Source organism: Tenrec ecaudatus, chromosome 13, assembly GCF_050624435.1.
Source record: "Tenrec ecaudatus isolate mTenEca1 chromosome 13, mTenEca1.hap1, whole genome shotgun sequence".
In the NCBI taxonomy this organism is placed as follows: Eukaryota; Metazoa; Chordata; class Mammalia; order Afrosoricida; family Tenrecidae; genus Tenrec; species Tenrec ecaudatus.
In genome coordinates, this window is record NC_134542.1 from 37,561,064 (window position 1) to 37,633,152 (window position 72,089).

Genomic DNA, 72,089 nt, shown 5'->3' on the forward strand with positions numbered 1-72,089 from the left:
TCACTGCCAAACCACAGAGAATCATGGTCCAGCCAAGTTGATATACAATCTTAGCGATCACACCAGGTCCACTCTCACCTCCCACCTCACCCTTTGCTACTGCAAACACTGCACAAAACAGACCGTAGAACTCTTCCTACTGTTATGAATGCAAAATGTCAGCTAATGAGGTAGTAAGTGAGGAGTAGGTGTAGTGTTATAAGTGGAAAGGCGGAACCGATTACAGGGATCTATACACAATCTCCTCCCTGGGGGATGTACAACAGGAAAGTGGATGAAGGAAGACGTCGGACAGTGAAGGATATTGCAAAATGATTTATAAATTATCAAGGGTTCATGAAGGAGGGGGAGCAGGGAGGGAGGGGATACAAATTAGGAGCTGATGCCAGGTACTTAAGTGGAGAGCAAATGTTTTGAGACTGATGCAACAAATGTTTAAATGAGCTTGACACATGGATGGATGTATGGATTGTGATAAGAGTTGTATGAGCCCCCAATAAAATGATTAAAAATTAAAAAAGAAAGACCAATGCTAATATCAATGAAGAGGAAAGTAGAGTTTTTTTCTCAGTGTGAAAGTGGGTTGTGGCATCTGCTTCCCCATGTTTTTCTTGTCATCCTTACTGCTGACTTCCTTGTTCACTTCCGTCAGGATGGTGAGAATGTCGTCACTGAAAAACAGCATAACATGGTGATGGAGTGGAAAACAAACAAAACAAAACACAATCCAGTGAACTGTTTGTTTCCTTATGACACGGATAGTCTGTCCCTCAAGACATCAAGCATTTGCAATAATAACTGGCTAACCTAAAACCAAGGCCTTTAGTGAGTGGAAATGGTTAGCCCTCCAGCTACTGTGCAAAAGCTGGCCATTCACAGTGACTCAGTGTTGCCCTGGAAGAAAGAAAATCCTGGTTCCCCGCTCTGCTGTCTAACATGTGGAGTTGCCATGGGTTGAATCAACAGCCATTGGTTTGTTGTTGGAAATTTCAGCCAACCCCAGCTTTCCAAATAAAGGCATAGTCTCAGAGCTTAGTAACTTATCTTTGACTTATTGTGGATTCCTACTCATTTTCAGAAACCTCCATGTCAGCATAAGACTTTGTTTCTCCACACACACCCCCACTTCTGTGTTATCTCACTTGCTCCATACACTATATCACTTAGCCCACAGCCCCCTGAGGGCCCCCCAACACTGTTTCATAAACCATTGCTTCGGGAAATTCATCTTTGATACAACTAAATTTGGTTTTGTTGGGTTTTGTGGACTTGATTCTAAGCTCCAGCAGTGATCCTATGTGAGAGAGCACACGTAGGGTTTCCTACGACATACCCTTTACTGGTAGAGATCACTGAGACTTTTCTCTCTTGAGGCTGGGCCAATGAAAATTGAAAGTCCCCTGCAACCAATCTTACCCATTTCTCAGCAGCCTATCAGCTTGGATGTTTGGAGCTTTTTACCCTTCCACTTACTGCAGCTAGCCCTCAGAATCTTACAGGATCCATCATCTCACAATAGGAAAACATCATCTAATCCAGTGGTTCTCAACCCATGGGTCGCGACCCCTTTTGGGGGGTGGAACGACCCTTTCACAGGGGTCGCCTGATTCATAACAGCAGCAACATGACAGTGATGAAGGAGCAGTGAAAATAATGTTATGGTTGGGGGGCCCCCACCACATGAGGAACTGTATGAAAGGGTCACGGCATTCGGAAGGTGGAGACCCGCTGCTCTAACCCCTTCTCCGCCATGGGATATTTTCCTTCTGCATGCGCTCAAAGCATAGTGTGATACAGGACTGGAAGGAATCCTGAAGAAGAGTCCTTGCTCTTCCGCTGTCAGGTGTGTGTGCACTTGGGCAATCCATGGCCTAGGAAACCATCATTTAGCTGAAAGAAGTATATCATGTAATGAACAAGGAAAGGCGATCAGCCCACATTTCACTTCAAGTAGTTCAAATCTGTGAAAAGATAAAGGCTTGCTACTCTGGTGATGAGCTTAGCTCCCCAGTGCACCAGTGTGGCTGGACTGGAATTTGGTTAGCTAGCATAAAACTGTTGACCAGGACAGGGGATGTTTACTCTTGGAACTGTGAGAACTTTCTTGGACTACTTCCAAAATCAGCTGGGTTTTCTCAGTCATGTTCTGCTTGGAAGGGCTGAGCTACATAGCTCTCTTTCCAGCCTCCAGAGCGGGGATACCCTGGTTGCCTTTGAGGGAAGAACAAGTCAAAGTTCGCGGTAAGTTTCTCAGTGTCTCCATCTACGAACTCAGATGTTAGCACTCGGCATACTTGCCATCTCTCTCGCTTTGCAACAGACCTGGGAAGCACATCCACATGACCCGTAGGTCAATATGGAGAGGTGACTGTAAGCAACCCCCCACATCACACCCCCACCCCAGCACTGCACATTGGTCTGATCTGTGAACCCTAAGCACAAAGCGCCTTCTGATGGGCTCTGGGTCTGGAGGTGTAGCAGGGGAGACCAGTGGGATGACCCTTGGGGACACTGAGCAAGCAGTTTACCGAGGACACCTTTCTCTCAGCTCCTTGCAAAGGGACTGGATATACCAGGTCCCATCCAAAGGACTTCGGTAGGAAACGTAGTTATTCACAGTGGCCATCCCCAGCAGAAAGTCGGCGTCATCTGGGATGTAGTGCTTCTGAGATGGGGGGACCGGTTCTAAAGCAGCTTCTTGCTGCTCTGAGTCAGTCTCAACAGCTACACCCTTTTGGCAGTTATCCCCCTGGCATGCCTGAATAAAAAAGATTTTGGGTTTGTCTTTAAGGGAAGGGCACTTCGAACCAGTAAAGTAAGAGGTGAGCTGCGAGATGGCGGCTTCTTGCCCATCAATGCCATAAATGACGCCCTTGTCTCCATGGGAGAGGATGCAGCAAATGAAGCAGTCCTTGTCACTGTGATCCATCTTGCGGTAGTATTCCAGAGTGTCACAGATCTCTTTCGCTGGGTGGTCTTGGAACTCTAGCACCTCAAAATGAAGGCCATGAAAGGTCTTCCTCAAAGCTTCTGAAACGCAAACAAAGAAAACTCATAGCACAGCACTTCCCAGACCCCAGGCCAGAGCTGGAGAACACTCCGAATGGGTCTAACACGGGTCAAGTGAGAATTTGAGCCAGAATTTGAAGAACCACTCCCAAACCAAACCTGACTCATAGGACAAAGTAGAACTGCCCCCAAGAGAGTCCCAAGGATGTCATGCTTCATGGAAACAGACTGCCATGCCTTTCCCGTGTGGAGCAACTGGTGGGATCAGTCAGCCTTCTGGTCAGCGGCTAATTGCTTTAACCACTGTGTTTATCAAGGCTCCTTTTAAAGAATACCATTAAAAAAATTAAGCCCACTGCCACAGAGTCGATTTGAACTCACATAAACCTCTTTGGGTTTCTGAGACTTAAAATCTTTACAGAAGCGGACAGCCTCATCTTTCCCTCTCAGAGCGACTGGTGGGTTGAAATTGCTGATCTTGTGACTAGAAGCCCAGGCTAGAATGCGCTACTCCACCAGTGCTCTTTCATCCTTGTAGCTGGTTTCCATAGCTATGAATATTTATTACCCTCAGTTGAGAACGTTCCCAAATCACGAGTCAAATAAGGAAAGATATGCTTGTAAATGATCATTTAGACTTACTAACAAACTAAGCAATAATTGCATTTCTTAATCAGAAAAAAAGTTAAAATTTTTAAAGTGGAGAAATTTATGCTCAAAACCAAAAAAAAAAGCACCCACTGTCATTGAGTCAATTCTGACCCATAAAAACCCAAATAGCTGACCTTGTGGTTAGCAGTCAAACACGTAACCCACTACACTGTCAGAGTTCCTTAATGATTGTACAGTAACTCTTATCTATGGCCCCCTTTTACGATAACAAAATTGGAACTGCTTGCTAGTCCATTGCTAATAAAGGTGAAGTGATACTTGATTGCCAAGTTCATGTAATTTGCACTGATCAAATATATCTGTGGGCCAAAGGGCACCATGTGAAGTATAACTTGGCCTAAGTTTTAGTTCAACACAAGTTACTTTAAATGAAGCCAGCAGGCACTTCCACTGTCTCAGGCTAACTAACATGAGTTAAAATATCCTTAGTTTTTATGAGTGAGCAGAGTGAAGAGCGGCATATGTTCTGTATCTCAAAAACTAGAGCTGATAGAGGAAAATTGGTCATGTTTTTTTTTGAAACAGCAGGTCAAATATACCCAGAAACAGGTCTAACAGTTGAAGCGCCAAAATATGTACTGGCCAGTGTAGCTTCTTCTGCAGTCAATCGCCCGATTTCTATACACACGTCTTCTATAAGTGGTCGTGATGCCACGGCAGTTTTTTTCCACCAGGTGCCTAAAGCATTTCACAGAAGCACAGCTGTGCCTAGTCGTCTGGTCTTTGGAATCTAACCAAGTCAGGAAGTGAAGAGTGGGTGGAGCTGAATTAATAACAAATCTTATTGCTGCTTTTAACTCTAAGCCTTTTAGTAAGATTGAATATTTTATACCTTGCTTTGGAAAAACAACACTTTAAAAGAATCAGCAAGTTAACAGAGCTAGGCTGCTCTTCATTTTCACAGGGAAATACAGTCACATCCTTTGTTTGTTAGCATCTGGCCTTGTTGATACAACTTCTGTTTCCTCCCGTTGGATAAAAACATGGGCCTAAGAAATAGTTTGCTTCTCTATTTTTGGTTATACTGTACCTGCATCGATGTGTGTTCCATTCCTATCTTTCATGTGGGCAAGTTTGGGCACCTCCTTTCGTGCTTTTTCAAAATTATAATTGTTAAAGATCAAACAGTATCCTCGAGGTTTGCTTTCCATTCGGTAAACGTTGTCTGATGTCTGGAAAATAAATCCCAACCAAGGAGTTGACGCTGTGGCTCGAACACTCGAGATTTCAACCAACAACCCCCAGGGGGATGTTAGGACGGTCTCCTCAACCAAACTGGCTTCCATTGCCCCAGACATCAAGCTAAAAGACAAGGCATTGCTTTTCCAATTCCTGCTAAGCACCCCTTATTCAGGCCGACCAGGATCTTGGAAAGATTAGGTAGGAAGCTTCCTACCTTCTTTATCTTTCAGCCATTCCAATCCCTTTGTCTTTTATTTTTAAATTAGATTTTAATTCATTGGAAACTGAAGAGACCACATTTTAAATATCAGAAAGCCACATTTAAAATTTGTCGTTTTATGATTTTTTTATTTCCCAAAGTTCATAATGAAATTCTGCCCCTTATTGATTTATCTGGTAGTGAAAAAGCTAATGAATGCAATAACAAGCATCTCCAAATCAAAGGGAAAGATTCATAGAAAGTGTACGAGTACCTGTAGCTCACTTTTCTGTCGACTTGAAGAGTTAGATATTGTCATATTTTTGAATAACTCCTCCCCTACAAGCAATCAAGAGATTCAACTAAAATGAGACACGGCAAAGAAACAACGTTGATAAAGACACACGGAGCACATACAACAATATCCCATCGCTAGCAAGTCACTTCCTACTCATGACAACTCCATAGGACAGAGCAGACCTGTTTCACTGGGTTTCCAAGACTTTACTATTTTTGTCTAACAGTTTATTGGCACTTCATCGACATATCATACCATCCAAATAGTTTAGCAACATCACAGAGAGTTGCAGGTCCGTCACCAACCACATTTTCAGAACATTTTCTTCTTCCTTGTACTCACCGCTAGTTCTATTAGTGTAATTATTTCTCTTAATTGTCGCAAAAACATACACACAAAACATTCTCCAATTCGACAACTTCTACACGGATAATTTAGTGCCACTGATTATACGCTTCGTGTTGTGCCACCATGATTGATCTCCTCTTCCAAAATATTCCACCACCGTTAACATAAACTCAATGCCCCCTAAGCAAAAACTCTTCCTCCTTCACCCATGATAATCATGGGTCAACTTTGGTTTCTTCATCTTAGTAGTTTTCTTGATAAAAAATTCACATATCATACCCTTCCATAGGTAAGTTGCCTTTAAAAAGAGTTGTATATACATCATCACACTCAGTTCTAGTGCTCCCCCACTCCTGCATTCATTGTTTGCTCCCCAATCCCCCTCAACCTTCCCAACCTCCCATGCCCGATAAACCACTGCATCATGTATTGTCTCTATGCATCCACTCCTGCTGTGCTTCATAAACTGGGAAGCCTAACAGAAACAATAAAAAACAAAAGCAAAATGAAACATAAAAAAGAAAAAAATAATATAAAGAGTAGGAAAGAAAAGACCACCAGCAATATTTGAAAAGCCAGAGAAGAAGACTCCTAGAGTGAATGCACGTTGAGTCAAGAGGGAAATGAACTGATCAGATATCATCTTATACCGTGGTTCGATCCACTATAATCAAGTTTAGTATCTGTCCGAAAGTAAATCTGTTTGAGTCCCTCCCTTGTGGCTAGAGGGGTTCTGCTAGTGGCTTCATCTGACTAGATACTCTCACTGTCCTCCAGAGTCTTCTATAAATTGGGAGTTCACAATTTAAGCTCTAATACTTCTCCCTTCGTCATATTTGGATTTTTGTTATCATGATCTTTGGATCACACAGGCTGGTGTGCTTCTTCTTTGTGGACTTAATCGACAGCTCCCTTGGAGGGCTGCTTGTTTGCAGACAAGGCTTTAAGACCCCTGCCACTAGCCCAGTTGATAGGCAGACACCATCTGCTTTCTTCACCACAGGCTGCTGTAGCCCCCTTCTCTTCAGTGATCTCTTCGTGAAGGCATTTATCAAGTAGGGCCATGTGATAAGAACTAGCTGCTCTTGGATTGGGGCTAGGGTTCATTGGGAGCCCAGAATCCAGCTGTTTGTTCGTGGGTTATGACTGACTCTGGTTTACTTTGATGGTCATGTTATGACAAAAACTAACAAAAATAATAAGAAGAAAAAATCAGTCATTCCCCTGGAGTACAAGGTGATTGCATTAATGCAGGGGTCCTCAAACTACGGCCCGCGGGCCACATGCGGCCCGCCGAGGACATTTATCCGGCCCGCCGGGTGTTTTTGCCTCATTTGTTTTTACTTCAAAATAAGATATGTGCAGTGTGCAGAGGAATTTGTTCATAGTTTTTAAAAAAACAAAAACAAACTATAGTCCAGCCCTCCAATGGGTCTCAGACAGTGAACTGGCCCCGTTTAGAAAGTTTGCGGACCCCTGCCTTAATGCATCATTAATTTAGCCAAGGGCATCGAATTTAAGATACTGTTGATATGAGGAGTTTATGCAAGTATAGTCCAACTGTGGGGTGCAATCCATGAGTTGTTGCTTTGTACAGATTGATTTCTTAATTGATTGAGCTCTATTTACATTGAGCATGGGGATTGGTAGTAGGGAAATTCTCCGGTAACATTTCTTATAAGGGCAGATTCTTGCCTATCAAGTAAATGCCCATCATATTAATACAAGGGGAGCATTGAAATACTAAATATATGGTGGTTCTGGGTCCCCTTTCATTGGATGCCCATGAAGCCGGGTCCCACCCAAGGTCATCCTTTGCTTCCTCTCCCATCACTCAGAGATGGGCTACCGAGAGTGGAGGTGGGGTCCAGTTCATTGCCTCAGGCATCCACATCCAGTCCTTCTGCTATGGCCCTTGTGTGCCCTGTAAAGCCAGCGTCTGGAGACATCGCAGTGCTTAACCCATGGTGTGATTCCGCAAAGGTTGGGGGAAAACAAAAGTTATTCAAAGTATCTCCCCAGAACATACAACTGGTTTTATTCTCCCTTTCTGTTCCCTTTCTTGTTTAGCATCTCTCCTGATGTAAGATTGCTCCTCCCCCTTTACCCACCATAGCCACCCACAGAACTATTAGTGCCTCCTCTGAAACGCTGAGGCTCCCCACCATTGGCCACCTTGATTTTCCAACAAGCTTCTCCGCGCATTCCTGTGGAGGGCCTGTTGATTTGTTGATGCTTGCCTCAATGTTGCATGGCCTCCAGTGGATGATCCTCTCCCTTTACCCAGTTCGTGAAGGAGTGACCCCAGCCATCGTGAGGTGGGGCAACTCTTTCTGGGTAGATTTTCTGATGTGCACTTAAGGCGAGGATTGATGTATGGTTCCTGGATTGTAGGCAGATGTTCTACCCTTTGTTGGGGAATTGCTCCCTAAGAGTTGTTTAATTGGTGTTTCTCCTTATAATAGTGGACTCATAAAATATTTGTCCTTTTGTGATTGGCTAACTCCAGTCAACATAATGGTTTCTGGGTCCTTCCATGCCATGCAGTGTTTCATGCTTTCATCACTGTTTGGGGGGATGCATAGCATTCCATTGTGTGTACAAACCACAGTTTCTTTATCCATTCTTCCACTCTTGGGCATTTGGGCTGCTTCCAGTTTCTTGCTATTGTGAACTCTGCTGCTATGAACATGGGAGAGCATATACCCACTCCTGCTGTATCTCAATACTTTGGGGGTACATGCCTATTTGGAATTGCTGGATCATATGGGACTTCAAGTCCCAATTGCTGGAAGTATCGCCATGCCATTTTCCATAATGGTTGTATATGTTTACAAGTTACCAACAGTGCATACAACTTTCATTCTCTCCACACCATTTCCAGACTTTCTTGTGTCTGTTTAGTTTTGTTTTTAATTGGGCTAGCATTGTGAGTGTAAGGTTGTGTTTTTAATTTGAATTTCACAAATGGGTAGTCATTGTTCATGTATTTTCATGTTTTTTTTTAGCCATTTGTACTTCATTTTTGGCCACTTCTTAATTGGGTCATTGGTTATTTTCTTATTGATCTGTTGTAGAGTTCTGTAGATTTTGGTAATTAGACCTTGTTTGATGTGTCATTGGTTAAAAAAAAAAAAGATTCCAACCCGTGGGTTCTCATTTTACTCTTTTGGTCCGGTCTTTTGATGTGCGTAAATGACGTGACTCAGCATGTCCCAGTCAGTTATTTGTCTTCTGCTGTGTGTGCTCCTTTTATGTCCTGCAATCGGGTCCTCGAGTTTGTCCCAGTTTTCTCATTGATGATCATGTTAGCTCTGGGGTTCATGCTAGGTTTTTAATCCATCTTGAGTTTGTATTTTGTGCATAGGGAGAGATATGGGTCCTGTTTTATTCTTCTGAATATGGAAATTCAGTTTGTCTGACACCATTTGTTGAAGAGACTGTCTTTATTTTATTGGATATTTCTAGGTCCTTTGTCGAAGACTAGTTGCACTAGGTGATGCACTTATGTCTGGGCTTCCTTTTCTGAGCCACTGGGCTATGCATCTCTTGTTTTACCGGTACCAGGTTGTTTTGACTACTGTGGCTATGTAATCTGATTTAGTCAACCCAGCAGGTCTATAAAAGACACCCCATACACACAAAGACATAAATAAACTGAAACTCAAAGGATAGGGGGAAAGACAAGGCTTTCCATTTCTGTAAAGAGTTTCAGAAACTCACTGCGGCAGTTCTACCCTGTCCTGGAGGGTCGCTGTGAGTGAGCATCGACTCGATGGCAGCGGGTAAACAAAGGATAGGATGTATATATGAAAAGATTCCAAAGAACAAGAATGGTAACATTACCTCTGAGAAAATAGCCTTGAAGGCAAAATCCACCATAAAAGATAAGAAAGGGCATTAACTATTAATGAAGGGCCAATCCACTAAGAGGGCATAATCATCACAATTATAAAGGTAAGTAAAAATGATTACTTCAAAATCATAGGATACTTTATTAAACAAAAAGGTCAAAATGTGAAACATTGTTTCTCAATATTTCCTCCATCTATGTCTGTGCACTTCTGAAGGGGCTAATTTATCCTCTAAGAAGTCTACACTGCTCAGTTGACACCATATCATAATGACAGGGAGCCTCTAAAGGGCTCCTTGAATCCAGCTACCCAGAATATTCAATGGGCAGAACATATGAGAGTAAAAACAAGTGAAAGAGAGAGAGGAGCAGGGCAAGGTAGGTGGAAAGAAGGCAGGCAGGCAGGAAGGAACCCCAAAATGTAGGAAGGCCAGCATGACTGACATGCTCTGCACCCTACTGCAAACTGGTCAGTCTGAGCCTATGGAGCCAGAGTCTTCAGATGACTCTTGACTCCATCAATGAGTCAAGCAGGTGACAATAAGCGGGCACTAGGTTTCGTCCTGATCTTAGGAGAGAAAGTCTACAGAAATGTAGACATGGAGAAAGCTTGGGGCGGCAATGCAAAAGGCTATCTGAGAGTAAATCAAGTAACGAAACAGTGAAAACTTAACTCCAAGAATTACCATTTGAACATCCATCCCGATTCCTCTCAGGGCACATTCTTCTCTCTGAATTAAAAAAGGAAACCCACCCCACCAGGTTCGATTAGAAGCAGTTGCAGCATAGAAAGATTTGTCATCTAAGAACACTTTTTGTTGTCAGGTCACCTCTACCTTCATTTAACTCTTCATAAGCCTTAATTTTCTTCAATAAACTTTGATTGACCAGACCAAAGATATTCTTCAGGAGGTCCAAATTTTCTTTTCCAAGCATGTCTCTCTTCTCCATCTCTACAAAAATATCGAGCAGGGTCTAAGAGGAGGAGAAACAAAGTGGGGAAAAGTGGATTGGGCGATGCTGGTTTTTAGATTAGATTATTTTACTTCCTCTTGCTCTGAACCAAAGGCTCTCTCTGGCTTCCCACATAGATCCTCCTGAGAGGGCCTGCTGGTCTTATAAAGCCAACGAGCACCCAGGGCTGGGGAGAGAGTGGGTCTGCGCTGGCTTGCCCAGAAGGACACGAGTGAGAGAAACCCATCTATCCTCACCCTGTCCCCAGGTCATGGGCTGAGTCAACAGCCTCTTGCTGCCTTTGTGTGACAACTGGGAAGCAGCTTGAGGTGCATGACTGACACACAGCAGCAGATCTCCAGGATGAGGGCGATGGGGACTGCTTCATATCTCAACTTTGTCTCTGGCAACCAAGCCCCTCCAGGCCTGAGTCACTCCCTATCCTCCCTGGCACTCCCTTAACTCCCCTGTCCATCTGCCACTTTTCTAAGTTTCAGGTTGTTTAGAAAAACCAACAATTCACATACACGGAATCTATTACAACCCAGTGACCCTCTAGGGTAGGATAGAACTGTCTCTATGGTTTTTGAACTGCTGACCCCGTGGTTAGCAGTCAAATGTATAACCCACTACACCAACAGAGCTCCTGTAGACAAACACAGCGGGCGATTGCCTCAGGCCCAGGATTGTTTGAACACTGATAGACCCAAGCTAGGCTGTGCTTCAACCACCCACCCACCTTCTCTCCTTGATCCTGGTAAGGAATGAGAGAGGCACTTTACAATCTGCAAAGGCCTTATGCCTACAACCGTATGCCTGGCAACTGTCTTTGCCCTGGTTAAAAAGTCAGACTCTGGGCTACTTGTTCTCAAGGAATCTTCCTCTTCAATCTCAGAAACCCCCGCTTCCTGACCTAATTCCCAGGAAGGAACCTTGGCAGGATCATACTCTTACCGCATGATGATCCAGTTTCTCTTTGGAAATCTTCTGGTTTAGATAAAACTTAAAGGCCTTTAATTCTTCTGTGCTCACATCTTCAAAAATCTGAAAAAGCATGACTCTGTAATAAGAAATGAAGACACTTTAGAAATATCCCCTGAAATCAATTCCCATTTGATATATGGTGTCACAGTAGACCAATTCCAATGAGCTCCCTGGACAACAGCTGTGTTAGATAGGGTTCTCTAGAAAAACAAAACCAGGACACTAATAATTTTATATATATTTATATAGATAACATAAGAAATAAACAGTTCATTAATCTATAAAGCAGTACAAATGGCTCAGTGCAACAGCTTCCGTGAGACAGCTAGTACACTGGCAGTCCTTCAAGTCTTGAGGGCCGCGGGGTAGTCCTCCGTAGAGCAATTCAGGCTATCCGGCCACAGGCAGCAAACAGCAAGAAGGTCACCAACAGTCAGCCAGATAACAAGGTCCGACAGTCCCCAGCTCAAGAGATGTACCTTCCGGTAGCATGGCAAAGCAGGTCTTGAAGGAACCTCAAGTTACAGCAACAGAGTCCACGGGTTAGATGTCCCACAGGTAGTGTAGTTTGCAAATGGAGGCACCGAACAAGCAAGGCAGCCGCACACTGGTCCAATGATCAAAGAGCAAGAGCGAGAGGCAAGGCTTGCCGAGCCATTTATCTCTCTGCCCTTCAACTAATCTCACATGTGTTCATTGGACATGTTGGCACAACAAACATACCTATCACAACAACCATGATGTATAAGTTGAGTCTTTATAAAGAGCCTGTCATAACGACACAGAAAGCTACTGGCTAACATCCCACTACAAAGCCCTATTAGCATAATGCTTAAGAACTACTAATGGAAAGCTTGACCATTTGAACCCACAACCTCTGCTGGCGCTACGGGAGACAGGCCTGGTAATCCGTTCCCATAAAGATGATAGCCTGGAATCCCAGTGGGGCATTTCCACTCCATCATATGGAGTTGCTCTGACTTGAAATCAACTCAAAGGCACCCAACAATAACTACAGGAAACGTTGTTAAGTGCACACATGAAAAAAGAGGAGAGAATTGTGGTCAGCACCTTACCACAGCACCTCCAGCAGCTAGAACAGAGTCAACAACATAATCCTTCCTTCAGCAAAAGAAAAGAAACCATAGCAATTAGAGTGGCGTAAACGAACTGGAAAACAGAAGAACAGAAGAAACAGACAAGAAACTCCCAACTGAAAAAGCCCCAATCCAAATAGCTTCACAGGGAATTCTACCAAGCATTTAAAGATGAGCTGACACTAATCCTATACAAACTCTTCCAGAACATAGAAAGGGACAGAAACTCCCAAACTCATTCTATGAATTCAGCATAACCCTCATACCAAGACCAGGCAAAGATTCACAAGGATAGAGGATTACAGCCTGATATTTCTCAGAGACACAGATGCAAAAATCCCCAACAAAATTTGGCCTATAGAATCCATCAACATATCAAAAAATAATACCTCATGACCAATTGGGAGTCACACCAAGGACTCAGGGATGGTTCAACATTTGAAAAACAATGTAATCCACCACATCAAGAAAAAGGACAAGAACTATATGGTCATGTCACTTGACGCAGAAGAAGCATTTGATAACTTCCAACACTCATTCCTAATAAAGATTCTCAAGAAGATAGGATTAGAAGATAAAATCCTCAATACAATAAAATCCATATACGAAAAAACCAATAGCCAATTTTATACTCAACGGAGAAAAGCTGATAACATTTTCACTGAACAAGGGAACCCAACGAGGCTGTCCTTATCTCCACTTCTGTTCAACATGGTGCTGCGAGTCCAGCCAGTGCCATAAGGCAACAGCAAGATATCAAGGGTGTATGACTGGGTAAAGATGAGGTGAAATGTTTGCTATTTGCAAATTATATGATTTTATGTATTGTTCTCAATACATAAGGGATCCACAATAGGATTGCTGGAAACAACAGAGGAGAGTAGTTGAGTAGCAGGATATAAGATTAACAAGCAGAAATCAATTGGATTCCTATAGACCAGTGATGGGAATAGAGAAAAATGTATCAAGATATCAGTACCATTCACAATAGCTATGCAAAAGCAGAAATACCTAGGAATAAACCTAACAAAAAGAATCAAAAGACTTGTACAAAGAATACTACAGAATATTACTACAAGAAACCAAAAGGGATCTACACAATTACATATTCTACTGCCACTTGAGTGGAGGGGTGGCGTCTGGCCTGGCAATCAGGTCACAGCCAATGAGGCCTTGGTGTGGGCATGGCCTTCTCCTGAGGATTCGGGGAACAACTGCCTTCCTTCCTGGAGGCGGGACGCCATTTACACTGGTCACCTGGTTCACAGGGACTAGAGGAGAAGACAAGAGCAGGTTGACTGGTCTGAAGTTCATTACCTAGAACAGGGGGTCTAGGGTTGTTGAGAATTTGTGATGGGGCACATGGTTGAAAGGCAAGGCAGCCAATGGACTCACTGGTGAGGGTAAAAGATGGCCCATATAGAGTTGACCACAACCCAACCAGATGAAGAAAAGATTATTGAGCCTATGAACTAGTGCATATTGCTGCCGACTTTATGGATGGCCTGTCCTGACTTGATTTTGCTTATGGATGCAGACTCACAAGTTTCCAACTAGAATGAAGATTCTTCACATTAAAGAATGTGATTTTCTCCTCAGAGCCCTGGGTTGATGTAAGAGAGCAGGATAAAAATTGGATACCCAAAATGGCTTACAAATTTTCATAGGTGGGGGAATAGATTCATAGGATTATAGGATGATGGTGTTGATGTTCACTTAACTGCAATTGTTAGACATAGAATATTTTTGTTTTGTTCACTTACAGAATATTATGTTTAAATGAGGCTGATCCATATGAATTGTATGCATTTTAGTTTTATCATGTTAGGTACAGGTATGCTTTTATTATTGTTTTGTTTAAAAATTATATATGGCTAAAGAGTTCTATAAAAGTGTCAAGTTGACAAGGAGTGGTCTGTGGCAGTTACATAATCTACTGTCAACTTGAGTGAAGGGGTGGAGTCTAGTCTGTCAATCAGATCATAGCCAATGAGGCCTCTGTGTGGGCATAACCTTGTCAGGATCCCGGGAACGCCTGTCTTCCTCCCTGAGGTGGGACACATTCTCTCTGCTTCATCTTCCTGTGGACAAGCCATATGAAGACACACTGATGGAGCCAGAGTCCTGGAGCTAGAGGAATCAAGTGGAGACCCACACCAGCGCTGAGATGCTTCCACTGACAGTGGATCTACAAGACTTTCCACCCACTGGCCTGTGATCTTCCTGCCTTTGGCATGATTGTATGACTGTGTGGGTCTAAAGAGGAATTTATGGACTAGTATTGAACAGATGAGCTAATATCATACCTATGCACTTGATCTGGGCTGGGATGTTTTCTCAATATACAATTGCCCTTTGATATAAAGCTCTTTCTTATACACATATGAGTCTCCCTGGATTTGTTTCTCTAGTCTACCCAGATTAACACATACACAAATGGAAGCATATTCCATGTTTGTGGATTGGACAACTCAATAGTGTGATAATGTCAATTCTACCTCAAGCAATCTCAATGCAAGCCCAATCCACATTCCAGCATCATTCTTTTAAAAAATGGAATGGAGAAACGTATTACCAACTTCATATGGAAAGGGAAGAAGGCCAGGATAGGCAAAGAACTCCTCCAAAAGAAGAACAGAGTAAGTGGTCTTGCACTACCTGACCGCAAAACCTACTATAACAGCCACAGTTGTCAAAACAGCCTCATCCAGGTATAATGACAAATATTTGTTCCAGTGGATCTGGACAGAAAACCCAGAAACAAAAACATCCACATTCAGACAACTGATCCTGACAGTCCAAAAAACATTAAATGGGAAGCAGATGCCCTCTTCATTAAATGGTGTTGGAAAAGCTGGGTATCCACTTGCAGAAGAATGAAACATGCTTCAGTCTAGCTCGAACTGAAAGGCAGGATTGGGGTCCTGATAGTGGGGGGTGAGGAAGCCTCAAAGAATCAGAGAATTTGCGGTGTTTCATTAGTGCTATACTGCACCCTGGTTGACTCATCCATTCCTTGTGACCCTTCTGTGAGAGGATGTCCTACTGTCTACAGATGGGTTTTTGGTCTCTGCTCCAATCTCTCTCATTCTGAACAATGTTTTTGTTGTTGTTTTGGGTCTTCTAGTGCTTGTTACCCGATTCCATTGACACCTCATGATCACACAGGCTGGTGTGCTTCTTCCATGTGGGCTTTGTTGCTTCTCTGCTAGATGGTCGCTTGTTTACCTTCAACCCTTTAAGACCCCAGAGGCAATATCTTTTGCTAGCCGGGCACCATCAGCTTTCTTCACCACATTTGCTTATGCACACATTTTTCTTCAGCAATCGTGATGGGAGGGTGGGCAGGCATCACAGATGCCAGGAGTGTTCTTGCATTCTGCTTGAGCAGAGGTCCAAAGTCCATCCACTTCCTCAATGTATTGCCATATAAATATATTTACATATGCCAATACCTCTATTTTAATAAATTAATATGTTTACATAAGTGAACACCTATGTTTATACTTCTCTCCGTAGCTTTGCTTCCTATATATTTTCTGTTTCCTTTTACCTTCCTCCTGCCCCACCATCATGCTCACCCTTCTTCTGCCTCTTAGTTATTCCTCTCAGCTAGATTGCTGTTGCTCCAACACCCCCAGGATCTCTACATCCTCCTTGTTGTTGGTTTTAATTCCTTTGTTGTTCCTCTGTCTATAGCATTGCTTGCTCACCACTCCTCACCCCGCCTCCTCCTTTCCACAAGTCCCCCTGGAACCATAGGTCCCATTGCTTTCTTTTTAGGCTTTCCCATGCCGATCTTATATAGGTAGGCAAAATAACAATAATAGAGTCAAAACAAAAAGAAAACAAAAGATTGAATTAAAAGGTCACTATCATGACCTGTCCTGCCCTTCAGTTCTGGCTAAACTGGAGCATGTGCACTGGTACAGATAGAGCTTGAGACATACAGAATCCAGGTCAGATAAACTCCTCAGAACAGAAGTAGAAGTAGCGATACCAGGAGGGGAAGGGGGGGGGAGGTAGGGGGGTTCATTTGCAATGATTGACACATAACCACCACCACCCCAGGGGGATAAACAACAGATATGTGGGTGAAGGGAGACATAGGTCAATGTAAAATATGAAAACAATAATAATTTTAAATATATCAAGGAGTCATAAGGGGGGGGGAAGAAGGAGAAAAAAGAGAAGCTGATGTCAAGGGTTCAAATAGAAAGTATATGTTTAGAAAATGATGATAGCAACATATGTACAAATATGCTTGATACTATTGATGTGTGGAATGTTATAAGATCTGTAAAAGTCCCCAATAAAATGATTTTTTTAAGAATAAGAATGAAACAACACCCATATCTTACTCCATGCACAAAAACCAACTCAAGGTGGATCAAAGACTTAAATGTAAAAGCCAAAATTATCAGGATCATCAATGAGAGAATTGGGACAAGCTGGCAAGGCGTCCAGACTTCGGCTGGGGACCAGACAGCCGGGTAAAGAGCCAGAGCAGCGTCGATGAACCAGTCATCATCTGCTCCAGGTAAGTAGAGTGTAGGTCACTTGGCCAGAGGGCACCTTACGACAGCTGGGAAGGAATGGATGGGGGAGGGGGAGGATGCTGTCTGCTGAGAGGTAGCTGTGCGGATCTGGGATGAGGTCCCTTGAGAGGGAGGCGGCCCTGACAGAGAGCTGATGGGAAGGCAGCGCAGGACAGGGGAGAGAGACTGGTCAAGTTTAGGAGAACATAGGTGCACATCTCTTGTGGGGAGGGGTGGTAGGGGTGACCTCCGGGTGGGGAGAGGAGAAACTGGGGACCATTAGGTGGGGAGGGTCTTTAGTGGAAGCATGCAGTGGGTGGGCACAATTGGACTAGGGTGTCTGGGGGAATCCAGGAACCCAGGCCAGGTGCCATGGAATGCTAGGACGCTAAAATCCTGAGCCCCACAGTCCCCTGGGTTTATGGAAAAATTAAAAGATCATGGACCCAGCTATCCGGGAACTCAGTTTGGCAAACAAACAAATAAGTTACAAAACAAACAACCCCCCAAACTCATTGTCCTCAAGTTGACACCAATTCATAATGATGTGGCATCGGGCAGAGTAGGAGCGCCCCATGGAGTCTCCAGCCCTGTCGTATTTGGGGAAGCGGACTGCCACAGCATCCTCTCCCATTGCGGCTGGCAGGCTCCAATTGCTGATCTTTGGGTGAGCCATCAAGCACGTAGCCACTGTGCCACCAGAGCTCCCTCCGTTTGGTCAACAGACAGTTGTCATGCTCCTCTGTGTCATCCTTGGGCTGGTGCCAAAGCCCAGGGAAGGGGAGGATGCAGCCTGAGGACACAGCAAGACAATGCTGGAGCTGATTCCTAGTGGCTTGAATGCAGTGGTCGGACTCCAATAATCTGACAGCCAAGTCTCTGTCTTAATGAGCAGTTTAAGTACCAAAAAACGATATACCAAAAGGTAGTTTATTAATGCAAACAGTTAATACTTAAATAAGAACAATAAACGAGGTACTCAAGGAAAGAATATGTTAGGAGAGGTTTAAAATATTAGTAAAAAACATTATATAATGCCTGTCAGAAAACAATGAAAGTGTTATTTAAGATATTTCCACATTGCTTCTCGATTGGTGTCCTCACTTGCACTATTCTTCGCTTTTGCTACAAGCAGAGTTCCATCTGATTTTTTATAACTATGGACGGAATGAACCTTACTACGGGCGCTTGGAATACGCTGTTGCGTAGATGAATGTTAAAAAGGGATGTACATTTGTGATTCCCAGATGCAGCCACCCACGTTGGAGAGAACCATGATGACAAGTGCCTTGTAAACAACTGGCTTGTCAACTCAACAACAAATTAAGTATTGGTTCTGCCAAACCGGTACGAACCAGCTGGATCCACCACTAGCTGCATGGGTGTCCCCAGATGACCATGGGAAGGGTTGCTGATGTGTGGACACTCAGCCTCTTTGGTGTGGGGAAGACTATAGGGGCTGGACGAGGGTGTGCTGAGGAGATCGAGCAGAGGGAGTGGAGAAGCAGTGGGAGAGGGAGGTGGGCAGGTTGGCTAGGCTCAGTTCACCAAGCTTCTTCGATTCTAGAACCGAAGTTTGACCTTACTATGGAATGGAATGGCAGGGGAGAGGGATGCTGACAAGTTTCAGTTAGGGGAATGATGGTCCACTTTGCATTTTAAGAGTGTTCTTTCAAAAAGTCCATTATAAGAATGAGAACAAGTTTTTATTTTATGATGAAGGGCAAAATAACAAGTTTAATTTGACCAAAATCAAGTGAAAGGCCAGATTGTTCAAGCTTTCAATTCTGTTAAGAGTGGGATAGTTCAGGATTTCTTTTATTATTATTAGTTGGGATTTAATACATACATCATTTCATTCCATATTTCAGTCACATCAAGTAGAGTGTACAATTGCTACCACAATCTGTTTCCAAATATTCTTTTTTGCATGGACTCTGACATCATCTCCCCTTTGCTCCCCACCTTACCAAACCCCTATTCTACTTGCTGTCCCTACAGGTACATCAATCCTAGGTTTCATCTACCCAAAAACCAGAAAATCCTGTATAATACAGCTTCAGGAGGGTGACCTCCATTGACATTAACACCTCTGAGACACGCTCTCCTGTGAACAAACAAAACTCGAAGAAAACATACAAACCCAAAATAAAGAAACATTTGGAAACCAGGGGACTCTGGGGCTCAGGATTTTAGTGCCTGCCTCCTAGAACTGCCGGGGGTGGAATACTGGCTGCAGAGAAACAAGCGTGTGACTGTATACATGTCACACTTTTGTTTTTTTTTTCTCATCACCTGAGGTCTGAAGGTTGATAGTTTATCTACATTTTAGGGAGGTGGTAAGGATTAAATTAATAAACATTAAATGAATCAAAGACTTAAACCAATATTTGGTACATATGATGCAGTAGGTGGTAAACCATTTTACCATTGAGTTGATCCTGGCTCATGGTGACTCCAAGTGTCACAAAGTAAACTAACTTCTCCATAGGATTCTCTTGGCTATGACCTTTAGGGGAGCAGGTTGCCAGACCTTTCTCCCACACGCCCAATGGGTGGATTCAAGCTGTCAACCTCTTGGTTAATCGGGCCAACCATTTGCTCATCCAGGTGTAAGTATTACGGTTTCTTGGCAGATGCTGGCCTTGGGATAGGCTTGTTGAATGGATGAACAAAGAGGTATTTTGTAAGTCAGCAAATCTTTCATTACTATAGGTATAAAGGAAAATAATGTCAATACCCCAACATGTTAACATCAAAATTAAATTGAACAATTAAATTCTGAAAATAAAAATTGTATAGAAGCACACGTTACAAAATGTTATCCTTGATACATTTCTCTAAGGCGTTCTTAATTTGGCCAAGATTGGGTCCAAATCAAAAGCTACTATGACCCTTTTTAACTTTATTGCAAGGTCTTTTATTAAAAATTTTCCAACAAAAAATATAATACTAAATACCTAATTTCAAGGTAATTTACCTTGTTCACTTTCCTCATAATTGAAACTTACTAGCTTTCTTGTACGATCATTGTCTACTAATAAATCTGGGCCATTTATCAGATATGTATTTTATAGGTAGCAATTACACTTTGAAAGTAAAGTGTCTTGCTCTGTCTGCTTACTTCCATTTGCAAGCAAGCTCATTTCTTACACATGGAAGGTGACCACACAAGCATTTTCTTTACCTACTGGCTAATGTTCAACAACAATGAACAAGCTACTGGTTGTGATCACACTGCTCCTTTTATCCCCACTCTATAATGTGTTAAAGAGTTTGCTAGATCTTGCCCTGGTTGGGAACTCTTGGTCCTCCAACAGAAAAGTTCATGTCATTGTCTGGTCTGGTGGTTTGCCTCAGCCTAGCTCATGTGGCAGACAAAGTGGAATTTTCAGAAGGCCACGTTGATAATAGAGGGAGCCCGGGCGCCTTAATGGGTTACACCTTGACCTGCTAACTACAAGGTCAGCAGTTTAAGACTTCCCGCCACTCCATGGGAGAAAGACGAGGCTTCCTACATCCATACAGATTTACAGACTCAGAACCCCACAGGGGCAGTTCTATAGGATTGCTATGAATTAAGATGACTTGAAGACCAAGATAGATCTAGAAGATGATGAGATCTCAGAATGAGGCCCTTGAGCTTTTCTAGCAGCTGTTGTTGGGGTCTTGGTGAATAAATTCCTTTTAAGGGTCTGATAATTCCATTAAAGGAATGTTATCCCAAATATCCACCACTTAGCTGTCAGTTTGTTGCGTTGTGGTGGTTTGTGTGGCTGTAATGCTAAAGCTATTGTCACTGAGATTTCACATGCCAGCAGGCTCAACCAACGTGGGCACGTTTCAGCGGAGCGTCCAGACTAAGCGCAGACTATGAAGGAGTAGGCTGTCCACTTCTGAAGAATTAGCCACTGAAAATTGTATGGATAGCACTGAAACATTGTCAGTGCATCACTGAAAACCTAATGAATAGATGCAAAACACTGGAAGAGAGAGTGCCAGAAGACGGACATCTGTCTCAGGTTGGAAGGCACTCATAACATGCTTTGAGAAAGAGCTGCCTTCTCAAAGCAGAGCGGACCAGAATAATGTGGATGGCGTAAAGCCTGCGGGAGTCAGGCCTTCGGGACCTTTATTTGCTGATAGGGCACAACTTCAAATGAGAAGAAACAGCTGCAAACCTCAATTAACAATAGGAATTTAGAATGTCCAAAATAAGAACCTAAGAAAATTGGAAGTTATTGAAAGTGAAATGGAATGCATAAAGGTTGATGTTCTATGCATTAGTGAGCCGAAATGGGCTCGTGCAGAAAAGTCCAAGGTTTGCTATGCCAGGAAGGACACGATCATGAGAAATGGTGCAGCATTCATCACCAAAAGGGAGACTTCAAGGTTTGTCCTGAACTACAATGCTATCCGAGGTTCCTTAATGGCTAGCCACATACCAGGAATTCCAGTCAGTACAACTATTATTCAAATTTATGCGCCAACCACTAAAGCTAGTAGAGATACAGAAATTGGAGAATTCCACCAACATCTTTAGTCTAAAACTGATCAAACATGCAATCAGGATGCATTGATTTTTTTACTAGAATACAAAAATTAGAAACAAAAGGTAATTTGAAAAATAGGAAAGAAAAATAATCATGGATGTCAAGAGACTGTAAAACTTGCTCATAGTCATAGAATAGCTAAGGCAAATGGAAGAAATGATGAAGTCAAAGAGTTGAACAGAATATTTCAAAGGGCAGTTCAAAAAGAGAAAGTAAGAATATTATAATAAAATGTGCAAAGTACTAGAGTTAGAAAGCCAAAAAGGAAAAGCATGCTCAGCATATCTGAACAAGAACTAAGGACAACATCCAAGCCTTGAGCTAAGTACTAAAACAAGTCTATGGACAAAATAATGAATGATGCAGGAAGCATCAAGAGAAGATGCAGAGAACACAGAGTCACTGCACCAAAACGGAAGTCATCGACATTTCCCCATTTCAAGAATTAGCAGGTGAGCAAGGAGCAATGGTATCGAAGGAAGTATAAGCTGCACTGAACGCATTAGCCAAAAACCAGGCTCCAGGAATTGACAGAATACTAATTGAAATGTCCCAACAGGCTGATGAAGCACTGGAAGCATTCACTCATCTAGACCAGGGAATTTGCAAGACAATTTGTACTCATTTTCAAGGAATATGAGCCAACAGAATGCTCAAATGACGGAGCAGTGCCATAAATAACGAGTTGATGTAAAATTCTGCTGGGGATCATCCAACAACAGTTGCAGCAGTACATTGACAGGGAGCTGCCCGAGGTTCAGGCTGGATTCAGAAGAGGCCCTGGCACAAGGGGTATCATTGCTGATGTCAGATGGATCTTGGCTGAAGGCAGAGCATCCAGAAAGATGTTTAATTGTGTTTTCTTTGGCTATGCCAACCATTCAACTGTGTGGATTACAACAAACTGTGGATAGTCTTGAGAAGACGGAGCATTCCAGAACACTTCATTGTGCTCACGGGAAACTCGTGCATGGATCAAGAGGTATTTGTGTGAACAGAACAAGGGGATGCTGCATGGTTTGAGACCAGGAAAGGTGTGCCTCAAGGTTATAGCCTCTCACCCACCTTATTCAATCTGTATCCTGAGTAGATAATCAGAGAAACTGGATTTCATGAAGAATGTGGCATTAGGATGGGAGGAAGGCTTTTTTTTTAACAACCTATGATATGCAGATGACATAACCTTACTTGCTGGAAGTGAGGAGGACTTGAAGGACTTGACTGATGACGACGAAGGATTTCAGCCTTTGATATAGATTACAACTAAACATAAAGAAAACTATAATCCTCACGACTGGACCAACAGGGAACATCATGAAAAATGGGAAAAACGGTTGAAGTTGTCAAGGATTCCGTCTTACTTAGATCCACAACCAATGCTCATGGAAGCAGCAGTCAAGAGATTAAAAAATGCTTTGCTGGGTAAATCTGCTACACAAGACCTCTTTAGACTGCTGAAAGACAAGGACCTTACTTGGAGGCCAAAAATGTACCTGACCCAAGCTTGGGTGTTTTCAATTGCCGCCACATGCATGTGAAAAGTGGACATTGAATTAGGAAAATTTAAGAAAAATCCATGCATTTGAGCAATGGTGTTGGCAAAGAATATTGAAAGGACCATGGACTGCCAAAAGAACCAATAAGTCTATCTTGGAAGAAGTACAGCCAGGTGACTCCTTACGGGCAAGGACAGCAAGACTCTGTCTCACGTACTTTGGACATGTTCTTAGGGGAGCCCAGTCCCTGGGGAAGGACATCGTGCTTGGGAAAGTGGAGAGAGTGAAAGAGGAGATTTACCCAGTGGCTGCAACAATAGGCTCACGCATAGGAGCGTTGTGAGGACTGTGCAGGCGCGGTCAGGGTCGTATTTTGCTGTGCACGGGGTCGCTGTAAGGCGGCACCTACTCGACAGCACCTCCCAGCAACATCCCAAAGAGCTCGTTTGGCATTTAAAAACAGAATGGTCAAACCTTTGTAGTGAGATATATGAAAAGGGATAGATATGCTCAGCCCTCGGGTCTCTGACACTGGAAGGATCATGGCATTAATGAAACCTGTTGTGGAGAGGCCAGTTCTAACTCATGGCCATACCATGTTTCAGCAGTAAATCACCAGGCGTTTCTTCCAAAGCATCTTTGGGTATATTCGAACCATCAGCCTTCACGTTAGTAGTTGAGCACAAACTATTTACACCATCCGGGGCCATTGCTGATATTTGGGGCCCCCAAATTTCTAAATCTCTCCCAGGTAGGACATCTTCCCAGAGTCTCCAAAGTCACCCACACAGAGAGTGCTCAGCTGGTGTGCATTTAACTCACTATAGCAGTTCTACTTACCTGTAGGGATCAATCTGGGCCTTGCCTGGAATCTGAAGCTCTTTTGCCATCTCCTCCTTACTGACGTTCAGGAACTTGATCAGCAGATTTAGACTCTGACTATGGAAAAGCAGCTCCTTCAAGAAGGACAGATTGTCCTTCGCCAACATTCCCTTTTCCTTGAGGGTCAAGAAGAAGTCCAAAGGTTCCTGAATGGACTCCAGCTTTCTCTGGGGGATGTGGTCCAGGCTCAAGAATTTGAGGGATGCCAGTTTGGGATTGTCCAGTTGTTGTGCAATCTGATACAGAAGATTTTCCAAATCCATCCTTGTCAAGAGAGTCCAGTTGCAACCTAGGTCAAAACACAATATTCAGATGGGAAGGAAGAACATACCACGTATGGAGTCTTCCTCATCACAAGATATGGCATCAACTATCTGCTAGACATGTTACTGTGGAAACAGGGGCAGGGGCTGTACACACCCAATGAGGGAAACAAGACAATTTGTCCTCTCAAGTACCTCCTATTTGGTATTGGTGCCATCAAGTCAATTCCAACCTAGATTGACCCTATCACAATACTATAGGACAGAGTAGAATTGCCTGCATAAATTTCCTAAGCTGTAATTATATTTTCAGGGTCACTTTTTTTTCTCCATTTGGTTCAACTACATAAAATGAAAGATAAGTATTCACAAATACAGTCTATTTAATAAAAATCACCAGTCATTTGATATTGAAGTTAAACCTGTGTAGACTTGGCTCCTTGCACTTAAAGTGGATGGACCATCCACATGACTAAATACTAAATATCTCATGGAGATTAAAGAACATGCTGGAGAAGACAGATAAAGACACTAATATACACTTATACTATGAACAGAATGTCAATGTGTGTTGTGTTCAACTATGGGGAACAATATTCATGCCTAAAACCTTTGCCAGAAAAGGCGGTAAATATCAATTTGTGTTGATCTTCACGTGGTCATTTTTCTTTCCAGCTTTTATCTTTTCTGGGTCTTCCAAGTTGAATTCAGTAAGCATTGTTTGCATCAGAAAACAAAACAATTATGAAGTGAGAAAAGTGAATTCATTTGATTTTTAAAAATTGATTTCATTCTGTAAAATGGCATTTTCACCGGTAGCACTAGGACCTTGGGTCTAGTGGGAAGGTACCCAACGGCATAGGTATTCTGATAAACTATTGCCACGACCTTCACTTAGAGCATTTTATTTTTAACTTAAAAGGGCCAGATGGTCACTTTGGTCAACCTTAGGAAAGGAAGCATTGCCCAGGAACAAAATATAGGGGGAGCTTGCAATACCTAAAGGAGCCACTAGGGGCACTGTATGGATGAGCATTGAGCTGCTAACCACAGGTCACCAATGCAAATCCATCTCTATGAGTCATAATAAACTCAGTGGCAAAATGGTTTTGGGGATTAACTACCTACTTTGTCACACACTTCCATTAGACTGATGGTGGCTGTTCTTAGAGAGAATTCCATGTAGTCCCCCAGCCCAGACCCTCAAGCTCTGGTTCTATGACATGGCTGCATTTGGAGATGCTCAGAGGAGGCCTATTAAGGGGAAACACTTAGATCTGGAACCTACATTCTTCCAAGTACTGTACTGGTCTTGTTGGTACAGGCAATCCCCGATGTAGCAGCCCATTGTTAATGGTGGATCTACTGGCACTGCAGAAATGATGCTGGTGTACAGAGAGGTTTGGTCAGATAAAAGGGGACAGTACCCTTCAGGGAGCCTCCTTGCATATATGGTAAATTGTCTATTCCTGTCTTGTGGTCATTTTTGATTGGGTCATTTGTATTTTTCTTATTAGGATGTAGTTTTCTACAAATTGTGGAGATTAGCCTTTTATCTGATTGCTGTATTATTACTATATCTTGTGCATATGTGTGTGTGTGTATTTGCACATCTGAACAAGTCGTCTATCACAGGAACCACACTAACAGTTGAAACTTGGACTTGACATGCATGATTAAGTTCAATCGGAATTTTCCATTTTGGGAGGCCATTCACAGATTAGTGGGGTCGGTGATGTTTTAACAAACATTGTTAGTAGGTAAGGAGTCCTGGTGGTGTCCTGGGTTAAGAGTTGGGCTGCTAACCGCAGCTGCCCCCAAATTGCTTGGAAATCCTAAGGAGCAATTCTACTCTGTCCTATAGGATCACTAGTGCCTGAGCATGCCTGGCCCTGGGTTTGGTCGGGCTTAATACAGAGTCTAAATGTGAACTCTCTCTAATCTCAAAAGTCCCTACTGTGGCGAAATGTTCTCCCTCGTCTGTAACAGTCACATTTCCCCAAGCCTATTAGGTGTGCGCGTCCGAGGGCCGCCTTCGCGGAAGGGGCTCCTGGTTCCCCCAGCGGAAACCCACTGGCTGGGTGCCACACCGCGCCACGTCCCGGGGCCTCGCCGGGTCACGGGGAAGGGCCCTGCCACACAGGCAGGTGTCTGCATTGAAAACAATCAAGCTGGAGTTCAGTCACTTCACAGAGATGGGCACGCGCCCTTCCTCAAGGTCAAGGGGAACGCCGACAGGCATCCCTTGCAGGATGTCCGAAATGCTGGCAGAGGAGGAGGGCATGGGGAGCGGCGGGTGCTTCCGCGCCGGGACTGAGCGGGCGGCCAGCAAATCCCCAGCCGGCGCGGCCCCCACCGCTGGCCTGCAGCCCGCCCTTTCCCCGCCCGCCGTCCGGCCCTCTCCGGACCGCGCTCCTGCGGAAGCAAGCCCTTCCCGGCCCCCCCCCGCCCTCCCTCCCCCCTCCCGCTCCGTGAGCCTTAGCGGCGGCTGTGCATCACACATACTAGACCAAGTAGTCCTTCCTCTGGGTCCCTGGTGGTGGGGGAGCGGGCACCTTTGCTGTTAGCAGCCTGGCTCCTAACCAGTGCGTCCCCAGGGCTCCCAAGTCGGGTGCTAGTTAGTTGGGTACAACCCAAGAGCGCACCGCCAGGTCACCGCCAGGTCTCCTTATCTGCCCAGGAGGGTGAACCTGAACTCAGCGCCAAGGGTGTGGCAGGGCGCAGCAGGAGCAGAGAGAAATCCCCTGAACTCAGTGCCAACTCGTCTCTCCCGTGTCCTAGGAGCTCTGTAAAATGTGCGTCATTGTCGGTGGGACTCTAGCGAGCTAGTAGCAGCAGGGGAAGACCAGCGGGACTGGATATGTGGTCTCTATTTTTAAATGGTTCATCGAGGTGTGTGTTCACGGGTCTGTAATAAACATAGAGTACGCTTCCTCCATGGCTGCCTCTGGAGAGAGGAAGGAGGCCTTGTGGTGACCTGGGGGGAGGCGTCAGAGTGGAAGTAGAAGTGAGATGGGCTTTTCATTCCTGTCCGCACCCCTTGTGCCCTTTGTGCAGTTTAAATATTTCTAGCCTGTGCATAAGTTACTGGAAAACGACGACCATGCCAGCTCTCCTCACCCAACTGTACCAGGAAGAAGGAAAACCAAGATCAGTCCTGGGAGGCATGCTTAGGAGGTGGCAGTCAGAAACAGCTCCTCACTCAGCCTTTCCACCTATTCTGTCACCACCTCCCCTCCCACAGTTCTCCCTCTGAACTTATTCATTACAAGAGCCGCACAATTCACAGGCCACGCACCTAGCTATGGGGTTTATTAGGGAAGTCACAGGTTACAGTTGAAAATCAGAAATGCTTGGGATATAGTTCTTCCTTAAAAGCAGTTTCTCAGCCTTGTCCACAGACAGGCTCTCAGTCTCTTGGGCCCTCTGTCCTTTGGTTTTCTTGGTACTAGCCCTCTGCCATGCTTGGCCAAGTGTTGAAGTTTCCTAGCTCTGTTAGGTTTCTCTCTCCGGCCTAAATCTCAGCCTCGGTCCTGAGCTCCACGCGAGAAAGATTTCACGCCGAAGCCGGGCTCGTGATCCAAGTGAATTTAATGAAAGTTCAAAGAAGCATCAGGTTTTACGCGGCACCCATAGGATTCCTTTGACCATGCGGCCTGGCAGAGACTGCTCCGGGACACGCAAGGATCTCTCTCCTCCCACGAAGACCACCAGACCACCCAAGCAAGACAAGATCAAGAGACCAAGAGCCCAAGAGACCCTCTCCCTTCAGGTCCCTGCCTTTTAAGGGTTCCCGGAGGAGGTGTGGTGAACGACCCCAGGTCGATCCCATTGACTGAATTGCAATCACCCAGCCCAGGTGGGCTGCTCCAGGTGTAACGCCCATCCAAGCCCACCAGAGAAAAAATCCAGCTTTTGTCTTTTGCTGGCTCTCCTGGGCATGCGTAATTGGACTTTCCAATTCCCTAGGCTAAGCTACCTAACAGCTCCATGGGTTGGTAAACCAAGCTCTAGCGAGTGTCTGGAAGCAGCCCCACTCTGCCAAGAAACACAGAGAAGACACTTTGCTCTCTCCCTCCCTGAACCAGGGAGTTCACTGCACCACCTCCTGCCAGATTTGGCTGCTGCCACGTCTCGGTTTCTGCTGTTCGCCATCTTGCGTTATCTCTGGGGTTACGGCTCTGGGTCTCCCCGATCTAGGAGGTTCTCTGCACGGGGATCCCAGGTCCAAAGCATGTGCTCCGCTCACAGCTCTTCTTGGTGGTGGTATTAAGGCCCCTTCTTTTCACCTCTGGGGTGGCTCATTATCAAGATAAGCTTAATAGGATGGCAAACTAAACAATCCTTTTCTTAGTTTGCATGGTCCTTTCCCCAGAAAAGTCCCATGCACCTATGTACACTATTAGCCAGCTGTCTGATCCCTTTGCTTTGCCACCAGCACCTCATGTATGGAATCCCACGCAATCATTGGTGGGAGTGACAAAGCCATGCTGAGAAGGATTATGTATAAAATGAGCTATAGCACGGCCTTTACTTAATCACACGTGATACTGTTAGCCACGCAACACACTCAGCCTGTTCTGATCCATAGGGTCTTTGCTGGCCAATTGCTGAAAGTAGATGGTCAAGTCCACATTAGTCTGGAAGCTGTGCTGAAGCCTCCTCGGCGTCATGGCAATACCCAAGCTTCCAGGGACAGAAGGTGTGGCTGTGCATGAAGCATGTTGGCCAGGAATCGAACCTGGGTGTCCCTTGATAACAGGCTCTGTGCTACCACTGAGCCACAATTGCCTCGTTCTAAATGTACTGACAGCAAATTGAAATTTTCTGTTGAACGATCTAATTTTTATTCATATTTTACAAAGGATGTGAACTAGAAACAACCCTGAGAAGTACTTTTAGGCCCACTATCCTTAAATTTTTAAGTCAGTTAAAATGCCGTTTACAGAAAAAAAATCCATTAAAAAATCAAACGACAGCAGAACTTATTTTTCTTTCTCCAACATTATTCAGTTTTCTGATTAAAAAAAAAGTGCTTATTGAATCCAGTTTGGAAGATATAGGGAGGATAAAAATGAAAATAAAATGACTATCTAAAGATAAGCACCGTATGATAATTATGGTCTTTTCTAGCAAAGGTATCATGCGTGTACATTGTTCCCCAGAGTTAAACACAACATAAATGGGTTTTCCATTAATATAAGTATACATTAATGTCTTTGTCTTTTCCAACATAATTTTTAGTCTCTGTATTTAGTCATGTCGATGGACCATTATTTATTTATTTTTTACTTTAAATCATTTTATTGGAGTCTAATACAGCTCTCTTTTAAAAAAAATCATTTTATTGGATGCCAGGGAAAGCCAGCCCCTAACACATCATTATGGGTCCAGGAGGCACAATTGTACAGCGATAATAAGTAAAGACTATATAATAAAGTTATAGAGAGCATGAGAGATAGAAAAGAAATATTGAAATAAATGGAGTCAGACACAATTCATGGTAGGGTGCTCACCTCAGCCCCGCTTGGTGGTCCACGTGGAGAGAGCGAGAGTATCTTTAATGCTGACCAAGGCTTTTATATTCCCTGGGAACATGCAAGCCCCCTAATTACAGGGGAAGACATACACAAGAGGAAGGGGTTGTGCTATAGATAATACAGTAATGGAAGGGGGTGTTCTAGGGGTATCCATGCAATAGGAAGAGGAGGGATTGGGGGTACACATGTGGCATGAGGGGTGGATCCTAGAGTCAGGATGGCAGCTGGATCTCCATAAGAACCATTAGCAGTAGGGTGTAAACCCCACCTACTGGAACCAAGCTAATGGTTGCAAGCTTCAGGGAGAAGTAATCCATTGTCCCCAGCAGCAGGGAGCAGGCCCAGTCTAGCAGCGATTGTCTCCAGGGATGTCTGTAAACATCTGTCCTCTCCCCACAATTGAAGGCTCATATAATGCATGTTCACATCCATTGTGTCAAGCACATTTGTACATTTGCTGCCATCATCATTCTCAAAACATTTTTTTACTTGAACCCTTGGTATCAGCTCCTTATTTTCCCCTCCCTCCCTCCCTCACGAACCCTATAAGTTATTATTATTTTGTCATGTCTTACACTGTCCAATGTCTCCCTTCACCCATTTTTCTGTGTCTGTCCCCCAGGGAGGGGGTTATATGTAGATCATTGTGATAGGTTCCCCTTATCTCCCCCACCTTCCCCTTCCGGTATCTCACTCTCATTAGTCCTAAGGGGGTTTATTTATCCTGGATTCGCTGTGTTTCCAACTCTTATCTGTACCAATGCAAATCCTCTGGTCTAGCGGATTTGTAAGGTAGAATTGGGATCATGATAGTGAGGGGAGGAAGCATTAAAGAACTAGAGGAAAAAATAAAATTAAAAAAAAAAAGAACTAGAGGTAAGTTGTATGTTTCATCGGTGCTATACTGCACCCTGGTTGGCTTGTCTCCTCCCTGAGACCCTTCTGTAAGGGGATGTCCAGTTGCCTACAGATGGGCTTTAAGTCTCCACTCTGCACTCCCCCTCATTCACAATGATAGGATTTTTTGTTCTTTGATGCCCGATACCTGATCCCATTGACACTTCATGATCACACATTTGCTTATGCACCCGCTTTGTCTTTGGTGATCATGTTGGGAAGGTGAGTATCACAGAATGCCAGGTTATTAGAAGAAAGTTTTCTTGCATTGAGGGAGTACTTGATCTCGTACAGCTCTTATCACAATCCATACATCCATCCATCGTGTCAAGCACATTTGTACATATGTTGCCATTATCATTTTCAAAACATTTTCTTTCTACTTGAGCCCTTGGTATCAACTCATTTCCCCCCCTTCCCAACCCTCCCTTCTTCATGAATCCCTGATCATTTATAATTTTTTCCATCTCACACTGATGCTTCCTTCACCCACTTTTCTGTTGTCCTTTCCCCTAGGAGTGGGTTATATATAGATCATTGTGATCTGTTCCTCCTTTCTCCCCCCAAATTTCCCTTACCTTTCTGGTATCTCTACACTCATTATTGGTCCTGAGGGGTTTACCTGTTCTGGAGTCCCTGTGCTTCTAGCTCTTATCTGTACATGCTCTGGTCTAGCCCAATTTGTAAGGTAGAATTGGGGTCATGATAGTAGTGGGGAGGAAGTATTAAAGAACTAGAGGAAAGTTGTATGTTTCATCGGTGCTATACAGCACCCTCCCTTTCTCATTCACAGTGATATGACTTTTTGTTCTGGGTCTTTGATGCCTGATATCTGATCTCATCAACACCTCATAATTACACAGGCTGATGTGCTTCTTCCATGTGGGCTTTGTTGCTTCCCAGATAGATGGCTCTTGCTTATCTTCAAGCTGTTAAGACCCCAGGGGCTATATCTTTTGATAGTCAGCGGCACCATCAGCTTTTTTCACCACCATTTTTTCTTCAGGGATCATGTCAGGAAGGTGAGCATCACAAAATGTCGGTTATAGAACAAAGTGTTTTTGCATTAAAGGGGTACTTGAATAGAGGCCTAATGTCCATCTGCTGCCTTAATACTTAACATTTAAGTATATGCACATAAATCTATCTCTCTAACATTATATATAAATATCTTTACATATGTGCATGCCTGTATTTAGACCTCTATAAATGTCCTTTGCCTCCTGGTTCTTTCCAATATTTCCTTTTACTTTCCTCTTGTCCCACTATCATGTGTGTCTTTTATTCAGGTTTCAGTAATTCCTCTTGGCTACATTGCTCATGGTCAAGCCCCACCAGGCATCCTATGCCCTCCTTGCCATTGATTTTAGATCACTTATTGTTCCCTTGTCCCTGGGTCGACTGACACCCCACTTCCTTTACGCTGCCTCCCCCTCTCCTGTGTCCCCCTAGAACCGTCGACCCCACTGCTCTCTCCTCTGGATTGTTTATCCCACCGATCTCATCTAGATAGACATGCAGAGACAAAAATGAGCATAAAAACACGACAACAAGCACAAAATAAAACAACAAAAGACGATCAAAAATAACCCCCAAAACAACAAAAAGAAAGGCCTATGAATAGTTCCAGGTATGCTCTTTTCCGTGGCGTCCCTGAGGCAACTGGCTGCTTCACCATGAAGCTGAACATCTCCTTCCCAGCCACTGGCTGCCAGAAACTCATTGAAGTAGACGATGAACGCAAACTTCGCACCTTTTATGAGAAGCGAATGGCCACGGAAGTTGCCGCCGAGGTGCTGGGCGATGAATGGAAGGGCTATGTTGTCCGCATCAGCGGCGGGAATGACAAGCAAGGTATTCCCATGAAGCAAAGTGTCTTGACCCACGGCTGTGATCACCTGCTGCTGAGTAAGGGGCGCTCCTGCTACAGACCACGGAGAACTGGGGAGAGGAAGCGCAAATCTGTCTGGGCTGCATTGTGGATGCCAATCTGAGCGTTCTCAACTTGGTTATTGTAAAGAAAGGGGAGAAAGATATCCCAGGACTTACTGAGAGAAACGTGCCTCGTGGCCTGGATCCCCAAAGAGCCAGCAGAATCCGCAAACTCCTCAATCTCTCTACAGAAGATGACGTCCGCCAGTACGTTGTGAGAAAGCCCCTGAACAAAGAGGGCAAGAAACCCAGGACCAACGTGCCCAACATTCAGCGTCTGTGACTCCACCGTCCCGCAGCACAAGCGCTGGCGCATTGCCCTGAAGAAGCAGCGTGCCCAGAAGAACAAGGAGGAGGCCGTGAACATGCCAAGCTTTTGGCCAAGAGAATGAAGGAGGCCAAAGAGAAACAGGAACAGACTGCCAAGAGATGGAGGCTGGCCTCGCTGAGGGCTTCCGCCTCCAAGTCTGAGTCCAGTCAAAAATAAAAGAGCCTTGAATAAAGAAGCTCATCTCAATAAAAAAATTTTTTTTTAAGTTCTAGGTATGTTTGTTTACTTTAAGAGTGTTTTCCAGTCGAGTCTAATGGGGTGCCACACACTGACTCCAAAGTCTATTTTTGGTATCCCCCTGCGACTTCATTGCTTTGCTCCCCTTGCTGCTCTGTTGCACACCCTTCATGTTTCACTCCGGTGTGATGAGGTCAAATTGAGCACAATCCCCACACCGTGACTCCACTGTTGTCCCCTGTAATGCTACGGGTAAGTGAGGGACGTTGTGTCTCATGGTGAGACCAGCCCTCTGGTCCTCTCAGTGCGTTGTCTGCTCTGAGCAGGAATATCATCCTCGGGGCTTGGTAGGCCAGGATGTGAACCACTCTCTCTCCTTCCTTCTTGATGGACCACTATTTTTATAGTCAATCCCCAATAACATTTAGGATGACTTTTAAAGTGCAAATCTCCATGTGGCAATTACGTATCTACTGTCAACTTGAGCACAGGGGTGGAGTCTAGCCTCTCAATCAGGTTGGAGCTTGATGATCTCATTTGGAAGTACAATGGAGGTAAATAGCTCACTGGAGGCCAGACATACTCTCTGTGTGAGACATTCCTGATAACAAACCACATGGAGCTATACTGATAGAGCCACAACCCTGGAGCTAGAGGAGCCACGTGGAGACTCACACCAGCACTGAGATGCTTCCACTGCCACTGGATCCATAAGACTTTCCACTCACTGGCCTGTGAGCTTCCTGCTTTCGGTGTCATTGCATGTGTTGCTTGAGTCTGAAGAAGTATTTATGGACTGGTATTGGGCATATGGGCTAATATCAGACTTATGGACTTGATCTGGACTGGGCTGGGATGTTCTCTTATTATACAATTCTCTTGGATATAAAACTCTCTTACACATATAAGAATTTCTCTGCATTTGTTTCTCTAGTTAACCTGAGCACAATCCATTACACTTCTGATTAGTTCCTTAGGAATCCTGAAATAGACTTATGACTTGGGGGACAAGGCTTGTTACCTCATCAGACTTGATTGGAAAATATACAGAAGGTTCAGCAGACAGATCTGGAACTATCTATTGTGTTTTTTCTTGTTTTGTTTTTTGTTTTTCTTTTGCCCTAGGTCTACCTATATAAGATAGGCAGGACAAACAACTCCGAGGAAAAAACAATGGGATTGGCAGTTGCAGGTGGGCACATGGGAAAGGAGGGGAAGGGGAGTAGGAGCGGGGAGTCAACAAACTCAGGGATAATGGAACAACAAGAGATCTAAATTTGATAGCAAGGAGGGCATAGAATGCCTGGTGGGGTTTGAACCAGTGCAATGTATCCACGAGGAATTACTGAGAGCTGAATGGAGGGTGAGCATGATAGTGAGACAGGAGGAACGTGAAAGGAATAGAGGAAATAAATAGGAGGCAAAAGCTTTTTATAGAGGTATAGCTAGAGGCATGTGTATATGTAAATATATTAATTTATAATGAAAGGGATAGAGGCCAATGTACATATATTTATATATTAAATATTAAGATAGCAGACAGACTTTGGACCTCTACTCAAGGCCCCCCTTAACACAAGAACACTTTGTTCTGATAACCTGGCACTCTTTGATACTCACCTTCCCAACACAATCGCTGGTGACAAAATGGGTGCATAAGCAAATGTAATGAAGAGAGCAAACAGTGCCTGGCTATCAAAAGATATAGCGTCTAGGGTCTTAAAGGTTGAACTTAAACAATCAGCCATCCAGGAAACAAGCAAATAAGCCCATGTGGAAGAAGCACACCAGTCTGTGTGATCATGAGGTGACAACGGGATCAGGTATCAGGTATCAAAAGATTCAAAACAAACAACTATATTGATGCAAACAAGGTGGTTTGGAGTGGAGACAATTGGCAATGCCCCCACAAAAGGGTTATAAGGAAGGGATGATTCAACCAAGGTGCAGTGTAACACTGACAAAACACACATCATTCCTCTAGTTCCTGAATGATTCTTCCCCCAAACTACCATGACCCAGTTCTACCTTACAAATCTGGCTAGATCAGAGAATGCACATTGGTACAGATAAGGGCTCTCAACACATGGGATTCAGGACAGATATACCCCTCAGGAACAGTAACGAGAGTAGCAATATCATGAGGGTAGGGGGGTGGTTGGGGAGGGGGAAGGGGAGAAGGGGGGAACCCATCACAAGGTTGGATATATATCCCCCCCAAAGGGACGGATAACAGAAATGTAGGTGAAAGAAGACAATGGACAAGGTAAGATAGGAAATAATAATAATAACAATCTTGTGTGAACACGTGGTTCCGAAAAGATCACTTATCAGGCATCAAAGAACAAAAACTCATATCATTCCGTGCACACCTCCATGATTCGATCGCTGAGGACAAACGGGTGCATAAGCAAATGTGGCAAAGAAAGCTGATGGTGCCCGGCTATCAAAGAGATAGTATCTGGGGTCTTAAAGGCTTGAAGGTAAGCAAGCGGCCATCTAGCTCAGAAGCAACAAAACCCACATGGAAGAAGCACACCAGCCTGTACAATCATGAGGTGTCGAAGAGATCAGGTATAAGGCATTATCAGAACAAAGAAATCTTACCATAATGAATGAGGGGGGGAAGTGCAGAGTGGAGACCCAAAGCCCATTTGTCAGCCACTGGAGATCCCCTTGCAGAGGGGTTTAGGGGAGGAGATGAGTCAGTCGGGGTGCGATACAGCATCGATGAAGAATACAGCTTTCCTCTAGTTCCTAAATGCTTCCCCCCCCCCCCCAGCTATCATGATCCGAATTCTACCTTGCAAGTCTAAATAGAGTAGAGGATGTACACTGGTGCAGATAGGAGCTGGAGGCACAGGGAATCCAGGGCATATGATACTTTCAGGACCAGGGGTGTGAGTGGCAATACTGGGAGGGTAGAGGGAGAGTGGGTTGGAAAGAGGGGGGATGGACAACAGAAAAGGGGGTGGAGGGAGATGTCAGACAGGGCAAGATATGACAAAATAATAATTTATAAATTATCAAGGGCTTATGAGGGAGGGGAGAATGGGGGGGGCGGAGAGGACCTGATGCAAAGGGCTTAAGTGGAGAGCAAATGCTTTGAAAATGATGAGGGCAATGAATGTATAGATGTGCTTTACACAATTGATGTATGTATGGATTGTGATAAGAGTTGTATGAGCCCCTAAAAAAACGTTAAAAAATAATAACAATCTATAATTAATCAAGGATTCACAAGGGTGGGAGGGTGGAGGAGGGTAGGGGCTAAAAAGAGGAGCTTATATCAAGGGCTGACGTAGAAAATATTTTGGAAATGATGATGGCAACATATGTACAAATATGCTTGATGCAATTGCTATGTAGAATGTTATAAGAACTGTAAGAGCCCCCAATAAAATGATTTTTAAATAATAAATAAATAACGCTATCTCTTACACACATGAGTGTCTCTGAATTTGTTTCTCTAGTCAACTTGGACTAACACACTCCATTACACCTCTGATTATATTCTTAGAATGATTTTCTAGGAGTCCTAAAACTGGTTCAAATGAATGAAAGCAATGATTTTAAGGCTCTGGTGACATACTCAATAGTGTTTTCTGAGGTTATAATAAAAAGCATAATCCAGTCCCATCCCAGCATGAAATAAGGTGCGTTTTATTTGACAGATTGGATTGCACCTGGTCTCTGTAATCAGAAACCCTACCCATTTCACAACTTTCTAATAACAGGAGACAATGTTTTAAAAGTGATTTTTAATGCCATCATTGGCACAAGAGAAACAGTGATGAATGTTCTTACTTTGGCCTAAGATTTCCCAGAAACCGGGACATTTTTTGATTAGGTTAAGGTCACATATCCCTGTGACCTTGCTAGCCTGGAGGGATTCCTTTGCTTCTGGGCGGTGAAGCAGTTAACTGGGGCCAGGCATCCAGCCCTGCAGGCCCTGTAAGCAGTAAGTGTCCTGGTGCCTGCTTTACGGACTCATAGAAATGCGCTTTTTCAGAAGCAGCTCCTTGGGAAGGGGAACATAGCAATGATGGTGAAATAACCCCCCTCGAGGAGGACAATATCAGGATTGTCGGTGAAGGGATAGAAAGGGCAGTGTACGATATACATAAATAATAATACACAACATATAAATGCTTCACAGAGATGATATTAAAGGGCTCAAGAAAAAAGATCATGTTTAGAAATTGCTGATGCCAACAATTGTACATGTCCATTTGAGATAATGGATGTATGGATTGTTAGAATATATGTAAGAGCCCCAAATAAAATGATTTATTAAATTTAAAAAATAAATATAAACTTAAAAAAAAGAATGAGTTCCTTTGATCACATGTGGGTGGTCTCCATTCCAATTTTATTCATATAACACTTTATATATAAATTGATGCTTATATGAAAACACATATTTCTACATAAGTAAATAAGTTCTGGCACATAATGCACACATGCTCTGTGTCTTTTCAGTGAAAAAGCTTTATAAACATAATGATAATATAAAGGTATACTTCAGGATACCTGTGTTTTATATAATACATTTATATACACAAGTACTCAGCTATGAATAAAGATTTGGTACATAAATATCAGATGGATCCACATGAATATATGTGACCATAGAATAAAAAGTTTATACTATTCTTTCTTTCTTTTTTTTATACTATTCTTTCTTACCTCATTTTCGACAAGACTCTGAAGGAATTGCTATTATTATCTCTATTTAATGAGCTTAAGGGAGGTTAAGTTAAGTAACCATGCTAACAAGAGAGCCACCTGGTCAGGGCTCAGATTTAAGCCCTCACTCAGGACCTCTAGAGACTGAGTTTTAAGTCTAAGAGTAATTGGACGCCATTGAAGAAATTTTAGGAAGGAAAATAAGGAGCTATTATGAGTTTAAAGATTAAAATAACATCGTTTTCTAAAGACACCCCCCCTCCAAACAATTCCCCAAACAACAAAAACAACCCAGAGTTCTTAACCCATCCACACTAGTAGAGCACGGGGCAGAATGTCATTAGCTGAACCAGTAAATGCCAGAATCTGGATTAAAACCTCATCATCTCAGTCTTACCAATCACATACCACAATTAACAGTGAGGGGAAAAAATCTTATCTTATTGCAAACAATCCTGAACACCAAGATCCCGGTAGCTTCCTCACCCCTTCAGTCACAGGAATATCTAGCTCAAGGCCAATAAACAACCTCTGATCCCTTTCTGAGAGAAAACTCTGCATCTCACTCAGCGCTTGGGGGGAATTGAAAGTTGTACTGAGGCCCTTGCTCCCAATGGTCTGTGCGGCTGAATGCCTTCCCCCCAAGTTGGCTGACGTCCACTCTGCGCACAAACCCTGCCCACACTGGGGACCCCCACAGCAAGAGCTTCATACAAATCAAGAAGCATGCTCCCACCTCCAGAAAACATATAACATGAACCACATCATTTTCAAACAAGATAAAATTCATAACTGCACTTGTACATCCTCAACTGCTGGAGTACAGCTCTGTTACCATGAGATTATTCTCAGCCTTATCTTGCAGCTTTTTAATTTCTTTTAAAAATTTGTAATTACTAGGAAGGTGGGAGCCCTGGTAGTATAGTAGTTCCGGGTTTGGAAGCTAGCCCAAAGGTCAGCAGTTCAAAACTACCAGCCGCTCCTTGGGAGAAAGAGTGGGCTTTGGACTCCAATACACAGTTATAGTCTCGAGCAGTCCGACCCTGCCTTATTGGGTCCTTATGAGTTGGCATAGACTATTCTAGGTGAGTATACTAGGAATGTATGTGAGAGATAGACAAACAGACAGAGAATGGGTATATAGGGGCAGTAGCAAACCCCCTTGGGATTCCAATTTTTGGTGTCTATTCTTTGACAAGTTAGGCATCCTCATCCATACAGTTGTAATTGGAACATTCCAGAAACTGTCAGTACTGTACCCATTGAATCTGGAGGAGTCTCAAAATCTTGGCCTTGGGGGATGCCTACGAAGGCTCTCAGAGAGATTTCAAACTCCCACAGTTCACCCTCCTGGTTACACACACACACACACACACACACACACACGGATGGCCTTCACAGCTCTAAGGCCCACCCTCAGCAGTCTAGAAAACTCTAGAATCTTCTCCCAACAGGCCCAGCTGAACTTACCAAAGAGACAAATCCGGGAGCCCTCACTATGCCAGTCCTGTCTTCACAGCTCCTGTCACAAATTGTGCCTCTGAGAAAGACACTCTTCTCTCACTTCCTGGTTGAGTCATAGAGGCTGAACCGGAAGAGGGATGGCCTCTGAGCAGGCTGAGCAGACATGTCTTTTTCTAGGGCTTCTTGGAAAGGGCGAATGTTCAGGACACAGACCCAATGGACAGGACAAAGGCCTGTGGGCAGGGGACCTGCTCGAATGAGGTGTGGCAAACACCTTAGCCGGGTGCCTTTGGATTCATCATTTTGCCTTTGGGGCTGCATTTACATATCTCCAAATGAGAGACTCAGACTCTCATAGTTAACTAAGAAACCTGCTTTCCATACTTCAAGATCTTGCACTTTTCTGGGTTCATCAAGGAGACTTTAATGTACTCATTCAATAAACATTGATTGAGTCATTTAAGAGACTGTGGAGGCCTTAGGTGGTGCAGAGAGCGAAGCTTTTCCCTGGAAAGGCACGGGGAGTCCCAGCAAACTCTCGCAGGGGTGCCTCTGGGGAGCACATTCCTCGCTGGCACTGCTGTGCTGGCGCCCCGTGATGGGAATCAAGTCAGTGGCAGCTGTTTGGACTTTTTTGGGTAGAAGCTTTGATATCTGGAAACTGTGGGGTCCTCACCAAGCTTCTCAGGGGGGTTGTTCACTCCACGGCTGAACAGTCCCCCCATATCTGTTCACAGCCATTTCCTCAATAAAAATGCCCCTCCGTGGCCCTAACTCATGGCTCTGGAGCAGGCGCCAGCTCGGGGTGCCCTCGGTGACAGGGTAGGATTGCTCCCGCGCGTTTCCAAGGCCTGTCTTTTCCGAAGGAGAAAGTCAGGCTCATCTTTCTCCCGTGGATCAGCTGGGGGGTTCTTACTGCTGACCTGCTGGTTCGCAGCCCACCACCCCACCAGGGCTCCTTCCAGGGCCCGAGGGTCACCAGATGCCACCCTCAGCAGCCCGCACCACTCAGAATCCAAAGCCTGTCTGAGGAAAGACCAGCAGTCTTCCCAACGGCCTGGGGGACACGACCTTGATGAACATCACACAGGACCGTGTGTGCCCACAGGCCGCAAGCCAGATGGCAGGCTTCCGGGTGTGGAAGGCACAGAAAGAAAAGTAGACACCTCTCTTCTTTGAACTGCCTTTTGTCTTGCTTCCAGTGGCATGTCCGCTGCCGGGGAGCAGGGACCCCCTCTTTCAGGTGAGGGGATGAAATGAGGCGTTTGAAAGCACCGATCCTCGTATAGACAGGGCCCTGCGAGTGTACAGGGCACCGTGAGGGGGAAATATAAGCTGTCTGCAGCCGTAAAGATGTACAAACTTGCAAATCCTGGTGAGCAGTCACTGTAAGTGTATGACAGAAGGTTGGTTTGCGCTTACCCACCGGCAGCGGTTCCCAAGCGGTACAAAGAGTTTGCACTCCACCACTAAGCAAAAGGTTGGCAGCTTAAGTCTTCGAAGACGCCCTCGTGCCTGCTGCTGACCCTGGTGACTTGGTGGGTTAGCAGTTTCCCTGTCAACAAGTCCATTCTGATTCATAGCAGCCCTAAAAGGTAGGGTGGCAGTGCCCCTGGGGCTTCTGAGACGGTAAATCCTTACGAGAATAGAAAGTCTCCTGTCTCTGTTGGTGAGTTCGAGCTGCTGACCGTTCTGTTAGCGGTTTGGTGCATAATCCGTTATCTGGAGGGAGGAGTGCTTGGGCAGGGGCACCGTGTAAAAAGGACTTGGTAAAGTGGAGGGCGGGGGACCTGCAGTGACACTGACACGGTGCATCAATGGGCTCAAACCTAACAAAATTGCGAGGCTGGCGCAGGGCCGGGCGGTGTTTCCTTCTGGTGCAGACCGGGGGCTATGAGTCGGAGGCCATCGAACATCAAGCCCTGGTGATGTCGAGTAAGGTTGGTGGTTCAGCCCCACCACCGGAGAATGTTAAGTTTATGTATTCCCATAAAGATTGCAGCCTCGGAAATCCTATGAGTCAGAACTGACTGGACAGCAGCACGGAACAGAGCATTCACCTGGGCGCCTCTAGAAGGCTAGGCAAAGGTGACACCCAAACACCTGCGCTTGCTCTTGACTCGGGCCAGTAAGTGCTGAGGGAGGGCACACAGCATGAAACCTGCTAGCGAGTGCTGACCCCCAACCCCAGGAAGGTCCCCACCTCTTCGTAATGCTCCCGGCAGCCTGAGCTGCCCCGTCCCTGCATTTGTCCCTGTTTGTGACGATTTCTGTGCAAGGCTCTCAGCTTCATGAAGGCGCAAACGGCATCATTCATGTTTCTATGCAGGACCCGCGACAGAGATGAGCAACATCCACCCTAGTCGGATCTCCTCCGCCAACCAAGAAGTGCAATGGACATGAGCACATTGCTTCCTCCTACAATGAGTCTGTTAGCTAAAGGGAAGGAGCCCTGGTGTCACAGAGGGGCTACACGCTGGACTGCTAACCTCGAGGCCAGTGGTTCAAACCCACCAGCTGCTCAGAGGGAGAAAGTTGAGACTCTGCTCCTGTAAAGATGTAGAGCCTTGGAAAGTCGATGGGGTGGAATCGACTCTGTGGCAGGAGGTGGGTGAATGACCTAAGTAAATGAAGTGATGTACAAATGTATTAGCCACTTAAGAAATCCAAAACAAAGCAACAAGATACCATCAGACTGGCCAAGGGTTGAAAGTGGATTGAGCCCAGAATTGATGGACCAAGGAGCAAGTGGAAGCTTCATGAGAGCCAACTGGAAGTACTTGGTCTGGTGCTGGGTCTACATCCCAGACAAATTCTCATTTTTTTCCCCCAGGAAATTATCCATTTTATTCGAGTTTACAATATTGTTGTGATAAAGTATTTTATATAGTTTTATTGAGACATAGTCCAACATCATGCAATTAAATAGTGCTATCATATGAATGGCTGTACAATCATTACCACTATTAATTTTAGAACATTTTCTTTTTTCTTGGATTCCTTGTTATTAGTTCCCCATTCCTACCCTGCCCCAACCTCCCCTGCTGTACCCCAAAGAAACCATTCATCCAGTTACTATCTCTATAGCTTCACCCATCCTGGATGTACTCAAAATCATAATAAAAAAATACAAAACAAAGAGTCCAAAAAGCTGACTCCAATCACAAAATAATATAGAGGAAACCCCCATTGGGAAGAAAGCATAAAATATTAAACACAAGAACAACTTTAAAATGGATCAAAAGGGAGATCAAATGATAAGGTGTGAGGTTTTAATCCAGTTAGATCTGTCATAATCTACTTTCCAAATTGTTCTGCACGAGAGCAAGGCTATTTCCGTCCCTGGTCTGTGTTCAGAGGGGATTCACCCGAGGCCTCAATCCATATGTATTGCCCCTTCACTTTTTTTTTTTAATTAACTGCTTAACTTTTAGATGTAGCAGAAAAGATCAAATCAGATGTTACACCACCACCACCACTCCCCCAGGGGGATGAATAACAGAAAGATATGAAAAAAATACGTATCATTTATCAAGAGTTCACGAGGGTGAGGAGGTGGGGAAGGGAGGGGGAAAGAGGAGCTAATCATAAGGGCTCAATAAAAAGATAATGTTTTGGAAATGATGATGACAACATGTCCAAGTTTGCTTGAAAGAACTGGTTTATGGAATGTCATAATATCTGTAACAGCCCCCAATAAAATGATCTAGATTTCAAAAAAATCAGATGTTGCATTTTAATAGACTATAATTGTCTCTGCCATACTCCATTGGATGACCAGGCTATGGTCAGAAGGAGATCACCTGAGGTTTAATCTCCGTGTCGATCCTGCCAATGAATTTGGGGTTTCCACTGTCACACACAGCCCTTTGCCCACCAGGAGTTTACCATTTAAATTCTGACATCATTTCCTCCTGCGGATCTGTATTATATTATTTACAATCCTTGGGTCACACCGGCTGGTATACTTACTCCATGAGGACTTAGTGGTTGCTCACTTAGACAGTTGCTTGTTTGAAGACAAGCCTTTAAGACCCCCAAAAGCGAGTCTTTTGATAAGAGACTAGTTCCCAGACAAACTCTTCTGCAGATCAGCCAGTCAGGGACAGATTGTCCAATGGCAATGTAAGTATGGACTTGTGCTTACTGACTCACTCCTTGTCATGAACACCTGGCCCTGGAAAGAAAGACTGTCGGAAGGTGCGAGGGTGGGGTGGGGTTTGGGGAAAGACAAATGCCAGTCATCCCGAGAAACAGAATCTCTGATGGGAAGTGGAAATGTGAAATTGTTCACTCCAGATGAGAGAGTCGTAAGTACAAGTACACCTGGGTTTGCCCGGTGGCCTGGGTAACCCCACAATGCCACCCGTGCAACTGTGGACGCTGTTACACACGGAGATTAGAACCCGAGGGCTAGCAAATTGGGTGTCTAAACAGTGCCGAGTGAGGGCGAGAGAGTGGGGCAGTAAGAAACAGAATGAACAAAATATAACGCATGATGATACCAACGGCTGGCCACCATCGCTCCCCTGAGTAGGCTGCAGAGTCTTGCTTGCAGCTTCCTGGGGGCAGTGGTTTGCACATACTCCCCTCTGAAAAGCCCACTGAAGTCCCGGGTTGGGGAAACAAAGGCACAGAAACACTCACTCGCTCACTTCTTTGTCCAAGGCCACATATTTTAAAAACCGTGTACCCACAAAACAGACATGCGCTTTCCAACCAGACAGATATACATTCTGAGATACAAATTCAGAGCCTGGGGAAGCTGCCTCTGGGAGCAGGGGCTTCGGGAGGCACAGAGAAATCAAAGGAAGGGCATAAAAGAGAAGGGGGGCGGATCACAATGACTGACACATAACACCCCCCCACACACACATACACCCTCCAGGGAGCGAACAACAGAAACTGTGAGATATGAAAATAATAATCATTTATCAAGAGGTCATGGGGAGATAATAAAAATATTATGGCAGAAATAAAGCAAACATATGAATGTATCTAATTCAAACAATAAAACAGTTTCTGTTTTTAAAAAAAAAGGAGGAGGAGGAGGACCAGGAAAAGGAGAAAGATGGTAGGGGAGAGGTGGGGGAGGAAGAGGAGAATGGGGGGGGAGGAGGTGGGGGGGGTGAAGCCCGGTGTGAGCCTCACGCATCTGCCAGGTCTGAAAGAATGAGGAAGTGGGTGAGGAAAAGCAAAGCAAAACAGAGCAGAAAATACAAATCGGCAAGCAAAGACTTCCCAAATCTCCAAACCCGGGGCACAGGGCTGGGACAGTGAGTCTCCCCAGAACAGAGGGGTCGCAGCCGGACTCGAGAACGGGGCCCCGAGTACTCACCTGCTCCCCTTGCCCAGCACAGCCGCAGTCTTGGTGTCAGAACCCCAACGGCCAAGTTCAGAACCACGTGTGCAAATTCCTGATACTTGTTCCCAGACCACAGGAAATGCCGTTCAAACCGGGCCAGGGGGAAGCCTCCAGGGGGGTTTCGTTTTACATTCAATAGTTTACAGCGGCTAGTCTTTCTCTCGGGGTGTCTCTCCTTCCCTAACCCCTCACCTCCTCTTGACTTAACTTGAACTTTCTGGCTTCCTTCAGAAATTCCCCTTCCTGTTTGTATTCCAGGCAGTCTTCCAAGAGGCAGGGCTCCGTTCTCTTCCTCCCCTTACCTCTTTCCTTCCTCCGCCCTCCGCCCCCCCCCCCCCCACACACACCTCGCCCCACTCCTCCGTGTTAACCTCCTTCCATAAAACTCACCAGAAGCAGAGCAGGGGCAGGGGAAGGGCTCTTCCTGGAGCAGAGGCAGCGTCTGGTCTGCATTCAAGTCCACGCAGGTGCCCCAAAGCATTTCCTCTGGGCTGAGCCCTCATCTCAGCACCCAAGTCATGGCCCAGCGCCTTAGAGACACCTCGGGACCTTATTTTCCCTTTGAAAAGATGTTCTTAAATTTTTTTTTACTGTAAATTAGCTGGTTGTGGGCGGTGGGGGGTGGGGGGGCACAACTGTGTCAACAAACGTTGAACTATGAATCTGTGAGGGGAAGCCAGCCCCTAACACATCATTACGGGTCCGGTAGGCGCAATTGTACGGCGATAAGTAAAGATAATAGTAAAGTTATAGAGAGCATGAGAGATAGAAGAGAAATATTGAAATAAATGGAGTCAGATAGGATTCATGGTAGCATGCTCACCTCAGCCCTGCCTGATGGTCCACGTGGAGGGAGAGAGAGAGTTTAATGCTAGCCCAGGCTTTTTATCTTCTCTGGGGACATGCAAGCCCCCTAGTTACAGGTGAGGACATACGTCACAGGAAGGGGTTGCCCTATAGGTAATACAGTAATGAGAGAGGGTGGTCTAGGGACATACACGCAATAGGAAGAGGAGGGATTGGGGGTACACATGTGACAAGATGGGCGAATCCTAGATTTAGGATGGCAGCTTAGCTTTGACCTGTTCTCTGGGTCTCCATAGAATCCATTATCAGTAGGGTGTAAACCCCACCTACAGAAACCAAATAGATGACTGTAGGCGTCCATTGAACTTAAAGGCAGGGAGTGGGGCCCACTGCAGTCTGGCAACTGATCGCCCTCTGGGAGGATGCCTGTGAGCAACTGACCTCCCCCCACAAGTCCCCCTTTTGTTTTATATATAAAATTCAAAAGCCACATGGGTGACATGGTTATTTTCTATACATTAAAAGCTGACAAGGCAAAACTTTATCATCCAATTAATATAGCCAAAATTCAGGCTTAATAGAAACATTTAGAATCCAGGCGCTGGAGATAAAGACCCCTTATGCCCATATGCTATTGGCGGAAGGCACGAGAGAGATTGGGTACCGCGGCGGGAATAAATAGAGCCGAATAGGAATGTCTGCTTCTATAGTCAGAGCCGCCGCCGGCCACACAGCAACCACCTATGTGCTTGTAAGAGACAACCTCAGATCAGCGCCATGTAGGAGGGTAAAGTGAGGAACAATGTCATGAGAATGTGATTAGGACTTACCTACAACTCACAAGGGTGGAGGTCCCCCTCCACCACTAGAAACCTAGCCTTCCAGGCTCCTTTGCGAGACAATGAAGGATTCATCCTTAAACACTCTCTTCCCTTCTATGCTCCTCAAGGTATTTGCCATATGCGCAAACTTCAAAAGTGCCATAGAGGCCGCAGGATTCTCCTTCATATGCCTTAGCTTTCTATAGAAGCAACACGTGATAGCCAGGACGAAAATTGTGATAATGAGCAGCACTGTTAGGCTGGAACCCTGACTATGAGAAATACTTTGAACCCAAGCACAAGGGTCCAATCCTTCCATGCCATTCACCAATTGCTTAATTATGTCAGAGCCAGAAGATACCTCAAGTTGTCTTTGAATGTATAGAAAATACCCCTTCTTAATTATAGCCTAATCATGCAATGTTACATTATATAGGTAAGGAGTTACAGAAATCAGTTACATTCCAATCACATAATAACATTGGCAAGTCCAAATTCTTGATCTTTTAGCAAAAGTCTGCAGTAATAGTCCAGTTACTATTGTACAAAATGTTCAGTTATGATAGAGTCCCAAAGTTTCTCTTAAACAGCATCAGCAACGGAAGAAATATCTCAGCAATCACCACTCTCAGAAATCTGCCAGGTCTTCTTGACGTTTTGGATAAATTCAGTAACAGGACAGGGGGGTCAGGTCACACATCAGCTTCCCTGCTTTCTTCTGGGCCTTGCTGGCTGAAGAGAAATCCACCTATCTCCTTTGCCTGTGAAAATATAAACAAATAGCCCCTCTCTTTGGGGTGTCATTAACCTGAAAAAGGAATTATGATTAATATTGGGTGGCTTCTCCATCTCTTCCTTGTTCATCTTTTTCCAAACGTGGTTGCATCCTTCTAAGGAGAGTCCAACAGCTTTATTCTGTAAAAACATAAATGCATAGCCCTTTTTCCAGGTGAATGGACCTGGATCCCAAACGTGGGTTCCATCATCTTGGGATTTCTTAGGATCAATTTACTCTGTAGAATTGAAAATGTGTTTATCTGCCCTAATTTTGTTACACACTTTTAGTAAGGAGAAAATTTTTTGGTTAAAATCACTAAATGAAATTTGTCACACATAAGATTCCTCTTGTCCCCCTTCTGTTTTTAACAATTCAGATTTCAAAGCACTGCTAGCAGTCTCAGTTAACTTGCTAGGCTTTGATTCAGTATAAGGACTAGTTAGAATGCCTTCATTGTTGTGTAAATTTTCGCTCCCAGCTCTCAGAGAATTAAGAGCTAAATTGTGAGAACTTCTTCCATACTTTGATAGACTGAAAAAATTCTTAATAACTTTGTTTAGCTGTTCTTGAAGCAACTTACCAAACAGACATTTTTTCTCCAAGTTTACCAGTAAGGTTAATTAAGCCGCTCAATTAAGCCGCTTTCCCCTCAGGCTTCTTACACGGGATGATTTTACAAACTTGCAATCATCTCTCTTGGTTAACTTCATTCATTCCTTCCATGCTCGATTTAGAGGAAGTTAATGGGAGGGTCTTAGGCCCTCCTGAATGCCCTAATGAAATGACCCTACATCCAACATTTAAAACCCTTTTCTCTTCAATTTCTAATTCCATGTGGGGGCGCTGTTGTTTCCACACAACCGCATTCCAAAAGATCCCTTGATTTAAAGGGTGGTCAAACTTCTCAAGTACTCATTCCTGATAGACATACAATTTTACTCTAGGAATGCAAGGAAGCAAAAATTGGCTTAAGCGATCTTCTTTTATAAACCATGATAGATCAGAATTCATCACTGCCTTAACTTTTTCATAATCTTGTTCAATAATTCTAGCAACAATCAGAGCACCTTGAGAATTTACATTAGACTTTCCTAATAAACATCTTTTAGGTAGCGAACCCCAATTACCGCTCTTAATAATTTCTGATTTAATTACAGCTTTTGGCTTTACTTCACAACTATGATCAACTCCAGTATCAACTTTAATTTCTTGAGTACTTAGGTTAAAACTTTCTGATAAAAACTGTATTACTCTTTCAATAAGAGGCGCCTGTTCTTTAGAATCAGCAAACTGCTGTGAGGGCTTCTGGGCTTTCTCTTGGTTAATCAAGGTTATAGCAGCCAGAACAGGGGCTGGGGTTTGGCATGTTTGGCTATGTCTGGTCTCCTGCTGTGAGATTGGGGGATGCTTGTAGTTTTCGATCTTCTTTGCTCTTACAGGCAGACACCTTGCCTCCCATGCTCTGCTGGGCGGAGTCTGTATTACACTACTTCCTCTATTTTCCCACCTGGAAGCCTTTGCCAATGGCAGTCCTTCATTGTTGAATTTAGAACTACGACATTGGCTCGCCCAATGACTTCCCTTCCTACAGCGGGGGCAGAGTTCAGGTTCTTTTAAACCGAAATTAGGTGGCCCTGGCCCATGCTCTGGCGCAGGCCACAGTTTGCTTTTCATGGCCAGGCTGATTGGCTTGTGCTGTCTGTACTCTCTTTGAAGATGACCTGTCTTTGCACAACTAAAGCACTCTTTCCTAGGTCTAATGTAATTTGCCAAGGCTGCTGCCATGAGGTCTGCCTTGTATTCTTCTGCCTCTACATTCCTGCATATCCTAAGATAATCTAGTAGCGTGCTCTGTTCCCTGTAGGGACGCAAGGCATTTTTACAGTGCTTATTAGAGAAATCATAAGATAGCTTATGCACTAGGTCTCTTACTGCCTGGACATTCTTCACACATTTGGAAATAGCATCTTCCATTTGGGACACAAAGTCAGCATAAGGCTCATCATTCCATTGTCTTATAGCCATGTAACTCGGCTTTCTCTCTTCTGATGGAATTATCTTTTCCCAGGCATTTAAGCAAACCTCACATATATGTCCTATTGTCTGTTCAGTAAACTGTGATGTAATTCTCATCTCCTAGCAGCTGATGAACCCCTATATCTATCCCATCCTCAGCTTTCTTCCGAGCTTGTGCAAGGGCTGCCTCATTCCATAGCATCTGATATTGCAAAGATTCTGAAGGGAAAAAGCACACTTTCGTCAAAGCTTTCCAGTCTGCCAGAATCCAGTATTCCATCTGCCATATTTTTGACAATACCAATTACAAATGGTGAATCTGGACCATAACTAGATACTGCTTGTTTAAGATCTTTCAGTAGCTTAAATGGAAAGACAGTATATCATCTTTCTTGATTCCCTTCAGGGTGCTGCTCATTGGTCTTCCTGTCTATAATTCTTTTTTGTTTTTTTGTTTATTATTTATTTATTTTTATTTTAAAAAAATTTTTTTTAACAATTTATTGGGGCTGATACAATTCTTTTCACAGTTCTGTCTATAATTCTAACGGGATAAGCCAGTCTGAATTCTATGTCTGCTTCTTGAGCTATACTCTTCTCCACCTGTGAGAGCAAAGGTGCTTTACCTCTCACTTTCCCAGCCTCACTTGCTAGGTTAAATCTCTCTATTTGCATTCCTTTGGATCTAATCTCTCTGCTCCAGCACTGGCTTGCTTGATAGCATTGTGATTCCCTGCGCTATACTCTGGCGGGGAAGATGCTTCTACTCCACAATTTCCTGATTCAAACTTCGTTTTCCTAGCTACATCTAAAGTTTACTCACCTGCCTGAAACTCATTCTGTCTGCTTCTCACCTGATTTAAGTCTGCGTAGCTTAGAGATTTCTCACTACTCTGCTGATCTTGATCCTCCCCTCTCTCACCCTGCAGCCAATTTAACACTGCTTTAATCTGCACCCACAGCTCCCAGGCCTCCATGGGTATGCTCTGTCCTTCCCTGTGAGCTTGTCTTAAGTTAATGGCGACCTTTTCCCAGATCTCCATATCGAAGGTTCCTGACTCTGGAAAAGAAGGATTGAATTTCTTTACCAATTGAAGAGACTCTTTCACTCTCTTATTCATTGCCACTACATTTTGTTTCTTCAAGAGGTGGCAAAGAGTGATACCATACTCTGTATCCTTGCTCTTTGCCTGACCCATATCTCACTCGGACTAACAACACTTAAAAAATAAACTAAAAAAAAATGTCCCGATTCATCCTCACTGTCCAATGAGGCCGTACAATTGTTACACGGGATATAACTCAAAAGAGTTCCTTTCCTACGGGGCACCACGTAATGGGCGCCATGTGTCAGGGGAGCCAGCCCCTAACACGTCATTACGGGTCCGGTAGGCGCAATTGTACGGCGATAAGTAAAGAGCATAGTAAAGTTACAGAGAGCATGAGAGATAGAAGAGAAATATTGAAATAAATGGAGTCAGACACGATTCATGGTAGGGTGCTCACCTCAGCCCCGCTTGGTGGTCCACGTGGAGGGAAAGAGAGAATCTTTAATGCTGACCAAGGGCTTTTATATTCTTTGGGAAGTTCCCCTAATTACAGGGGAAGACATACATCACAAGAAGGGGTTGTGCTATAGGTAATACAGTAATGAGAGGGGTGATCTAGGGGTATCCATGCAATAGGAAGAGGAGGGATTGGGGGCACACATGTGGCAAGATGGGCAGATCCTAGATACAGGATGGCAGCCTAACTTTGGATGTCACAGAGCCAGTTTGGCCTGTTCCCAGGCTCAACTGATAGAGAACATTATCGGTAGGGTGTGAACTCCACCTACAGGAACCAAGCTAATGGTCGCAGGCCTCAGGGAGAAGTAATCTATTGTCCCCAGCAGCAGGGAGCAGGCCCACCCCTATGGTGTGGGGAGACAGCAGTCTGTCAGTGAATGCCTTGAGGGAAGATGTCTGTAAGCATCTGACCTCCCCACACACATTTTATTGGGGTTGTTTACAGTTCCTATCACAATCTATCATCCATCCATTGTGTCAAGCACATTTGTACATATATTGTCATCATCATTTTCAAAACATTTTCTTTCTACTTGAGCCCTTGGTATCAGCTCATTTTACCCCGCCGTTACCCTCCCTCCCTCATGAACCCTGAATAATTAACACATTTTTTTTAAGTCTTACACTGACCAATGTCTCCCTTTACCCACTATTCTGTTGTCCACCCCACCACCACCGCCACCACCACCACCACCGCCACCACCGCCACCACCACCACCACCACCACCACCACCACCACCACCACCACCACCGCCGCCACCACCGCCACCACCGCCACCACCACCGCCACCACCACCACCGTCCCTGAGGGGGTTATATTTAGATCATTATGATCAGCTCCCCCTTTCTCCTCCCACCTTCCCCTTCCCCTCTTGATATCATTACTCTCATTATTGGTCCTGAGGGGTTTATCTGTCATGGATTCCCTGTATTGCAAGCTCTTATCTGTACCCATGTACATGCTCTGGTCTAGCCAGATTTGTAAGGTAGAATTGGGGCCACGATAGTGGGGGGCAGGAAGCATGAAAGAACTACAAGAAAGTTGTATGTTTCATTGGTGCTATATTGCACCCTGACTGGCTCATCTTCTCCCCTTCTGTAAGGGTATGTCCAATTGCCTACAGATGGGCTTTAGGTCTCCACACCGTACTCCCTCATTCACAATGATATATTTTGCTCTGTGTCTTTCATGGCTGATACCTGATCCTATCAACAGCTGGTGATCACACAGACTGGTATGCTGCTTCCATGTGGACTTTGTTGCTTCTCAGCTAGATGGCCGCTTCTTTATCTTCAAGCCTTTAAGATCCCAGATGCTACATCATTTTATAGCTTGGTACCATCAGTTTTCTTCACCACATTTGTTTGTGCACCCATTTTGTCTTCAGTGATCATGTCGGGAAGGCTAGCATCACAGAATGCCAGATTATTAGAACAAAGTGTTCTTGGTTGAAGGAGTACTTGAGTAGAGGCCCAATGTATGTCTGCTGCCTTAATACTTAACATGCAAATATATGTTCACAGATATATTTCCCTATTGTTACATATAAAATACTTACATATGTACATGCCTGTATTTAGACCTCCACAAATGTCTTTTGCCTCCTAGTTCTTTTTTCTATTTCCTTTTACTTTCCTCTTGTCTCATTAGGGCCTTTATTTGTGTGTGTGTGTGTGTGTGTGTGTGTGTGTGATACAATCAGACCCCTGGTGGAAATGTGGAGAGAGGGATGTGTGCAAATGTGCACCAGAAACAGAGGGATGTCTGGTCCAAGTTTAGGGACAAACAATACTCAAGTTCCTGACCATGCCCTACAGGAAGAATGTTCCGGTGTTGGTAGCACTAAGCTAGTTTCCCCACCCGCCACCACACACACCAATCTGGAACCCCAGGTTCAGCTCTGCTCTTCTACAGCCTCCTTTCGCCCCACCCTTGTTTCCTGTTTGTGATCTTGATGGGGTTTCCGCCTTTTTGCTTTCACATCTAAATACATTCCATAAGCAAAATACTAATAGCAATACTATAATGTATGTTATACCCTTTATGTGAATTACCTCTGAGTCATACTTCAGGGAATTTTTCTCCCATACTATGGATGCAAAGACTGAAGCTCAGATAGTCACTGGGCTTCAAATTCGGCCCTATTGAGACAAAGCCAGGGTTTCTGTTCTGCAATTCACTAAACCTCCACCTCACTGTAGCACGGAGGATTGGAAAGAATAATGTGATTGGGAGAATAACAAATCTCAACCAAGACAGATTTTCTAGACAGAATTTCTAGCTTCCCAAACTATGAGAGAGTGAATTTCTATTTATTAAAGCTATCCACTTCTGGTATTTCTCTTATGGTAGCACGGGGTAACTAAGACGTCTTCCTGGTATTCCCTGCCTTCAGCCATGATCCATCTCTTCATCCTCAATGTTGCTCCTTGTTCCGTATGAATCTGGTTTGGATTTCTGGCAATTCCCTGTTGCTGTACTGCTGCAGCCATTTTAAAAATTATCTTTCATTTCACTTGCATCTAATATTAGTGATATTGTTGAGCAGTTTCCGCTTTCTGTTGACTCACCGTTTTTGGAATGTGCAGAAATGCTGATTGCCTGCAATCACTATTCTAGGGAGCTGCCCTCCAAATTTCTTGGCTTCCAGTGTTACAGCCATTTAAAAAAATATTGTGATCTGTATTCCATCAATTCCTGGCACTTCTTCCTTTAATACCATAGATTCTTGATCCGGAAATGATTAAGCATCAACCAATTCTTTCTGTACAGTAACTACATGTATCCATCCATCTTCTTTTGATATTCCTGAATCTTTCAATATTTTTCCCATAGACTTCTTCAATATTGCAACAGGAGGCTTGGATTTTTTTCTTCAGTTCCTTTAGCTTAAGAAATGCAGAGTGTATTCTTCCCTTTAGGTTTGCTAACCCCAGATCTTTGTGCATTTCAGTATAATACTTTATTATGTCTTCTCAAGCGTCCCTCTGAAATCTCTGTTCGGATCTCTCACTTCCTCATTTATCCCTTTCACTTTAACTATTCTACATTTAAGAGCAAGTTTCAAAGACCCTTCGGACATCGATTCTGGTCTTTTCTTTCCCTCTGGTCTTTTAAGGATATTTTGGTTTCAGCTAGCAAGTGACAAAGTGAAGTTTGTATGTAAAACACTGAATGGTTAGTCACTGCTTACATATTAATAGACAACCATATTTGTCAATCTGATTGGCATCAAGGCATAATTGAAGAAGTTCAAAACTACCACCTCCCTGAGCAGAACTATGGGAAACAAAGCAAGTTAAACCTTCATGATAATGCCTGGGACATAGCATGATCTCAATAAATGTGCACTATTATTATTTATTAAGAGAGCCCGGGTAGCATTGTAAGTTAGGTGGTTCAAACCCACTAGCCGCCTGAAGAAAAATAAGACTATATGCTCCGGGAAAGATTTGCAGTCTTGGAAACCCTTTATTCACAAAATCAAATTGATGACATCTGGAAATATGACTAGTGGAAAAGCTCAATATTAGCAGCAAAAACAGGCCAGGGACCAACTGTGGAACAGACCATCAATTGCTCATATGCAAGTTCAGGTTGATGCTGAAGAAAATTAAAATAAGACTGTGAGGGCCAGTGTATGACCTTAATTCCATCCCACCTGAATTTTGAGAACATCTCAAGAACACATTTGATCTATTGAACACTGATGAGAGAAGACTTGAGGTGTGGGATGACATAAAACCCATCGTACTTGTAGAAAGGGAGAGGTTGTTCAAAAGATAGGAGAGAAAGAAACGATCAAAGTGGATGTCATAAGAGACTCTACAATTAGCTCTTAATTGTAGAGTAGCTAAGGCAATGGAAGAAATGATTAAGCCAAAGAGCTGAACAGAAAATCTCAAAGGGCAGCTTAAAAAGACAAAATAAAATTTTATAATGAAATGTGCAAAAACTCAGCATAGAGTTAGAAACTCAGAATACCTTGAACTGAAAATAAACTCAGGGAAAAAATTCAAGCCTCAAGTTGCAATGTTGAAAGATTCAGTGGGCAAAATATTGAATGATGTAGGAAGCATTCAAAGAAAATGGAAAATAATCTACAGAGTACCAAAAAGAACTACTTGATAGTCAACCCTTTCAGGAGGTAGCATGTGAACAAGAACCACTGGTGCTGAATTCAAGCTGCACTGTAAGCATAGCAAAAAAAAAAAAAAAAACCAGGCTCCAGGAATGGATGGAAGACCAATAGAAATGCTTCAACAAGCTGATAAAGCCCTGGCAGCACTTGCTCATTTTTGGCAATAAATTTGGAAGAGAGCCATTTGGCCAATTGACTAGAAGAGATCCATATTAGTACCCATTTCAAAAAAGGAGAACCCAACACAATGCACAATACCTATAATATCACATGTAAGTAAAATTCATGTCAGTAAAGTTTTGTTGGAAAGCATCCAACAATGTTTGCAGCTGAACATTGACAAAGAACTGCCACAAGTTCAGGCTGGATATACAGGGATATCATTGTTCATGTCAGATGAATCTTGACTGAAAGCAGAGAATATCAGAAAGATGCTTATTTGTGTTTTATTGACTATGCCAGACATTTGACTGTGAGGATCATAACAAATTATATGATAGCCTTAAAAAGAGAAATCAAGAACAGTTCATTGTGCTCATGTGGAACCTGTCCATGAATCAAGAGGCAGTTGTGGAAACAGAGCAAAGACATACTGCAAGGTTTAAATCAGGGTTATATCCTCTTACCATCCTTACTCAATCTGTCTGTTGAGCAAATCATCAGACAGATTATATAAAGAAGAATGTGCATAGGGATTGGAGGAAGGTTTATTAGCAACCTGTGATATGCAGATGACATGACCTTGTATGCTGAAAGGGAGAAAGATTTAAAGCACTTGCTCATGAAGATGCAGGATTCCAGCCATCCGTATGGATTACAACTCAGTGCAAAGATCTAAATCCTCACAACTGGACCAATAGGGAACCTCATGATAAATGGAGAAAAGATTAAAGTTGTCGAGGATTTTGTCTTGCTTGGATCCACAATCAATGCTCAAGGAAGCAACAGTCAAGAGATCAAATTTACGGCATCTGGTAAATTTGCTACACCAGACCTCTTTAGAGTGTTGAAAAGCAGGGAGGCTACTTTGAGCACTAAGGTGGGCCTGACTTAAGCCATGGTATTTTCAGTTGCCTCCTATGCGTGTGAAAGTGGAACATTAAATAAGGAAGACCTAAGAAGAACGAATGTATTTGAATTGTGAAGCTGGTAAAGAAGATGGAAACTACCAGGGGCTGTTAAAAAGGACAAACAGATCTGTCTTGGAAGAAGTACGCTCAGAGTGTTCCTTAGAGGCAAGACTTCGTGTAACATACTTTGACACCTGTCCCTGAAGAGAGACGTCGTGTTTGGTGTAAGAGAGGGGCAGCAACAATGAGACAGGCCCTTGACAAGATGGATGGGCACAGTGGCTGGCACAAGGGGCTCAGGCATAGGGAGGATGTGAGGATGCGGAAGGAGCGGGCAGTGCTTTGTTCTGTTGACAGAGGTTTGATATGGCTCGAAACCCACTCAGTGGCACCTAATAATAATGACAGCTGGGTCAGAATTCACACAATGGTGATGGGTTTGGTGTTTATTCTTGTTGTTATTAAGTTCTTAAGGTCTTTGGGATAGGTCCTAAATTTTAGGCATAGTGTAGAGACATGAAAAGTAAGTTCAACGTTAACCAGCTGTCAAGTGTCAATACCAGTCCCGGGCTTGAAAGAGAGCCAGCACTGACCATGACACCTGGAATCTGTTTGATTGCTGCTGTGCTCTTCAGTGGATATGACTAACTCCAGGCCGAGGTGTGGTTGGTGGACTAAATAAACCCTATGCTTCCTTCGCTCTCATCACTGCCCTAGACTCTTCATTTCATGTTCTGCTTAGCCTATAAAAAAGCCTGGGGAGAAAGACTCGGCTTGTTGTCTAAAATAAGGTTGCTATCAGCTGTAATTTGAATTTTTAAAAATTAATTTTATCGTGAAATTGTTACATGGTCATGAGTATGTACTCAAGACTGATCTCAACATGTAAGTTGTGCGACGTGTTGATTATCAACCACTGTCCCCTATACTTCCTAAAAGAAACCGTTGCAGACAAGAATTCAACCCACTGAGCTAGAAAGAGGGACGCTTAGATAACAGTTAGGACGTGATGGCAACAATCATACTTCCAACCTAGCTTTTCCTGTCTTTTCTTCAAGGTTGAGCAGAGGTGAGGCGAGGGTCCTTGATGCTCTTCCATCATGATCTACCCATTTAAGTCTAAGAAGTGGGGCACCCAAGGAAAGGTCAAGAGTAATTTCTGACCATGTATTCATGTCATCAACAACAAGCACTGTTGTTTTAGGGTGCAAAAGAGACCCAATCTCAAATATGATATTCAAATAGATAAATAAGTTGCGAAATAATATCTATTTAAACTATTAGTAAAAATAACAAAGTATAAACTTTTTTTTAAAGCCAAAATGTTGTACCACAGGCACAAGCAAAGATGGTCAAATAAGAAAAGTGTGTATTTGGCTTCTTGCATCACAGGACAAGGCTTCCACCTGAGGTTTGATAATTCACTAGAAGGACTCACGGAGCTCGCTGAAAGCTATTATACGGAGTATTGTGGGGAAAGGATACAGATTGGAGACAGCCAAGGGAGATGATGCACAGGGCAGAGTTCGGGCAGTAGGACAGAGGCGGTTCCTAAATGTAGAGCTTCCTGTTGTCCTCTCTCCATAGAACTCTAGGAATCATTAACAGTTGATAGCAATCTGTGACGATATGCATGGAGAATTGCCAACCAGTGTCTTGTTGGGGTTGCCTGGTCAATTGCCCTTGTAGCTGATCTCAGCCTACAACTCCTCCAGTTGAGCTAATAGCATGTGACTCGAGGTCCCCACCACAAATCACAAACTGTGAGACTTTCAGCATAACCCAAAGCCACCAGGTAAGCAAAGATACTCCAGTCAAGCAGTTTAGGCCAAGGGCTTAGAGATGACCTCCCAGGAGTGAAGGTAAAGGTTGGATGTTTGGGAGGGGCACGATTACATGTTTTACGACACATATATAGGTTGGGATGTTTGAAGAAGATAAAGCTGGCATCTGGCTCCCTAGCTAGAGACTTCCTAGATTTCAGAAGCTCTGAGGACCATTATGGGGAGCACATAGAGGACCCCTGGTGGCATAGTGGTTGGTGTGGTTACGTTGGACTGCTAACTGCAAGGTCAGCAGTTTGAACCCACCATCTGCTCTGCAGAAAAGACGGGGCTTTCTATTCATGTAAACAGTTGCCGTCTCAGAAACTCACAGGGGCAGTGCTACCCTGTCCTACAGGGTCACTGTGAGTCAACAGTGACTTGATGGCAGTGAGTGTTTGTTTTGGTTTTGATTGACATGGAATACTTTGAGAAAGCTCTTGGGAGAGCCTCCTTGTGCCCCTTGGTGTGTGAGAAGAGGGCCTGTGAGAACCTGAAGGCTGGTGCCCGAACCCCACTTGGACCATACGAAGATGAGAATGTTGAGGATATCCCTAGCGCTCAGTAAAGGACAGAATGAAAGTGATGGCGTTTGCCGGCGGGATGGAGTGAATACCCATAGATCATTGTCTGACTCAAAACAGCTGCACAGGACCCTGCCCCCCACAGCTCCTTTCCATGGCTTGGATAGTGTGAGGCTTATCCTTTTGGGCCAGGAGCTCAGTTGTAATGAGAAGAATTCAGTACTGCCTCTGAAACTCCTACTGAGGGGCATTTGAACTCCCCACACATCTGTGCCAGTGGCATTGGCTGCCAGGAACGATGGGCAGAGGATTAGAAAGGCTTGCTTTACCACCATGCTCAGCTAAAGCTTGCCCCACACCGGTCCAGTCTCCACCTCCATTCCCAGGCTCTGAACTGCCACCCTGGCCTTTGAGCTTCAAACCTCTCCTTGGGCCTCTAATTCTTATTTACCCTCCGGGACAAGCAGATAAACTACCTTCCCTCCTCGCTCCTCGGATGGTCTTCTCTAACAAACACCTCATTGTCTCATTTGATAAGCTTTGCTCCAGTTCCTTCCTATTGTCCCTAAGATCCCCTTTGTGAGCGGGGCCCCTACAACACAGGGACGCTGGGTTTGGCTTGTTTCTCTCAGGTAGGTGGGGGTCTTCCTGCAAGGATGCTGCATTCAAACAGGAGATGCCCTAACCCCGATCCTCCTCACAGACCCCGCTTCCACCTGGAGTTCCCCTATGGGATCTCTTCGGTTGGTGCACTTCCTGACTCCCATATGATGTATCATGCCTATATGGTATTACTTGCTCTATTCATTCAGAAGATGAAACTTGCCCTTCTATTTTTCCCTACTCAATAGTGGTGCCTTTTATTAAAATGAGGCTTAGTGGTGGAGAAGCAACAATTCAAGAAAGATCGTTTGAGGCATGTTGTGTGTGAGATGCTCATAAAAAAATCTAAGAAAAAAAAAAACCTAAAAAACATTTACAGAAATCTAAGTAAGGATGTCAAGTAAACAGCCAAATGTATAAGGCATCATTTTAAAAGATCAATATTAGAGATAGAATTTGACAGACTACAGAAGAAGATGGCTTTGAAAGCCATGGGAATAAACGAATTAGCCTCTGGTGAGTTTACAGAGAAAGAAGGCCCAAGGATAGAGTCCTGGGACAATTGCAAGATTTAGATATCAGTCTCTTCCACCTCACCCCAGCCCCATGTCACGGCATTTCCCTTTATCAGACCCTTGAGCTCCAATTTTGAAGTTCATCATCCAAGTCTAGATTGAGAAAACAATCTTTTCAGTCTCAACAAGAAATAACCTGGCCAAACACATAATCTTGGCCAAGCACATGGGAGATGGTCCGAGAAGTTCCTTTGGTCACCATGTCTACCTTTTGCCACAAGTATCTGTGAGAAACAAACGGGCCGGTGTACCTGAGTGCGGCATGGAAGTCATTCACTGTCTAACTAAAAATTATTTTCATTTGCTCACTGAGCAGAACAAAAGACAAGGAAGGGGCCTTAGTCTTGAGGCCAGATGGGGGTCTTTTTTGTTTGGTTTTTGTTGTTAATTGTTGATGAATCCCAAATGATCTGGGTCTTTCTTTAATTGCTTGTGCTTTAGGTGCCACTACTAAGAAATCGTTGCCCAATACAAAGTCACAAAGATGTATTTCAAGGTTTTCTTCTAAGAGTTACAGAGTTTTAGTTCTTCCCACTAAGCATTAAAAAGTCAGAACTATTCCAGGGGTTCAGTGAAGAAGTAAGGATTTCCCAGATGGGTGAGGACCTGGAGTTTTACTTTTTAGCCAAGACTTGATCGTCTGCAAAAGGAAGCCTGATGGCGCTGTGGGTTAGTCTTGTGGATCCAGTGGCAGTGGAAGCACCTCAGTTCTGGTGTGGGTGTCCTCATGGCTCCTCCAGCTCCAGGGCTCTGGCTCCATCAGTATAGCACTATCTGGCTTATCAACAGGCATGGTAAGCAGAGAGAGTCGCAGAGTGAGAGTGTCTATCTGGCTTCCAGGGAGCTATTAATCTCTGTCATGCCTCCAAATGAGGTCATCAAGCTGTGACTCATTGACAGGCTAGACGCCACCATTTCACTCTTAATAGTCTTAAGTTGACACCAGATTATGTAACTACCACAGCTTGCTAACTGCAAGGTTAGCGGTTCAAGCGTACCAGTCACTGAAGGAGAACAATGTAGCTGTCTGGTCCTGTAAAGATTTTACAGTTTTGGGTTGCTGTAATAAACAGCAATAGAGGTGGACATAGCCAACCTCCCGTGGCTTCCCTATTGCCAAGAAGCAGGAATCAGACATGCCTCTCCCCTCCATCCTTCTTTACCCTAGTCTGATACCAACCATTCCCCCCTCAGCACTCTCCTATGCTGGGTTTAATAATTCATTGCAATGGCTACCCAGACTTCAAAGACAATATTCATGCTTAAGGGGATTTACTAGGAAAGTGAACAGGCTACCACAAGTCAGGACCAGCAAACAATAAGGAAACAGGCACTGGGCAACAGCGATATTTCTCCTCAGCCAGCCGCCAAGTCTTTCAGGCACATGGTCCGTTGGCCCTTGCATCCATGGGCCAGGAAGCCAGCCAAGCTGTCCCTCTGTCCCACAGTTCCATAGTCCCAAGTCAGATAAGGGGAAGGCACCCCATAGTCTCGGCGCTGTTCCTGAGTCTCTGTGTCACAGTCGGTGATGCACCTGGTCTTGGTGGCCTTCACCACCTCAAACAGTGATCCTGCATGTGTTCTCAGGTCCCCTGGGTTTCTCTCCTGCTGCTTTGAAGATGCCTTCTCCTTCCCTCCAGGTGGGTGATAACAAAACCTGACCGGATCCATTCTGTTAGTGTTACCCATGCCTTGTGTGCATGGTCCTACCCAGCTTTTTGGTGGGAGTTACAGAGACTTGTGTGGAAGCACCATATTAAGAAATGTCACCCCACCGTGGTTGCTGAGGGTTTGGTTGATTTGGGTGACCCCAAAAGAAAGACTTGGTTGACCGTGAGCTATGTCGACACAGGTGCTTTGTACATTGTTGAGGGTTGCCTACATTCATTTCCGGAGCAAGCCCGGCCTTCCCTGTGATGAATGGGCAGCCAGGCTGCAGACTCACCCCTCTGGTCATTGCACACCCTCACTCTCTTCTTGGGCATGAGGGAACCTGCAGAAGACTGGGAGTAAAGTACAACGAGGAATTATCGTTTCAAACTATGTCACCAATATTTCTAGATGCTACATTTTTCTTTTTCGCAGCCTTTGATAAAGGTTTTACTGCCTCATTCCTTAGACATTCCTCATCCCTGCAGGCTCATTCCTTAGACACTAGGGACTCCTGAGGAACGTTGAATAGAGGACTGGCTCCTGACCAGCTTTGCCAAGCTGACTTTAGACCTGCAGGGAGACCTAAGACAATTCTGCCCAGACTGTCTTTCCTCTCCCTTGCCCTCTCCCTCTCCTGCACCCCCTCGGGATCAGCCCTGCATCTCCAGCAGGTGGCTTTCCCAGGTTCCCCTGACCCTCTCTCAGAAGCATTTCCCTTATTTGGTTGCATGCTAAGGCATCAGCTTCTTAGAAAACCTGGATTAACACGTAGTCTGGTCAAAATTTAGACACTGGCATCAGTGTATAAAACTGGTTCCAATTTTATTCTAGATTATGGGGTGTATTAGTCTGGGTGGGCTAGAGAAACAAATCCAGAGACACTTATATGTGTGTAAGAGAGAGCTTTATATCAAAAAGCAATAGTATATTGAGAAAACATTCCAGCCCAGTCCAATCAAGTTTGTAAGTCCAATATTATCCCGTATGTCTGATACTGGTCCATAAATTCCTCTTCAGACTCACATCGTCACTCACAGTGATGCCAAATGTAGGAAGATCACAGGCCAGTGGGTAAAACCTCTTGCAGATCCAGTGGTGGTGGAAGCATCTCAGCACCAGGGCAGGCCTGACGTGGCTCTTCAACAGGAAGGTGAAACTGAGAGAGAATGCCTTTTGCCTCCAGGGAGGGAGAGTGGAAGTGCCCTGCCAAGTACCTGCAGGTGCCCCATTCTGCCAGCAAGCACAGCGAAGGCAGTCAGCATTCTCACTCTGTGGACTGTGAAGTCCACTGCCCCAGTTCTTTCCTGGTGGTAGTGAGGCCCCTCTTTCTACCATTGGAATGGTTCCTCTATCGCTAGAGGGATGGCAAACGGGCCATGTCTCTTGCTAGAGTTCCACACACCTTATTGGCAAGGTACCTTCTGCACGCTGGCAGTGGGGTGCCTCCGGGCACTTAGAGGAACTAGACTTGCCAACTCACAGGACTAGAAAACTTTAAGCAGTGGCTAAAGAGTTTTGTACTCATCATTGGAACAAGAAGACCAGGAGCTGAGGATCAGGTCTGCCAGTGGACATGGCTGAAAAGCTTCCCTGATCAAAGAACTGAGCATTTCGGATTCTCAATTGCAGCCTGTTATTTCCCTGATCAACCCCATTACTGGACAAAGGCCTGTGAGTTCTGCTGGGCCATTTCAAGGGATTACCAAACCCAGCAGGGAAGCAGTGTGCCCTGGGAGGGAGGTGAGCATCTCAGACTGCTGAATTGTTAGAATAAAGTGTTCTTGTGTTGAGGGAGTACTTGAGCAGGGGCCCACTTGGACATTATTTTTTAAATGCCTCAAGCTCTGGTCTGGTTTCCTCCTTAACTTCACCAATGGATAGTGGCTTTCATGCACCATGCAATTTCCACCCTATTTTAAGAATGCAGGGGCTTCTTGAACTACTGAAGATAAAGGTCTGCTATTACTGCTTGTGTTTCAAGGCCGTCTAGATGTGGGTATTGTCTCTTTTAACAAAACCTTGTTGACTTTCCTTGGGGTTTCTGCTCAACTAGGGAAATAGGGCCTCCGTTCAACTAGGGAAAACTCTACCCATCTTGCAAATGCACATACTGCAAGAGATTATAAAGAAAACAAAAATCCTCCCAACTGGACAGCACAATAGGTAATATGATCAGCAGAGAAAGTATTGAAGCTGTCCATCTTTCCATCCCCACAAACTGGGTCTCCCCAGCTCTAATCCTTTGAATTCTCTAACCACCTTTCCACCCTTACTGTGTCAACACAGCTTTGCTTTCAAATATGCCTGTAGAGATCCATTAGACACCAGGGAGTTTAAAGTTTCTTCCTCTTCGATTTTTAAAAAAATAGGTAAAATCCTCTAGGCTTTGAAAAGGAGAGTGTAGCTCCTCCTCCTCCTCCTCCTCCTCCTCCGGCCCCGGGAGCCCCCAGGAGACTGAGAGAGCAAGCCAGCGAGCTAGCTCCAGAGCCTGCCGGGCCCACCTTCCTTCACCGCCCTCGCCTTCCTCTGCTTCCACCCCTTCTCCCCCCACCTCAGTTGAGTCCCCCTCCAGGGGGGGGAGGCCCCGAAACCGGAGCGAACTCCCCTGAAGTCCCTCCGACCCCCGGCCCGACCCGAGTGTGAAGAGAAGGGCCCGGCTCGGCCCGCGTCCTGTGTGCGCGAGCCGCGGCCTGAGCGCGAGGACTGGGGTCCCGGCGCCGCCGCCGCGATGGCCCAGCAGCAGATGACCAGCTCGCAGAAGGCCCTGCTGCTCGAGCTGAAATCCCTGCAGGAGGAGCCGGTGGAGGGCTCCCGGATCACCCTGGTAGACGAGTCCGACCTCTACAACTGGGAGGTGGCCATCTTCGGACCCCCCAACACCCTCTACGAGGGCGGCTACTTCAAGGCTCACATTAAATTTCCTATTGACTACCCATACTCACCACCTACCTTCAGATTCTTGACCAAAATGTGGCACCCCAACATGTATGAGAATGGAGATGTATGCATCTCAATTCTCCATCCACCTGTAGATGACCCACAGAGCGGAGAACTGCCCTCTGAAAGGTGGAATCCTACTCAGAACGTCAGGACGATCCTGTTAAGTGTAATCTCACTGCTTAATGAGCCCAACACCTTCTCCCCAGCCAATGTGGATGCTTCAGTTATGTTCAGGAAATGGAGGGACAATAAAGGAAAAGACATAGAGTATGCTGAAATCATTAGGAAACAGGTTTCAGCCACCCAGGCAGAAGCAGAAAAGGATGGAGTGAAGGTCCCCACAACCTTGGCGGAATACTGCATCAAAACTGAAGTGCCTTCCAATGACAACAGCTCAGATGCGCTTTATGACGACTTGTATGACGACGACATCGATGATGAGGACGAGGAGGAAGAAGATGCCGACTGTTATGACGACGATGATTCCGGGAACGAGGAATCGTGACGCGTTTCTTCGAAGCCCCTGTACTGCCCTGCCGTCTCAGGCCAAAGGAAGGGGAGCAAGTGGGGACCTAGCTGTGGCCCCACGGCAAAAACCTGTTCACAGGGGGTGGGAAAAAGAAACACGGCTCCTGCTGGCTCCCCTTAAGGATCTCCGTTTGCTCCTTTTTATGGACCTCTTCATGGAGAAAAAGTAACCCTCCACCGAACGTCTGAATACTTGCATTCTTTACCCCTCCGTCACTGTATTGATTCTTTTTTTAAAAAACAAACAAACAAACAAACAAACACACAAAACAGAACAAAAAACATTGACCCAAGCTCCCGCCTCACTTCGTCTCTACAAAGTGTTCACAGCAAAACACGTTTGGTCTGTTTTTAGATTCTTGAATTAAATAGTCTTTCATCAAGACGTTTGATGTATTTAAAGCTGGGAACCCTTTGGGAGTTCACAAGTGCTGCATATACTGGGTAGGAAAAGGGAAAAAATAAGCCACAAAACAAACTTAGTTAAAAAAAAAAAAGTCTGCCAAGGTTTTAGCTGCTCATTTACAGCATTAGTGGGTGTGCCCTCGTCAGCCTGTGGTGGCGTTTCCTTTCTGCTCCATTAGCCCTGGAGTGCACTGGGATTCAGGAATTTGTTAAGCCTGCAAGCTTGTTTCAGCCTCCCTGACATCAACGGAACACAGGGGCCTCAGCTACTTTGAGAGAAATCAATTTGTTTTTAGAATTAATTGGGATCTAAAGCCTAAAAATAAATATTCATACTTTACATAGAAAAAAAAACAAAAAGGAGAGTGTAGATAAGATAAAGGGAACAGATGTGATCAGATAAGTGGAAGCCATAAAATTTCAAGAACATTAAAAAAAGGCAGACAAAGCAACTCACTGCCATTGAGTCCATTCTGAATCTTAGTGGCCCTATAGGACAGGGTGGAATTGCCCCTGTGGGTTTCCAAAACTAACACTCTTTACAGGAATAGAAAGCCCCACCTTTCCCTCACAGAGCAGCTGCCTGTTTCAAAGGGCTGATCTTGTGATTAGCAGCCCAACACACCCAGGGCTCTTAAGAACTTCTTCTAGGGGTTGGCTTCAGTGAGTAAACATAATTGCTGTATGTCTATTGTAAGAAGCTCTTAAAACTTTCCAACGTGCCTAGAAAGAAATTTGCTATGCCAGTTCCAGTATCAACTTCAGTTCCAGTTTCCTGTAACACGTTATTTCTGACTTTGATTCAACAAGCTGATGAAGCACTGGAAGCACTCGCTCATCTAGGCCAAGACATTTGGAAGACAGTTGGCCAACTGACTGGACTCTTCCATATTTGCACCCATTCCAAAGAAAAGGGACTCAACACAATGGTCAAATTATAGCACAATATCAATTATGTCATATATAAGTAAACTTTCACTGAAGATCATTCAACAATGGTTCCAGCAGTACATTGACAGAGAACTGCCAGAAGTTAAGGTCAGATTCAGCGGAGGATTTGGAACAAACAATAGCATTCATTACTGATGTCAGATGGATCTTAGCTGAAAGCAGAGAATACCGAAAAGATATTTACTTGTGTTTCATTGACTATGCCAACACTTACTACTGTGTGGAACAAAAAAACTATGGATCACCTTGAGACAAATGGGAATTCCAGAACACGACATTGTAAACCTGTATGTGGATCAAGAGGCAGGTATGCAAACACAACGAGGCTTAAAATCATGGAAAGGTGTTTGTCAGGGTTGTGCCCTCTCACTACACTTATTCTATCAGTATTGGGAGTAAAAAATCAGAGAGGCTGGGATAGAGAAAGAAGAATGCAGGATCAGGATTAGGGAAAAGCTTATTAATTACTCGCAATATGCAGATGCCACCACCTTGCTTGCTGAAACTAAGGAGAACTTGAAGCACTTGCTGATGAGGATGAAGGATTTGCAGCCTTCAGTATGGATTGCAACTCAAGGAGACAAGATCGAAGCTGTCAATAATGTTGTCTTGCTTGGATCCGCAATCAATGCTCATGGAAGCAGCAGTCAAGAGATCAAAAGATGCATTGCATTTGGGTAAATCTTTTGCACAAAACTTCTTTAAAATGTTGGAAAGCAAGGTTACTTTGAGGACTAAAGTGGGTCTGACTCAAGAAATCATAGTTCCAATTACCTCAGATGCATGTGAAAGATGGATATTGAAAAAGAAAGACTGAAGAAGAATCATACATTTGAATTATGTGCTGATGAAGAATATTAAAAGTATCCTGGACTGCCAAACAACAGAGCTGTCTTGGAAGAAGTTTAAGCAGAACGCTCTTAAGAGGCAAGGATGGCAAGACTTCATCCCATGTACTTTGCACATGTGATCAGGAGAGACCAGTCCCTGAAGCAAGACATCGTGCTAAAGTAGCAGAGCAGTGAAACAGAGGAAGACCTCCCACAAGATGGAGCGACAGAGCGGCTGTACCCATGGGCTCGAACATAAGAATAAGAACCATGGAGTGGTGTTGTGTCCCGCCGTCCGTAGGGTCAATGTGAGTAAGAGCCAGCTTAACAGCACCCAACAACAGCCACATAAGAAATTATCTATACTCAGTGAAGATTAGTTTATGTTATGCTTAAAAATTGTTTGCGCTTTAGGCGAAAGTTTGTAGAGCAAAATCATTTCACATCATTAGTTTGTGCAGAAAGCGCCCCATGACTTGGGTTGCATTTCTCACAGTGTGTCCACACTCTCCCTACTTCTGCTCTGGCGCCCTGCTGGCTTCGTTCAAAATGTCGACACCTTTCTGCCTTGTCAGCTGCATTTGGGGGCAAATGTTGATCCAGATTTTTCTAAGAAACTCATTCTTCTTGGGTGTTCTTTTAAGGGCCTGCCTACTGTTAGGCTGAAAAGTCAGCACTAGAAATGGCTCCCATTCCAAGTCAGAAGGTACTCTTAAGGCTTAGTCTCAGTCAGACCCAGAAACTTGCTCCTTTTAGAGTTAGTTTTGGTCATAACTGGAGGGATAATTCCTACTCCTTTTTCTACAGAGATCTATAAGTTTTGCTAGCACCGTATGTTAGGGATAAGATCTCTTCCCCATTTATGTGCTTTGGCACTTTGTTGAAGACCAGCTGTCCATAGGTAGATGGATTTATGTCTGAGTCTTCAAGTCTGTTCCATTGACCCATGCTTGTAACTGTTCAGTCCTGGGCTTTTTTGACTACCATACTCACATTGCCACCTCTGAGTCAGTGTACGTATGGCAGGGGAAGAGGAGGGGGAGTGGGGAGCTAACAGCTAGTATGAGAGGACAAAGTTCTGAAATTGATTACGATGGTGATTGCACACATCTTCTTAATGTGATTGAATAATTAAATTATATGATATGTGAAGTATATGCCAAATAAAAGTGTTTTTCAAGTAACATAGGAAAATAACAATTTGCAGTCAGGACGAGGGTCAAATTTTTCACAAAACTCAAGTCTGTATCTTCTCAAATCATTGAAACTTTGCAGCAAATTTACAGGGATGCTGCCCCACATAAAACAACAGCTTTTATAGCTTGGCACCTTCAACTTTCTTCACAGCCTGAAGATAAACAAGCAGCCACCAATGATCAACATAAAATACCCCCCACACACACCCGGGGGGAAAAACAACAGAAACATGGGTGAAGAGAGACAGCAGATGGTGTAAAATATGAAAATAAAAATAATTTATAAATTTTCAAGGGCTCATAGGGTGGGAGGGTGAAGGAAGGAGGGGAAAAAAGAGGAGCTGATACCAAGTAGAAAGAAAATGTTTCAGAAATGATGATGGCAACATATGTACAAATGTGCTTGATACAATTGATGTATGGATTATTATTTATTCAAATCATTTTATTGGGGATGCATACAACTCTTATCAAAATCCATCCATCCATTCATGATATATGGATTATTATAAGAGCTGTAAGAGTCCCCAATAAAATGATTTACTAAAATTAAAAAAAAAGAAATCAGCACAAATTTGCATAGATATGTACGTAATATCTACTCATTGTAAGAATGTATTAGCAACAACAATTTTGAAAGTCTAAATTACTCCTTATGTGAAATACAAAGCATCATTTAAAAACATGGAGCATAGGAATTTTTAATGATAGAAAATAGTATTCCTGAAATTTTAATTTAAAAAATGTATGTGTGTGTTTCCAGGCATATATTTATCAGTATACAGGTGCATGTATGTGTGTTCGTATGTGCAAATAAATAATTTAATTTATAAGGATCAACACAAATCTGGTTCCTGTTCCTATGTCTCAAATATCCAACTCTTTCAAGCCACTGTACCACTCCACAGAAGTCCTGACTGCAGAGTGGATTGTGTGTGGGTCTGCTAACCACAGGTCAGTAGTTCGAAACCACCAGCCACTCTGCAGGAGAAACATGAGGCTTGCTACTCCTGTAAAGATTTGCAGTCTTGGATACCTGCAGGAGCAGTTCTGCTCTGTACCATGGGATCACTGTGAATTGAAATGGACTCAATGGCAGTGAGTTTGATTTTTTTTCTGCAATACCACTCCATCACCTCTAATATCAACTCCTCCTCCTCTTCCTCCTTTCAGTAATATCCCTCCTCTAGTTGCAGTTAAGTGGATGATTAGGGAAGTAACAAGTAACAGGTATAATTATGGGATCCAGTTTAGCTGGGAAGCAACAGGAACTACTCAGGATGCAGTTCCTCCATCAGGACTTCTTATCCTACTCTGTCACCCGGCCCTGCTGGGAGCTTCTGTCATTGGCTCCTCCTCTTAGCTCCACGAGTCAGCAAGTTCCTTAGCAGCTGATTGCGCTGGTCTCTTGTCTTCTGGGTGGACACCTCTAGCTGTCTTCTGTGTTAACAGCTCCTTCTTCTCTGTAGGTGTCTCCTCTACTTTTAAGCTTGCAGGATGACAAAATTGGCCACTCCCCTTGTTAGGGTTCCATATACCTTATTTGCATGTCCCAGCTACCACAACCAACTTGTCTGAAAGGGATCATTTTAGAAAGTCCTGGATAGAGTGAGAGAAAAAAGGTAAAACAAAACTCAAAATCACAAAAACACACCAGTTGAAGAGAAGCTGATAGAACCTCAAGACTAACCTTTCATCACCCTTTGAGTCTGGAACTGAATTCACCCCGATGACTCAGTTTTCAGCCAAGCAACAGACATGTCTACAAAGGGGATAAAAACATAGTAAGGTATATACTCCATAGAATAATCAACCATGGACGCAGAGAACGTGAGTCCGCGCTTCTGCCTGTCCGTACATCTGGCCATAGCTCACGCAGCTTTCAGTGATGGCCTCGGGCAACCACACATGGGAAAGCCACCCCAACTTCCAGACCGCGGCCGTGTGGACGGCGCCTTCAAGGAGGTGAAGCTTCCCGACTACAGAGGGAAGTATATGGAGCTCTTTTTCCACCCTCTGGACTTCACCTTCGTGTGCCCGACGGCAATCAGTGCTTTCAGTGAGCATGCCGATGGCTTCCGAAAGCTGCTCTGTGAGGTGCTGGGGGTCTCCATGGACTCTCAGTTCACCCACCTGGCTTGGATCAACACTCCCCGGAAGGAGGGAGGCTTGGTTCCCCTGGACATCCCCCTGCTGGCTGATGTGACCAGAAGCTTGTCCCATGACTATGGTGTGCTGAAGGAAGATGAAGGCATCGCTTACAGGGGCCTCTTTATCATCGATGGCAAGGGTGCCCTTCGTCAGATCACGGTCAATGACTTGCCTGTGGGGAGCTCCATAGAGGAGGCTCTGAGGCTGGTCCAGGTGTTCCAGTACACAGATGAGCACGAGGAAGTATGTCCCGCTGGCTGGAAGCCAGGCAGCAACACAATGAAACCCAATGTGGAAGACAGCAAAGAATACTAGACCTGCCAACGGGACAAGTTTGGGTCTTTTCTTCCCACCTGTGTTGACCCAGGAAAGGCCAGCCTGCGCCCTTGAAACTCCCTCATCTGGGACCTTGGAGGACTGGGCTAAGGTTTTCTCACGCTCCTGGTAGCTAATGAATGGTGACCCCACCACCCCTCTCCAGATGTCCATCCACCTGGGTACGGGCCTAAGGTGACCAATAAAGTATTAGGAACAGGTAAACAAAGAAAAAGAATAATCAACCATTTGAGAGAAAAATGGCAGCATTTGTCCAAGGACAAAGTTCAGAAGGAGGAAGAGTAGAAACAGGAAACACAGGGAGGTGGGATAAGCGATGTTACAATGTGGGGATTTTAGTCAGTATCATGAAAAAAAAATGAACAAATTGTTGAATGGAAAACTCATGTGTCCTGCAAGCCTTCACTCAGTTCACCATAAAAAGAAACTTGCATTTTCCCCAGGCATTCAGATCAAGTAGACAAAGTACACTTAGGGACAGAGGACAGAAACAATGGACTTGATCTATCAGACATGTGTACTCTACAGAGAACATGCATTCTACTGTAGAAGACATAAATTGTCCAGAAAATAAGTCTTAATGCAATCCAGAAAACAAAAATAATGGAAGATTTTCTTCCCTGACTACACGCCATAAAATTAGAAATTAACAAGAAGAAAAACAGAAAACAAACCAAAAATCCCATCTACTCTTAAATAAATTGTTCAATAGCTGAATAGCCTTTCAAGTAGAGAGGAGAAAGAGCTCTATATCACGCCAGGTACCAAAGTAAATCACAAATTGATTGAATTTTAAACTAAAATTCAGGAGCAAAGAAAAAACTATGAGAGAGCTTTGTTTTAACATTTGGAAAGATTAAAGCCTTAATATGCATACTCCAAACTGAGAAATCAAGTAGAAAAGATATATGCTTACATTAAAAATGATCTTTTTTTTAATCTTTTTTTCTAAAAGATACATTAAACAAAATCAAAAGAAAACCACACCAAGGGAAAAACATTTGCAATACATATAGCAAAGGGCTAATTACAGAACATTCAGAAATCAGAAATAAGAAACAAATTGAAATCAGAAAAAACCCAGCCATCAAATTTTTTTAAAATTCCAAGGAACCATAAGTGGACAGTACTTAGACATGTAAAGCCAGTATCATCGCTTCCAAGCACGTAAAGCAATTCTAAGGTTCTTTCAGTTAGAGAAAGAAAATCAAAGCCTGCCTGGGATTCAGTTTTTATCATATTGGTAGAGCTCAAAAGTGTGAAAAATATACGGACAGTTTTATAAACGTGACAGGAAACAGGCATGTTTGAAAACTCTTGGTAAAGTGAAATCATCATCATTTTACAGCATTTGCAAAGCATCGTGATGATATCTTTTAATCCAGAACATTCCTATAGAAAAACACCAAATGCCGATGTGCAGAGTGATTTGTCACAGCCGTGGGTGTGACATGAAGAAAGTGAAAACAACTGAGCTGCCTTTCATCTTCGGCTACAGACCTGTGCAATGGAACTCACGAAGCATTGAAAAGGATGGTAGGAAAGTTTGGAAATGGATAAGAGTGATAGTTGAACAATATGAACAACATAATTAAAGTTCCTGAATTGTTCATGGGAAGACCGTTGAAATGGCAAATGTTTTGAGGTTA

At 44.2% G+C, this 72,089-nt stretch overlaps 1 protein-coding gene and 3 pseudogenes across 3 annotated transcripts; 3 read left to right on the top strand and 1 right to left on the bottom strand.

Annotated features, from left to right (window-relative positions):
- Positions 1 to 300: 300 nt before the first annotated feature.
- Positions 301 to 44,989, bottom strand: CASP8 (caspase 8). Of its 3 annotated transcripts, none has more exons than XM_075529008.1 (9): positions 44,697 to 44,987; positions 24,024 to 24,354; positions 11,470 to 11,575; positions 10,398 to 10,536; positions 10,248 to 10,292; positions 5,337 to 5,401; positions 4,712 to 4,853; positions 2,529 to 3,030; positions 301 to 671 (listed from the first exon to the last, which is right to left on the bottom strand). In XM_075529008.1, exons 2-9 carry the CDS (start codon positions 24,326 to 24,328, stop codon positions 539 to 541), a joined length of 1,437 nt encoding a protein of 478 aa, XP_075385123.1. In that variant the 5' UTR covers positions 24,329 to 24,354; positions 44,697 to 44,987; the 3' UTR covers positions 301 to 538. The 3 variants fall into 3 exon arrangements, with proteins under 3 accessions (XP_075385123.1, XP_075385124.1, XP_075385125.1); XM_075529009.1 differs by lacking the exon at positions 44,697 to 44,987 and adding an exon at positions 39,365 to 39,477; XM_075529010.1 differs by lacking the exons at positions 4,712 to 4,853; positions 5,337 to 5,401 and having other exon boundaries at positions 44,697 to 44,989.
- LOC142424615 (small ribosomal subunit protein eS6-like) lies at positions 32,442 to 33,184 on the top strand (annotated as a pseudogene).
- Positions 44,990 to 63,795: 18,806 nt separating the features above from the next.
- Positions 63,796 to 64,563, top strand: LOC142424179 (ubiquitin-conjugating enzyme E2 R2 pseudogene; annotated as a pseudogene).
- A 5,278-nt stretch (positions 64,564 to 69,841) lies between these two features.
- Positions 69,842 to 70,419, top strand: LOC142424622 (peroxiredoxin-2 pseudogene; annotated as a pseudogene).
- Positions 70,420 to 72,089: the final 1,670 nt, after the last annotated feature.

What these genes read in the sequence shown, in the direction of transcription:
- CASP8 (XM_075529008.1), bottom strand. Translation starts at nt 24,328, where the DNA reads ATGGATTTGGAAAATCTTCTGTATCAGATTGCACAACAACTGGACAAT. An exon ending in TCGGGATGGATGTTCAAATG is followed by an intron (nt 5,402 to 10,247) that starts GTAATTCTTGGA and finishes GATTGCTTGTAG; the next exon opens with GGGAGGAGTTATTCAAAAAT. An exon ending in TGGAACACACATCGATGCAG is followed by an intron (nt 3,031 to 4,711) that starts GTACAGTATAAC and finishes TTTGCGTTTCAG; the next exon opens with AAGCTTTGAGGAAGACCTTT.